The sequence below is a fragment of the Miscanthus floridulus genome, chromosome 2 (assembly GCF_019320115.1).
Source record: "Miscanthus floridulus cultivar M001 chromosome 2, ASM1932011v1, whole genome shotgun sequence".
Lineage (NCBI taxonomy): Eukaryota > Viridiplantae > Streptophyta > Magnoliopsida > Poales > Poaceae > Miscanthus > Miscanthus floridulus.
The window spans coordinates 174,530,119-174,581,498 of NC_089581.1; the positions used below are offsets into that span (position 1 = coordinate 174,530,119).

Sequence of the window (51,380 nt, forward strand, 5' to 3'; positions counted from 1 at the left end):
CAGTAAGTAGTGTCGACGACGCGACGGCGGCTTCTTCAGTGACCTTCAGTGTCTGAAGTGCCGGACGCCGGTGAAGACGAGGGCCACCCCGTACTTGTTGCAGCAGTCCACGGCGTCCTGGTCCCGGATGCTGCCGCCGGGCTCCGCGATCAGCGATGCCGCTCTGGCACGCCTCCTCCACCGCATCGTTCCAAGCTGCATCATCATTCCGGTTCAACAACACATTAATTAGCTAATAGGAGTAAATAACAAACGTTGTTTTTAGTGTTCTTTGTTGCATCCAGAACCATGTGATTGCTTGCTTCTACGTACGGTTCAGGAACAAGATAAAAATTGATCGAAATCAACTAGTACTCGATAAATGCTTCAATTCCAATTTTTAAGCCAGCACTTTTTGGTTTCTTTTTCCCTTACCAAACGGGAAGAAGGCATCGCTGGCCAAAGCAGCTCCCATGGCATCCTCCCCTGCCTTCTTGAAAGCAATCCTCAGGCTCTCCCGCCGGTTCGGTTGGCCACTGCCCATGCCCAGCATGCAATTGTTCTGCAGAGACCAGCCATCATCAGGCACAGAATCAATAGACTGTACAGCTAGCTATATCGCGCTCCCCACATAACCTAAAAGGTATGCATGCGTGCACTACTGACCTTAGCGATCACAATAGCGTTGCTCTTGACGTGTGACGCAGAGGCACGCGAATTTCGCGTCTGAAAGCTCACTGCACCCAGGAGTCCTCTCTGACATTTTTGTGAAGGTGATGTCTTCCGGGGTCAGATCGTCCGACTCTTGAGCCAACCAGCCGCCAGTCACCTGTCGCAGCGACAGCATTCCTTTCCCGCTCCTCTTCGCCTCCAGTATCCTCAGCGTCTTGGATTTCGCAAGAGGTACGAGCTCTACGGCTGGCCCTGAGGGACCGAGCAACCACCCGCCGCCGCCCAGCATCGTCATACATGCACATACCTGCCCTGATGATGATGATTCGAGCACGAAACACACATGCATGCCCGGCAGACGAGCGACGGCGGCGAGTGCAGGCATGCCTCCACCGACACAAAAAGTCAACGTGCGTGCATGCATGCGTGGACCTGCAGTGAACCATTTTAAAAGTTCATGGACCAAAAATGCATGAGTCAAAGTTGATGGACCTAGATGACACAAAACAAAAGTTAATGGACCCAAACATGCACTTTTAAAGTTAATGGACCTAGATGACATTTCACCGAAAGTTAATGGACCTCCGGTGTATTTTACTCTATTTTTTACGTACATAGCTTTTGCTATGTATCTAGACATAGCGCATAACAAGATGAATAGCAAAAATTACCTACTTAAAAAAACAAAATAACTTATAATTTGAAACAGAGGGGTATTAGTATGTGATGTTGGAAGTTGGAAGGCAAAAGCTAATGCTAGTTAGCTAATTAGTTAGTTAGTCATTGGTCATTGTCATAAGTTTCATGTTTCTTTTATTTGAACCAGATGTTAGTTTTTGATGTTTGCCGAAGATTCTCTTTGCCAGCCTATTTTGCAGTTACACATCATGTGCAGTAGCTCACATATACTAGAAAAGTGTACATCATTTGTTAGTAGCTCGTACTAGAAAAGGAGCAATCGGCGAGCACAGTAATTTGTAGCTGCAACTATTATTTAGATGTGTATCAGTAGATCCTATTGGAACCAACTAGGAAACATGACTCTTTTGTTTTCAATTTTACATCTCACGAAATATCAAAACATTTTATTTTGTTCTTCCTATCCCATTGCCAAAATCGACGAGATTCTTTGACGAAAACAATAAATCAAAGTCATTTGCAGAATAGGCAATTTCAAAATAATGATGAAATTAGTTTAGAAAAATGGCAATAAAATACAAGTCTTTTGAGATATAATGCAACCAATCTTGAAAGCAGATATTTTTGTTGAATAACATAAAAGTAGCTATTATTGTTGCCTTGGGACATAAAAGCTTGGTTGGGTGCTACAGTTTACCCTTCTTTTGCTAAGAAGATATATTTAGAAAGAGAAAATATTATTATCAAACATATAATCTTTAGTTACCATTAATGAATATTTGAACTTTAGTAAATGCCACAATTTTATTTATCACATGACAGTGCTACTTTAATGATTTTCACCAACTGTTTTGCTTACCAGTTTAGTAACCATTCCCAGACCTATTTATTAAGGGCGAGTGTGCGTGCGTGTTGTGGGCATCTACATTGTACTGTGTAATTTTAATAAAAAAACCATGATCGCATTTTAGAAATGTATGAATGTTTTAGTGCCTGATAGTAAACAACGTACCAGGTTCTTTAATTTGGTTTTCCATGTTGGCCGTACGCTCCTTTGTCTAAGAATGCATATGCTTCACTCTTTTCGCACCCTCATAATTACTTTTCACAGGTCATCGTCAGTCCTGCTTATACTCAACAGCTAATGGATTTACTCAGTGTGGCTCAGTTTCATCTTCTGTAGTTCAATAATTCCACTTTCAGTCTGTGCCATAAGATTATTGTTTTCCTGCAGTCCTGCTTGTTTTGCTCCCCGTGGATGTGGATAGTTCAGAAGAATTTGTGTGCAAAATACATGGACCATAACCTACAATTTGAAGACCTATGGTCTAGAGATGCACATGCTGGATAACAATCCAGAGACTAATCTTACCGATATTAGAATAGGAATCATAGATTATGATAATTTATCCATGCCATCATCCAAATGAATTCCATTTTTTTATGTCACTCTACAGAGACTAATCTTACTGAATAATTGGTCATGACAAACCTGACAACTGGAGACAAAGTTGTGCTATATTTCCAGCCGTGCGGCTGGTTTGGGTATGATATCGGCCATCAATTTATTCTTGCATTTGTGGTTTGTTGACAGTTTCTGCTGCCAAATTATTCAGTTTCAGTAGTTACTTGCTTTTATGCATTTACCGTTTGCTGGAAGGGTTTGTGCAGTTAATTCAATTATTTTTATTGTCTTATAGTTCTCTTAGTCCTGTTTGTATTGCTTTGTCAAGGCTTGTCTCAATTCACCCTAACACTTCGGGGCTGGCCATTACGAGGTGGATGGGTATGTGTACATTGCAGCGGGGAAATGGAATAAGTCTCTAAGTTGCCAACCATGTGACCAAAAAGGCGATCCTCTTCCACACACGGAGCTGAAGGAGGTCGTACTTTATATATCCAGAAGATGCAATGCTGGTCACATATTTGTGGATGACCGATGCACTGAACTGGTCACACTTGACTCTGCAGATTTGGAGAGCTGCTCCTGCCCCACGGAGCGACAAGTATCAGTACACACACTTTGCACACAAAATAAACAGCTTCGACACAGCACCTAAGAAGTTGCCCAGTTCGCTGGTCTCATGAGCCATACTATTTCAGAGAACAAACATTATTTTTCTCTCATAACAAATCAACGAACAGTACTTTCAGCTATGGTTTTTCAGCAAAGTGAACATGACCATTGTTGGCATCTGATACGGACGGTTAGGGGAGTCCATGTCGAGAACACAATAGGGCGAAGGAAGTCGCCGAGATAGCCATGGCCTTGCTACATCGATGGCACATTGATCATCGGCAGTGCTACCTTCATCGGCGGTCTTTATTTAGTTGGAATCTTAAGGGCAAAAACAACCTTTTATTTTAGGAGTATATATCTAATCTAAAACAACATGTTCGTTAGAACTTATCAGTTATGGTACAATGTTTTTCTCTCACAGCAAATCAGTGAATTTTTCAGCTCGGCTTTTCAGCGAATAACAGGGCCCATGTCCTTGTTGAATCTAGTTTTAGCCCAGATACCAGGACCCAGCCCCGGGAAACACTGGGCCAAACCGAGAACCGTCTCTCTCCTGGAGACAGGAGGGCTGCATTTGCGGCCCAAGGACCACGTCGTAGGAGCCCACTTTGTGGCTCGAAATTTGTAACCATCACTCTTTTTCCCCGAAACCAAAACAGAAAAAAGGAAAGTGCTGCTGGCTGCTGCCAACGACCCGTGGTCCCATGGAAGAGATGGGAGCATCGCCGGAGTCGGGGACGGCGTGCCGAGAAGGAACAAATAAAGAAGACGGGGGCAGGGCGGAGATGGGGAGCCCTCTGGGCGGGTGGCCGTCGTACAACCCGCACAACTTCAGCCAGCTCGTCCCTGCCGACCCCTCCGCGCAGCCCTCGGTCGGTCAGCAACTTGCCCTTCCTGGCGAACTGTCCTCTAGTATCATGCTGTATTGCTAGGCTCCGTACTTCCTGATGAGCTTACACAAGCTTGAATGTGTTTAATTGACCGTGTTCATCTGCGCTTGACCTGTTTCTTTTCTCTGGTTTCTGATGCCGTCGAGAAAAAAATCTCTCTTTTTTTATCCCGTAGTAACCTTGGCTGCTGTGAGTACTGGAATTTTGGTATGGATGGCTGGAGAAATGGGGTCTCACTGTTTGATTTTAGTTCAGCTGCCAAAGACCTGTTCAATTTGAGGGGACTGTCTGGCCAATTTCTGAACATCTGGTCTGGTTTTCTCATGGTCATGTCTACCCTCGGTAGATTCAGTTGATGTGGTGCTGATGGACTAACGGTTGATTTTTATAACGTCAGAAATTCGTGCTGGCAACTTATATTATGAATGATATCCCTGCAAAAAAAGGAAAAAGAAAAAAAAAAGAATGATATATCCATTTCACCTGGTGCTAATGTTAGTTCTTTTTTCTTTCCCTGTGCGTTTTTCATCAGAATGTCACACCCGCCACTTATGTTGCGACCCACAGGACTGATGTGCCACCCAATCAAGGTAACCCTTTCCATGTCCTTAAGCCAATGATATTCTGCTGCATCCATCAGCAAATTTGTCCCATCTGATTTCCTCGTTATGCATTCGCATGTAATTAACACTGTGCAATTGCGTATTCGCATTAAGCCAAGAATCCCCTTTTTTATTTATTGTAGTACTTTGTACATTATACATTGCAGAATAGGTTTCCTGAGCTGTTTCGTCTGAAGTCTGAACTAACATTCTTCAGGTACATGACTCTCTTTGCTTCAAATAGTGGAGCATGATTAGCCATAAGATTTTGTGTGTGAGGTTGAAATGTAGAACGTGTCTGCAAGTCACAGATGGTGGTATCAGCCATAGTGACAGAAGCTCTGAACACCTTATCCTACACAAATGATGCCACTGCAGCTCCTCTGTGTTTACCTGAACCCAGCAGCTCTGAACTTCCCCGTTGTTGCTGGTAATGAGAACTCAGAAGCTAATAGATATGATAGATAATTTAGCAGTTGCTGTCTTAGCCATGTACTCTAATACAATAAATACATAGCCTTCCTTGCTGGCCAATTTACCAGTTGCAAGAGCTAACTACCAGCTTTGACTATGCGATTTCATATAACCTTCTTTCTTTGTTACAAAATCCTCTGGCAATTCTAGCATTATGCCTTCAAAAAACGCAACTGGGAAACATTGTCTGTTGTATTTAGGAAATTCTAGATTCTGAAGGCCAGATTTCTTATTTACTGAAAGTCTGAAACACACTGACTGTTAACAACTGAATATTGATTCATCTAATCACATCAAATGGTAAATTCATTTACGACACTAATTCAGATTACTGCATAGTAAGTGTTCACCTCGAATACAGTAGTTCACAGTGTTGAGATTTATACCATAGCTGATCATCGCTCTTGATATATCGGCATTTGGCAATGCCCATGGTCATATGTGGCTTATATATATTACGGCTGAGTTGGTTTGCCTTTTCTTCCGTAGTGTAGGTCGCTTGGATTTGCACTGTTTTATATGCTTAATCTCCAAAAGACGTTGAGTCTTAGATCCTGAGAAAGAGGAAGAAAAGTTTGAGTTAATTGGTTCTTTATGGGTCAGGGATATTGGTGTTCAAAATGAACCCAGAAACCAGTTAAATGCATCCATCAATAGTGGAGTCTCTAAGACTTTCTCAGTAAAGTTTGGAGCCTTCCATTTGAAAATGCAATCCACATAGAGTTCTAGAACAGGGATGACATTGAGAGAAGTTAGGTTAATTCACTACTAAATGGTAGCCTAATGATCACACTGACTAGGATTTTGGCTTGAACACTCTGGTTGTCAATTTCTGTAACATATGTCGCTCTTTGTTGCGGTCGTTCTCTGGTCCTGAACAATTTACCAGGTTAGGCGAAACCATAGGAAGTCCTTATTGAATTCGTGCCTTTTGGCACAGCAGATTCCACATCCTGTCGGTGAAAATATAATTGTGTGCTGTCTACCAACTGCATAAAAGGTCCCAAAAGAAACAAGCTATGATTGTGCCTTTATATGGGGCTGATGACATATTTTCGGAGATGTCATTTGTGATTTGTGAACAATTGAACAATTCAAAAATTTTGAAGGGATACTTAATCCTGAACTATTTCCGGCACTTCAGACACAGACTTATGATGAATTGCTGAACAAATCATTGGCGTTCTTTAACTATATCCCTGAGAATTCTCCCTCTTTTAATATTTCCTTTTACCTATCATGCCACTGCATTATAGATAGGTCCATAGTTGACAGTAGTTCAGGCTGAATAACTGCTTCCTATCATACCAGTTTATTTAATTTCTATACCTGTGGGGCACTGATCTGTTCCCGCCAAAATTGTCACAAACCTCCCAATTCCTTTCTCAACTTTGCTGCATGGAAACCATCCTTGTTATATTTTTACCTCTTACTGCGGACTGAATCGCACCCTGGAATTGCAGTGATAACAACGGAGGCCAGGAACATCCTGCTGAGGCACTTCTACCGGAAATCCGAGGAGAAGGTGAGCTGCTACTGCTAGTAAGACTACACTGCCAAGGCTACATAAAACCACATCACTAACAAAGAATCTAAGCTTAAAACCTTGTCCTGAACTGTAGCTGAGGGCAAAGAGAGCTGCTCCGGACAACCTCGCTCCGGAGAACAACAACAAGCAGCCCAGGGGACCTGTGGGCGACGTCGGGGGCCAGTCGAGCGCAAGTAGCTGAAGTCACAGGCTCACAGCTGGTGACCGTCCTCCCCTGCCTCTGATCTCTCGGTGTCATGCAGATGCAGTGCAGCCTGCATCTCTCAACCACAGCTGGTGGTTGTCCTCCCCTGTGTGTCTTCTTCGCCTCTCACGTATGTACGTATGACCCAAAGAGCTAAGGTTTACATACATGGATGGTTGGATGGATGTACCTGGGACGAAAGGAGACGAGCTCGGTGCCTGCCATTTCACATGGCACTAGTGTGTGCTGCATCCTCTCTCTTTTTCTCTCATCCTCTGCAATGCAAAAATATGGATGTGCCCATGCTGCTAGCTAGGTGGGGATAGCCCTACCACCTTGTGCTTTGGATCGTGCACCGCGTCAGCAGCTTTTTCAAAGGCTGGAGGTGATGATTGCACTCTGAAATTCCCGTCTTCTGCTGTCAGATTACTATACTGCTGCTGCGCCAGGCCGCCAGCCAGGGGCAGCCATGGCATGGACCGTGGTCACGCGCGTCGCCTTTTTTGTTTCCCTTGCTTATCCGTCTCTTCCTCCTAGTCGCCGGAGGGACGAGCGAGCCGAGCCGCCGCCGTCCGACCCGTGCCGTCCTTGTCTCGTGTGGCCACGGGATTTCGTTGCGATGCCGCTGGGGATATTTGCCTACTGCTAGTGTGTTTTGTCTGCTCGCCGCCGAGACCGGGCGGCGCGGCGTGGGCGTCGCTGTCGGGACAGCCGGGCGTGCACGGCAGGCAGTCCTTGGTTGCTCTCCAGCTAAGCTCGCGCATGGCGTTCCGTTGCATGCGACGCGATAGCGAGGGCGGCGTCAGTTTCGGTGGCCGTTGGAGTTTGACGCGGACGCGGCAAGGCGCCGAAAAGGCCCGGGCCGAACGTTCGATTCCTTCACGGACCACATGGTGCGCCGCCAAATGCCAGCAGCGGATGACGTGAACACCCCGATACTGGCCGAGGCAGCCGCAACGTAGCAGACACCGAGTGCCGGGAGACAGCCGCGGGCGTTGGGAGAGCCTGAACCTCCTGGAGCCAGGCTCCATGCGGCGCTGCCGCCGTCGGCAGCAGCCGGTCCAGAAGACAACCCGTCTCACACTCACAGTCGCAGCCGTGCAACCTGGAACGTCGGCCCATCCATTTCTGAACAGCTCAACGGTCACGGGGGCACTCACAGTCACAGTCACAGGTCGCTATTTAGTAGCGCGCCATGGATAGGGGGCGTCGATTGCGTGTACTAAGCTGTCGGCTCATGTTTTCATTAGCCTGTCACTAGGTGTGTGACCGGTGCAGTGGCAACCACACGTCGGCACATCTGCGACTTTCACAGACGTCCAATGTGAATTGCCAAGCTTGTTTAGCATAGGCTACCCATCTTTATCTTTCACAGACAGTCTAATGTGAATTGCCAAGCTTGCTTAGCATAGGCTACCTACCTGTCTTTATCTCTCTGGATTAAATGGGTGAAAGGGACGACGAGTCAGTCACATTAGTTAGTGTCTTGTGGAAAGAACTCGCTGGCGGCCAGGCCAGCTTGCGTGCTCTTGTCGTTTTCTGCTCTCGAAACAGTCAATCTTCTTCCAGGCCGTTGTTTTTGGACTCATCCACGACTCCTCTGGATTTTTTTTATGCTTACAAGTCTGAACATTTATGAATGAACCTATTGAACTGTACTGGTACAGCGACCCCAAGCTAGCCGTTGAAAACGAAAGCGACTCTCCTCTCTGCTGCCAATTCTAGGCAGACGCCGAGACGCCATGCATGGTCAGGTCAGGTCAGACTTCACAAGCCATCATCGTCCATTGCACAGGGCCACAGGCGGAGAGCACTGAAGTTTCTCACCGGTTGGTCACGTGACGGTATGATCTATCTAACCACTTCATAGTTAACCACATCTGTCAGTGATCAGTTTTTTAGCTATAATAAGAGCTTCCAGATCCAGTAGGGCTTGGTGCGCGGTAAAAACTATTCGAAATTAGTTAGCTCAAAGTCTCATCTCTTGTCCATGTAAACAAACCGCAGGCCAAGACAAACCGAAGCGACAAGAACTGACCCAAATGCTATTGCGAGATGCGAGTATGCTGGACAAAGAAAGGCAGTTTGCCAGAAGAATATAATAAAAAAGCTCTAAGCATCTGCACAAAGTGGTGATCCTAATCAAACAGATGCAGTGCAGGGATGGATGAAAGTGTGTTGCAGACTTGCAGCAGACAAAGACCGTACATGCATTTGCTGGATTCCTTGCATTTAAAATTGCAGGTTTTTGGCCTGGGCATGTTAGTCAGTCACAACACCATGCTGCTACACGCCTACACTTGTGTCATTGTGTGTGTGATTGAAGTATCAAGTATCGTCACAGAAAGATGGATGCTCTCATGTAATACAATCAAAGACCAGTGAGACTGAACGAGAGGGGAAAGAATGTACTGATGGGGAACATGGTTAATATCGCTACTCTCTAATGGCAATCCATACAACCTCATATGCTGGTCCATCATCTGTACCGATGGTGGTGCTCACGCTTGCTGAAGCTCCCTTCCTTCTTGGAGCTGTATCTGTCTGAACCCTGAGGATGAGCATCTCTCCCGGGCTTCTTATCCTGATCATATCAACGCAATTGGCAATGTGATTACTACTGTTCAGTAGATGAGAGAAGAAGAAAATTGGTTAATGGTTCAGACATACATCTTGGAACAAGAGATCATCCATTTCGAGCATGTGAATTACATGCCCCATTTTAGGCCTCTTGTTAGCATCAGGGTCAACGCAGCGAAGCGCAACCAGAAGCGCCCGCTTCAGTGTTTTGGGAGAAGGCTTTTCAGCCATCTTCGGGTCCACTACTTCCTCTGTTTTCCTCTCGGCGACCATGGCCTTGAGCCACTCAACCAAGTTCACCTGCACACACATGGTAGAATTCAGCTTTGCCGGACCTCGATATTCTGGATAAAGAAACTTATAAAGATGGGAACTACGCTAACCTCTCCAGCTGCTCTTGTATAATCTACAGGAGATCTACCAGTGATGATCTCCATTATAAGTACACCAAAGCTATATACATCACTCCTCTCGTTCAACATTCCAGTGCTGGCATATTCAGGTGCCACATAACTGCAACAGTACCAATAGTTCAGTAATGACAACAACAAATCAACAAGATCTAGCTTCATTTGAAGTAGATTGAGTAGAGGTATGGATGGAAGGAGTCTCACTACTAACCCAAAGGTTCCCATAACACGGGTTGTAACATAGCTTTTCTCTGAGCACAATAGCTTTGCAAGCCCAAAATCTGATACTTTAGCGTTCCACTGCTGGTCAAGAAGAATATTGCTAGCTTTGATGTCACGGTGAACAACCTTCGGTTCCAGCCCCTCGTGAAGATAGGCCAGCCTGGGTATGTAGAAGTTAAATGTCAGTTTTCGGTTATTTCACTATTATTTGCATCTTTATTTTTATTTTTTTAAAGTTTGTGATCATTTAAGCAAAGCCAATATTGCTTCCAGGCACAGATGCTTGCTAATGCACATGATGCTTGAGTTTGAATTTTGACTGACAAGCAGAATATCAAGATGTAGTATAAGCATACACAAACAGTGTTACACTGCCTATGGATGAATCGCAACAACCCTGGTGCGCTGAATAAAATAAAGCAAGCTGGCAACAGGAAGCGAAAAAGAAAGAACCATTAAAGATGAGCACATGCATTGCCTGAGTAGTTACATCTTATTTCTTTCTATTTAAATGGTTGGGTAATAGGAATTGTTTACATAATCAAAAGAGTATTGTGCATAATAGGGCGGGCCTGGTGCAAGCGGTAGAGTCTTACCGTCTGTGACCGGAAGGTCCTGGGTTCGAGTCGCGGTCTCCTCGCATTGCACAGGCGAGGGTAAGGCTTGCCACTAACACCCTTCCCCAGACCCCGCACAGAGCGGGAGCTCTCTGCACTGGGTACGCCCTTTACTGTGCATAATAGGAAAAACTTTTTTTTTGCATATCTACCATACAAAGGTTATAATGCGCTGTCCCTTTCTATAACTTCTTAAAAGGGAATATATGCATGCCAAGTAATAGCTCCTAACAAACTTGTATAGTGAAGCGCCAGAGTTCTGTCTGACAACGAACTCTCACCTTAACTAGGCTCCATTACCCCAATCAAGACGCGTGACCCGTAACTGAACATAGCTAATCAGTTGGAAACAAAAAAAAAAGAATATAGCTAATCATGCCAGCTCAGCTAGTGCTTGACTTCTTCTAAATCTAAATGGCTATGGCCTATAATTGTTGACAATTAATTTCTTTCAAGCTAAACTAAGGAATAAATTTGAGGGTGTACCCAGTGCAGAGAGCTCCCGCTCTGTGTGGGGTCTGGAGAAGGGTGTCAGTGGAAGCCTTACCCTCGCCTGTGCAATGCGAGGAGACCACGACTCGAACCTGGGACCTTCCGGTCACAGGCGGTAAGACTCTACCGCTTACACCAGGCCCGCCCTTCAAGGAATAAATTTGAGGAATAGAATAATTACCCTTTAGCGGTTGCAAGCATAATGTTCATCCTGATGTCCCATGTTAGTGGGCTTACTTCCCCAACATCACCATGAAGCCACTGATCAAGATTACCATTGTCCACATACTCATACACAAGCATCCTGTTCAAGCATACACGACAGTGATATGTATCAAGCTTCCATTATTGAGAATCAAAACTGAGAGAAGTAGGTGTCACTGACCGAATGAAGAAGAGATTGCAATATGCCAACTTACCTGTAAGCACCCTCTACGCAGTAGCCAAGCAACCTAACGAGATTTTTGTGACGAACTCGACCAATTGCTTCGACCTCCACCTTGAACTCCTTCTCGGCCTGGCCCCTGGTGAAGCAGAAAATAAAAATTAGATAATGTTACAGAAAGCAGGATGAAATGAGGTGAAGAATGAAGGATATGAAACGGCAACCCAATCCTAGAAAACAGTGTAGTATTCAAATCTGAGTCACAGAAATAGAAAAGAATCGAATAGGTGTGGGCACACAGAAAGAGAGGCCATTATTACAGCAATTTGAAAGTCCTTGAGCCCCACAAACCAACCTTTCGTCAGCAAAGCATCTCAAGAGCAACAAAGTTGCAAGACACAAAATCTGAACAAAAACAGGGTGAATGAGTATATTTCTTCAACTGGTAATATTACTTATAGTCGTTTCACGTTCCCATCCACAATATGCAGAATTATAGTCGCCCGACAGTACCATCCGTTCTAATCTCACTCAGCCATGCCACTCAAGGAATGAACCAGCAAAGAGATATATAGTTATTCCCTCCCTCCTCCCCCCCCCCCCCCCCCCCCCCCACCCACCCACCCTTCCAAATCAAATCAAGCAACAGGGGAGACTTGCTCCCCCTTTCAACATCTGAAATGCAAACATGCAAGAAGTGACTGACGTTCATAGATCCTGGTTCAGCCCAATCACAATCATCGGTGTCAAAATCAAAATCCAAGCCAGCATGGATCGAAAGACAACAGATTGGTGCCCCCATTCAAAGTCATAGTCAAAATGAGCAAAAAAAATTAGATAATGAGTCAAAATGAACAAAATAGGCAAAGAACTTTCCACGAAAGGAGACACCAATTAAGTACTGTACCTATTATTGAGCAGATTCTTGACGGCGATCAAAGTGGAGTCGTGCAACGTGCCCTTGTACACGATCCCGTAGCCACCCTCCCCGATCACATTCTTCTCGGCGAGCCCGTCGGTGGCCTCCTCCAGCTCACGGAGCGTGAACCAGTGGCCCCACCCGAGGTGCGAAACCTCTGGCATCCCCGCGCTTCCTGTGCTCCTAGGAGTGGCCCCGTCCCGCTCACTCCCGCCGCTAGTCGTGGCCGACATGCCGCTGCCCGGCGTCTTCCGCGCCGGTGGCCTATGCTGCTGCTGTTGCGGCGGCGGCGGAGTCTGCGGCTCCGCCACGGCCTTGGCGAGCTGCACCGCGGGCTGCGGCGCCGCCGGCGGAGACGGCATCTGCGCCTGCTGGCGGCGGACGATCTCCTGGATGTCCTTGGTTGGCGTGGGCGAGGCCTGCTGATGCAGGTGCTGCTTGAGCAGCTTGGTGTCGGCGGCCGGGTAGAGGTTGGCGGCGAGCAGGTCCCCGCGGCGGCGGCGGCGGCGGGAGAGGCAGACGAGGATGAGAAGGAGCACGAGCACGATGGCGGCGCCGACGGCGATGCCGATGAGCACCCAGAGGCGGAGCCCGAAGATGGGCGTCGGCTGCGACAGCCACCCGTTGAGGTACCCCGCGCTCCAGTCCGACGCCGGCGCGCCCTGCCTGTGGTGATGCCCCGGCGCCGGCGGCGCGTCCGCCAGCAGCCTCCTCCGCGCCCCCATCGCCGCCCGCCGCAGCTGATGAAACAGAGATGGGAGAAAGAGAGGCCCTTCCGCTTTGGATTCTTGCCTGCTGCTACTACTTACATATGCATGCGACTGGCTTCAAGAGAGAGAGGTGCAGATGTGACGAAGGCGAACTGGAGAAGGGAGGAGAGAGTGTTGGGGGAGGCTTTTGATAGGTGCGCGTAGCATTTTCGTGGGGGCGGGGGTGTGGGGTCGCGTGCTGCGGTGGCCGTTAGCTTCGGGTTGCTTTTGTCGGCGTGCTTCCCCTGACAGGTGGGGCCTGTTCCCATGCTGGCCCGGTGGCAGTGAGGCGTGAGGGCAGAGCGGAGCGGATGTTGAACTCTATTGACTGATGCTGAAATTTAACTTATTCTAATATTTATGTTAAAATATTGTTAAAAATATATATTGTTTTATGACTGAAAAATAATTTTAAATAAACTCAAGTGAACAGGACGATGGCTTTGTGCTTTTGCTTGGGCAGGCCTGGTCCATCCTTCAGTGCGTGCGCCACTGAAATTTGATCTCTTTTTCTTTTTTTCATTCAGAAAACAAATTTTGTGAAAGCTCAGCTCTGCCTCCGGTCGTCAATATTGTGACGAAGAGTTTGAGGTAGCGAACTTTCTCTCTTTGCAAAAATAATGGCGCTGCAAATGAGGTGCGTGCTTTGGTGCTTTAGCAAAGGCCCTGGCACTGACTACTGATTACTATTATCTTATGAGCACTTTGTTATCGCGTCTTGGGGATATGGTGATGAGCTCATGAAAGGCTCTCACTGTTCAGTTTTTAGTGTCACTGTCACGGCTATCAAGTTTAGCCGGTCAGCTGTACGAAAGCAAGATTACAGCTGCTTATCACCACTACACTAGCTTTGTTCAGTATATAGTCAGATTAGGATTCGTCATCCATGCCAAATCGAGTGTCTTGTACACGCGGGAGCGCGGGAGTGCGGGACCTAGCTACAGGCGCAGCATGTTCGTTTGCCCGTGGATGATCGTAAATTTCCAGCCGGAACAGTATTTTTCTCTTACACGTATTAGTCAGCAGTACTTCTTCACGAACCAGCAACGATACGAACCAGCCAACCGAACGGACTGATGGAGCGCAGCTACAGTCAGTCAGCTCAATCACTGCAAGATTCATCACCCGTTGCCAACCTTAGAAGTGTTGTGTTATCCACTCAGTCACAGCTATGCCAAAGCATGCAGACCCTAGAGCCTTAATGGAGCCGGAACCGGATGACAGCCCGGAGGTTCTGGTTCTTGGGGTGGAGATTTTGGATTCGGAGGGGTGCTGGTGCTGCTGTGTGTCTCTGTGTGATGACGCCAAGATTTGCATGGGCTGTCCGATGGCGCCGTGACAGCTCGGCGTCGCAAGCAGCGAAGCGAATCGCGTGAACCAGAAGCAACAGGTGAATCCCAATCCACAGGCTGCGGCTGGCTGGCAGCAATTACTAATGCCGTCGGTCAACGCTAATGAATCCCCATTCCTATCGCGGCATCGCCTGGCACGCAGCTCCAACCGAACCAACAGGATGGTGGACGGACGGCCGGCCGGACGCGGTCGCTGCGCCGCGTCGTTCGTTCGGCAGTAGGCCTGGCCAGGACATGGCGCTAGCTCTCTCACGGACGCTAGCAAAGAGCAACCGGATACGCGTCCTGTTCGTTGGCCTCCTCGTCCAGTCGTCCTCGCCGTTCAAAACTAGCAGTACGAATCTGCTGGATATGGACTTGCAAATTTACCACAGCCCACAGGTATACGCAGCGGTCAAAATCAAGGTCAACCGATGAGGTCGTGAGGTGAGAATAAAGCAGGGTGCTCAAAGCTGATGAGTGTCATGGCATCAGGGGGCAGGGTGCTTTTCTCTGCCCGTGACATCAACTGATCTGATCATTTCGTTTCGTTTCTCAAGCAACGGAGATACTCCTACTAGTCCTAATCCCTTGCGTGTGGGTATGGCTGGAATAATCAAGAGAGAATTTGCTCATTGCCATAAAAAATTATAACACTTCCTTGGTTGCCATTAAAAATTATAGCATTCCTTCGCTGCCATCAATTTATAATTTTTGATCCCTTCCTTGCCATCGCCGCTACATTTGTGGGTTTTGGTCCCTTAACTGCCATCTATTTAGATAGTTTGCTTCCTTAATTGCCATTGAGCGGACGGAGTCACGGAACGGCGTGAACCATGTTCGACGCTCGACGTAGTCCGCTGCTGCCGCGCTCTTGTCCATCCTCCCTGCCGTCCCGTCTCCCGTGCGAGCGCTTATGACAGGTGCCAGGGAAAGGGAGGGATCCATCTCTTTACAGCAGCGCCATCTTGGCCGCCGTCAGCCTGGTGTCGCAGAGCCGCGCAGTCCTCTCGCCGTCTGGCACCGCGTCAAGCGGCCCGCCGGGGAGTTCCTGGAACCACGCCTACAAGTACGCGTATGTACATCAGCATTCAGCACATCAGATGCAACAATGCTTGGTTGTACGTACGTCCACACAGTCTACATACCTTGATGAGGCCTGCAAGCCGCAAGGCAGTGCGCGTCGTCGATGCCGTGCACTGGTATGTGCTCACCGCCCTGCCAACGTGCTGGCCTCCCGCAGCGGACGACGTTGTGCGCTGCCACGCTGGCCGCCTGCCGTCGCGGAGCCGCGATGCCGCGCTCGCGCGAGTGGAACCAGTGGAACGTCACTTGCGCCACGTGCCGCACGTCCGTCGGTCACCCGATCTCCATTATCTCGTCACCGTCGTCACCACGCGGACAAAAGCGCGGCGGAAGCGGACGACGTCGAGCGTGGAACACGGTTCCGTCCGCACAATGGCAATTAAGGAGCAAATTACTATGTAAATTGATGGCAGTGAAGGGAACAAAGCCCACAAATGTAACGGTAATGGCAACAAAGGAATAAAAAATTACAAATCGATGGCAGTTAAGGAATGCTATAATTTTTAGGGTTATTTTGATCGGTGCCATTATAATTTTTTAACTTCTGAGATACACAACTACAAATTAACTATTCGAAGTCTTACCATTATAATTTTTCTATTGTCTGAAATATGCCACTTTATAATTTTTAATGGCAACCAAGGAAGTATTATAATTTTTTATGGCAATGAGCAAATTTTCTCAATAATCAACCAACCGGTCGGCAAAGATTCTGCTTGTGAGCGAACCTTCAACAGTTCACGGCAAACAAAGAGTTTTTGGCCAAATTTGTCAGAGACGACGATGTCGCGCCATTAGCTGCGGAAACGACGGGAAACCTAGGTCAGCGCTATTCTGTGATCCATATAGTAGGGATTAGTAGGTGCTACTCTCTCCGTTCTAAATTATGAGTCATTATAACTTTTTGAAGTCAAAATATCTAAGTTTTATCAAATTTATATAATAAAATAAAATAATAACATTTATGAAATCAAATAAGTATCATGGGATTCTTCATTAATTATATTTTCATAATCTACCTATTGGTTGTCATAAATTTTTATAATTCTCTTTATAATTTTTTTATCAAACTTAAAATGCTGACTCTCACAAAAGTTGAAATGACTTATAATTTAAGATGGAGGGAGTACAATACAATACCCCCTCCTTAGCTACACGTATGTACTCCCTCCGATCTGGTTTATAAGCTACTCGTGTACATCAGGAGTAAAACTTTATAATCTTTGACTAATAATTTGTCTGACAACTTTTAACTATTCATTCAAAAATTTACTATTATATTTGTAATCAAATATACTATGCAATAATCATGAAAAATCTAATATAGAATAAATGAATGTCAAAGTGTGAAACCCTCCCAATTTGCCGGGCCTATTTGGCCATTATGACCAAATGGACCAAAAGCTTCGTTCCTACTGGGTACGCCCTCCCAAATTATAGTCCGTTCTACCACTCGTCCATTTCTTGTTGTATCTTGTCAATTTATTGTCGAGGAGTAACTTATTTCTCTTTACAACTTTTGCTTTCCAAAAATAACACTAGTTTAAAATGTATAGTCCGTCTCTGTTTCTCAAACCAGAAAAGGTCACAAAAAGAGTAAAGAGAACATGAATTGACCGATGTATCGATCTGTGCCACCTTGATCCGTACCGCAAGTTGGGAATGCATTAACTTATGCTTAAACTACATACAGCTAATTATGGTCCTGTACTTTTGTTGTTGGGCCACAGGCAAACAAGTATTACTGCCACATGGACATGGTAGCCTGCAGTCAGCCAGAATAATCCAACGCTTAAATACATTCGTACACCTGTCCTCACCAAATTTTACGGCTTAGCCTACGAACAGCAGTGATTCCAGCACCTGTGCTGCAATTCTCTTTAAGATGCATTGCGTGTACAGTACTTACATGGTGGAGTGCTACAGCTCGGCAGAACTTTGTCTCATTGTCTCATTGCACGAGATGAATTGCAGCTACCCGATTGCCTGACCTGACACAGAATCGTGCATCTTTCTGCCAGTCCAATAGGAAGCGAGAGCATGGTGATCTAGCAGAAGAAATCAACTGCACCAGGAAGAATTGAAAATTTGGATGGCAGAAAGCCGAAATGCTCTCCATCAGATTGCACAAAGATGCCGCCGCTAGCCGTCACCTCTGCTACTTCAATTGATTGAACCCTGCAAAAGCAATGTTATCGCTTTGATGAAGATGGATTGGTTGCTACTAAGGATAAATAGAACAGCCCATTTGTGCTGGTCTTTATTTTAAAAAGCTTCAAAGTTCAAGCCACTAAGAACCCAATTCCAAACGAAAGCAATTCAGCTTGCAATTCCCTCAACAATTTAGACCTCCAGCATATTTTTCTATCTAGTTTTACTGTAAACAGATTGTATTTTCATTGTGCCATAAACTTTGTCAGATGATCTGACCTATTGGTCGCAGCATATGGCATAAACTTAGGTATGAAGTTTCAGACCACTAGAGGACATTAGCGCATGAAGCCAGAAGGCATTGTACTCTTGACTCTTCGCATTTCAAGAACACAATAATCAGAATTCAGAAGTTTCAACTTTAGGTCTATGTAGCTGGGACCTCTTTAAGAAAACTATTCCACTACCTTCCTTAGCAGCATAAAAAGCAATATGCTACCTGCAGTACCATTTTGTGTGTCTCTAATTTCTTTACCTAATTAAAGACATATAAAGAAGGGCGGGCCTGGTGCAAGCGGTGTCTTACCGCCTGTGACCGGAAGGTCCCGGGTTCGAGTCACGGTCTCCTTGCATTGCACAGGCGAGGGTAAGGCTTGCCACTAACACCCTTCCTCAGACCTCACACAGAGCGGGAGCTCTCTGCACTGGGTACGCCCTTTAATTAAAGACATAAAGTGGCACTGCAGATAGCATATTGCTTCTTAAAGAAGACACTGGATCATTTAGTTCGCTATGCCTCCTTTCTCAAAGGAAAGAACCTTCATGATGATATTCAAGGTTTATGCAGTTGTTTACCTCATTGACGAAACACCATTCACTGATAGATGTGTGCCTCCATAGAGCCTGTGTAGCTTCAGAAGAAAGTCGTACCATTTGAAATCTTGAAGAATAACAACCTATAAAGAACCACATGGATTAAAAATGACGACAATGTCCTAATATACACTAAATAGAATTTTTAAAATAAATGCCGATCATGTAGTTACCTCAAGGTTGCCACTAAATGGATCAGCTGTTGGAGTTATCTTCATACCACCACCAAAGTACTTGGCATTCCCTATGCACAGGGCAGTGACTTTATGGACGGTTCTCCATTCTCCCCCATTTACCTATCATGTGCAGTTGCAGAATTAGAATGAGCAAAAGAACACATGAAAGCATGCAACTCCTCTTCCAAAACAAACCTAGGTCAAACCTCACCTTTATTCTCATATCATGATTATTATGTCCCCAAAAGCCTCTTAAAGCTCCAAATACATAGCATAAGTTGCCAAATCTCTTGTACATAGAAGCAAAATAGCCTGCCTTAGCACTCCTGCAGGTATCATTTTTCTTCTCTTCAAATCGTCCACTGAAGTAAATATTTCATATTGCTATGTTTAACTTACAAATGGATATCAGCAACATTAACAAAGAAGTGTGGTTCCCTGTTTGGACCCTCCATCATGCCTATGTCTACTTTTGATTTTACTCCTGCAAAAAAGATTCATTTGTGATCTCAGATGTAGAATTCATCAAGTAAACAAGTGTCATACAACAAATGACATAAAAGATATACAGTGGATTAGAGAAGTCATAATTTCCACAAGACAATGACGCTGCTAAAGACCTGGCGCCCTCTTCTCAAGCCTAAATCGATGGACGTGACGGAACATATGCTCGATAAAATCTCCAATAGCTAGCTTTAAGATAGCGCTCGGATGTTTTGAGTGGCTTTGCCGAACTCTGTTCGTTTTGTTTACTGGGTAGTTGAAGGAGTAGTAGATGTACTAGACTTGTTGCTTGCTCAGATCGTGCTTGAAATTTGTAAGTTGTACTCCCCAGCACTGGATCATTGGTCTTTACTCTTTGTTAAGCTTTCTAATAAAACTTGATGGATGCCTTTGATCTGAAGTAAGTTTATCATTTCTCTTAAACTAAGAATACATCTTTTTTTTTTTAAAAGCACCAGCAAGAAATTTGCTGTGCATGTATTAATAGAGTAGAAGAAAAGTACAACAGAACCTTTACAGAAAAACAAAAACAGATAACTACCCTCACAAAGAGTCACAACCACCACAGAAACACTGCAGGCGAAATAAACCCGTGGCTACCGTTGTCGGGCCACCACAACAACGACCGCAGGAAGACGCCTTTAGCTGGCTATCGCTGCCGAAGCACTCCTGGTCAGTGGCAAGCGCGAGCAGGTGCCTCCGCGCCGGTCTTACAACATCAGTAATACAAGATCCGCAATATTGAACCTGAATTGCTTGGTTCTGTTTAAAGCATAGTATGTACTACTGAGTACTTTGATAGGAAAAAAGGCATGCATGTTCGAGAAAAAAAACATTTAAAGATACACATAGCACTTCGAACACAATAAAAGAAGAAAGTATCAAGAAAGAAACCTCTCACAATTCGATCAATCGCGTCACGAGGATCATTTGTCCTAGTAAAAAGAAACAACAATAGAATTTTACAAAAAATAACGGTTAACAAATAACCGAGTCATATGTAGATCATGCGGGAAAGGAAACAAATATACCAGCCAAATGTCCGAGCAAAATCTGAGCCGGTTCCAAGTGGAATGAGCTGTCAGAGGACAACAATGTACTTCACTACTAAACAAACCCCAGTGTATAGAAGAAACAATTCAGAACATTTTTATAGTTTAAGTATCTAATCTAAAAGCTAAAAGGGTGTATGGATACTCACACCAAGCGCCGTTGAATGGTCAGGCCCTGGATCCAGAGCACGCACTGGACTTCCTTTCCAAAAGAAACCGTTGACCACCTACATATTCAAAATAACATCCTCAACTCTATAACTGTATCTCAATATATCAATCACTGTTTATAGCATGGTTGTGCAAATATTGTGCAACCAAAGTACCTCATGAAGGGTACCATCACCTCCAACAGCGATCACGGCATCAGCCCCATCCTTTATAGCCTACAGAAGTACACCAGCACTAGTGCTTAGAGTACACAGTCACCAATTGGAACCCAGTATTTGACAAGGGAACACGCACACACCTCCCTTGTGACATCTATGGCATGGGACGGGCCCGAAGTGATGCACTCGCAAATCTGATGAGCCAATACCAACAAATGGAAACATTCTGTGAGATGAGAGTGAGACCGTCTAACTACCGCCGGATTCGAGACCACGCGCGGGTTTCACGTGGCAACTACAAATCCCAGAGTGGAAGAACTTATCAGCTAGCGATCTGAAAGTTATGCACAACGACGGCTCACGTTGCACTGATCGGCGAGGCGGGTGCGGAGGAGCGGCAGCAACTGCTTCCACTGCTTTCCCGTGCGGCCATTGGCGCCTGCGCCGCGGAGTAGCCGCGAAGAGAACGGCGTTTAGCGCGCAGATTCGCAAGGGTACTATCCGGAGCGGAGGCGAAGAGGGGGCAGAGATGCGGGAGCGTACCGGAGGGATTGACGACGAAAACGAAGTCGCCGCGCCGGCGGCAGGAGGCGGCGACGCGGTCGGAGCTGAGGCCAACGGCGCTGGGCTGGGAGTGCGAGTGCGAGGAGGCACGCGGGAGGATCAGCGACGTCCTCGGCGTCGCGGGCGCAGCCATGGCGTCTCAGCTTATTACCCCGATTCCCGACTTTAGACTCTGGAAGTCTGGACGGAGAAGCCGATAAGGCGTGAAACTGCGCCGCCTACTGCCTCCAATTACGCCATGTGCACGACGAAGCAGACTTTGCACAATCACGTGTCCCCTGGCTGTGCTGAACCGCTGATTCATGTGCAGCAAGCAGTATGTTTAGTTGTTTGTTTACACATGAATTTAATCCGGCACGCCTATAACCGTGCATTTGCCATGTTGATGCTAACTTTCAGAACTGAGACGAAGATTTCTCTTCTTTAAATGCGTTTATTTAATATTAAGAGTTGCTATATTTTAGGCAACTGAATTACCAAACAACAATTTTTAACAATTCAAAAGACAACTCATAATTTTTTTTCTATATATAGTCAAATCAAACAATGACAAAATTACATGTTGCCCAAAAAAATCAGGCATGTAAAATAAAGTGTCTAATATTAATTGGAAAAGACATGGGATTTGGTAGACGATCAGTCGATGTCGAGACGTGTGCAATATAATTTGCGAGCGATACGTAGCACAATAAGTCCAATTTATAGTTTTGCAGTTTGTACATATCATGCAAAACAGATAAGCCACAGATACATCGAATGGCACACAGATTAGCAACTCTGCACCTCACGAAATTTTGCAAAATTTTACCTCCGCATGTGCGGATGGGTTTGCCTCCTTATCTATACTAATACTACAAGCTCAATGTGCTCCTACATCTGTTAGGAACCTCGAGCAACAACAAATATGAGCTCTCGACACCAACAACGCAATGCGCATCGCTACCCAAAGAATTCATATTTGCTTGGCTTTCATGACACGAGATGAACTTTCTTGCCGTCCACATTGAATTTCCTGCTTCCTTGAAGCTGCAGAACACAACGAGATGAAACTGAAATCAACACAAAGACATGATAGCTGTATGCAACGCCTCATGTGTAAAATACAGCCCATCGGCAAATGACTACTCAACCAAAATAAGAAAGCGTATGCATTCAAAGGTACTGATGTGATGATGCATATCGATAGCTCAAGTGGGATCCCATGCCTAAATACAGTATAAAGAAAACAGGCAGAAAGACAGCAGGCTCCTTCCCATCTGCTGATAAAGTTACCGATGTGATGATGCATACCTTTTTCTTCAGAAACAACAGAGCTTCGCGTCTACATGAGAAGCTGGAGAATACAGCATTTGAATGTTCCTCAACGGCTACCTTAAGATCCTTCAATTTCATTGACTGAGATGGGGCCTGAAAAGAACAAGAGTCGGTAACCATCATATACCAGAGAACAGCAAATGAAACACTCAGCATATAGTATATAGAGACTATACCTGACGAAGTATTCTTTTGCAAAGTTTCTTGACCTTGGTTTTGGGTCTAGCATCCACAAACAATTCTTTTTCTGCATTCCTGTCTGTGTCTATTGATTCAGAAGCACTGGCAGGTTCTTCCTCATCGTCATTCTCTTCGACTTCTGAATATTCATTGGACTGGGCTGAATTATCATCATCACTATCAACAAACGAAGTTTTGTTTCCCTTCCAACGTTGGCCAGCAACTTTCATTGGCAGGCCTTTGATGCCAAGACCCTGCTTTCCAGAAGTAGCTTTATCCTGCAGCAAATTACAGACCGTTGGATATATTAAGAATTTTGGTAGATTTATTTGTTCATAAGAACATGTAGATGTATGTTTTGTAATCTGTATATATTATTTATTTTGTTTGTATGAACAGGTATGTTATGCAATAATGCACACAATTATCACTGAAAAGAATTGTAGTTGAAAGACTAAAACTACATCTAGAGTACATTGAGCATTGTCAACATCATATCTCGGAAAACAAAAGGTAGAAATAGCATGCTCACTGTTAATCTTGGGAAATCAGTGTACAGTGCATCATACAAACCTGAACAAGATTCTACAAATTTTCTTGATCTTCCTCCGCAAATGTCTGGTGGACATTAGTGGGATCTTTTCGTAAAGATTTGTTTTTACGGGATTTTGCTCCTAGAAACCCTCCTGATACAGATCCAAATTTGTGCCCCCACCAGTTCACATCATCAGCTTGGGATACTGAAAGCAGAGAGTTAACAGAGTTACTAAAAACTCAGATGCAGAATTGTAGACACATTAGAGAAGAAACAAATGAATGCATTTGGTTTATTGTTCAGTAGCGCAATAACACAGCCCAGATGCAGACACAGACTCTTCCTAACAAGGATGAGACTACAGTATATAGTAATAAAACTTAAATAACTGATATCATTATTATGCTGAGCAGATGATCCATTTTTTGTAGCGGGAAAGGATTTGTTTTAGCCTGATAGTTGTACTTGTATTTCTGGTTACAAAAATGATCAAATAACCAACCTGATTTCATTTCAAGCACTCTGATTTCAATAGCTAATGAGCGGACCCTGGCAAGTTTAGAGCATTATTTTTTAAAATCTTACAAAGTAGTCCAAAAACATCCTATTCTGGTAACATAAGGAAACTCAGATCAATATAATAAGGAATTAAAAGGCCAAAAGCTCAGGCAATACTGAAGGCAGGGCAAAAAAACACACAACAAACTACTGACCTGCATCCGGGCAGATGATGGGATCAGGTTCATCCAAGCATGTCGGTTCAAGTTTCTGATCCACTTGGGAATTATCTTCACTTTTGCGTACCTGTGCCAGGACAGGTTGCTTTAGATGTCTGAACAAGGCCAATTATTAACACAACTTGTACCTTACATAATTCAAATGCATCCAGTGCTTTCCAGCAGACTAGTACTTAACACCAGTAGAACATCTCAAAAAAAAAAAAGGGCGTACCCAGTGCAGAGAGCTCCCGCTCTGTGCGGGGTCTGGGGAAAGGTGTCAGTGGCAAGCCTTACCCTCGCCTGTGCAATACGAGGAGACCGCGACTCGAACCCGGGACCTTCCGGTCACAAACGGTAAGACTCTACCGCTTACACCAGGCCCGCCCTTCAGAACATCTCAAAAAGTTCCTTAAAAAAAAACACCCGCTGCTGCCCAGCCAACCGCAGAAGGCCCCCAGCCTACCACTGCTGCCACCCAGGCAGCCCCCTGCCCCCCAGGCAGCTACAGACAGCCCCCAGCCGGGTAAGGCGCCGGCAACGGCAGCCAGAGGAAAAACAGGGGGAATGCACGCACATATCTGGGAGTTGGAGGGGAGATTTAACAAGTGGTTATCTTCACAGATTTCAGATACAAAACTGTTGGAGAGCCACTTTTTTTTCTTTTTGCCAAAAAAAAAACAATTAGGGAGGTGTTTAAAGGAGCTCTTGGAGATGCTCTTAACAAATTAGAGTTAGTAAAACATACACACGTTGTATACACTGTGTCACTGTGCAAGAAACAATTGCTCATTAATGATAGCCAGTTTATTTAAAAGAAACAAACACAGATAAAAGAAAATCCCTTACGAGTATTCCTTGAAGATCCGTTGCTGAATAAGAGCTCACACTTTTCCCTCTCTCTCTTTTCTTGTATCTGAGAAAAAGAAGTTATCACTTACAGGAAATGAATAAAATAAGTTGATGAATCCAAATAAAATTAGGTCCAAACCAACCTTCCTTGAGGGCGAGTAATTTTAGTAACTTCATCTTTTGCTCATTTGTCTTTCTTTGGTGTGACATCAGGCGAATCACTTTTTACAGCTGCAACCTCTGAAAAAAGGAAAAAGATGGGTAAAATTATTAAGAACAATTACAAAACAAGAATACAAAACTAATGTGCAAAGTATACCTTCTTGAATAGGGTTAGCTGATTGCTGCTTTTGCAGAGAAAAACAACGACTTCTTCGGTGCAACTGAAAGGTAATCTTTTACTTGCCGTACCACTTTCAGTTTCTTCAATATGTTGTCAAATTGGGTGGTATCATATACCCATTTGTTACGAGGGCTATCATCACCAACACCTGCATACAAAATCAGAGTCATGCATCAGCAAACTCAGCTGCGGCCATTTAAGTTCTCTAATCAGAAAGTATTGAAACCCAGGAATTCTAGAAGAGAGAGTGGACCTAGTGTGTCCTGCTTGTTTTTCACTCTAACATGACCCTTTATGCCCTGCTTGTCTTTGCCAAGTCCTTCACCTTCTTCCCATCCCTAAAACAGTATTTATCATAGTATAGGGTGAGTGAGTGTATATCATTGTAGAATGAGCAAGTATACCAAACATAATTGCACATAAAGTCAGCAAAACTTGGAGAAGCAAGCAATTTACAGAAACTGCAGTTCATTCGTTCATGTATGTTGTTGTCTCAGCAGTTCCAAAAAATCAGAACAAGTTCATTCGCAAGAGACACCAACTACAGCATAATTCACGCCTCTCCATTATTTTGATTCACATTAATTCTCATCATGTGACAAAAATGTTATTGCTTCTATTTAAGTCGCAATAACTTGACGGCTAAAGCTGGTAAATATGATTGCCTTAATCCGCGTGTCAAATTTTCCCAGCTCATAGAACACTCAGTTTTTTCAACCAACAACACAAAAAAAGAAGCGCGAGGACACTACTGGTCGGATCATGTACCATTTGCTTCAGGAAAAAGTCTACTTAACCCCCCACCTTTCATACATGGTCTACTTCACCCCCCAACTATGAAACCGTCTGTTTTACCCCCTGAATTTTTCAAAACCGTCTATTTTACCCCCGGCGGTTCTGGCAACAGGGTTGCTACAGTAACATCATGTTTGCTACAGTAACAACGGGCTGCTACAGTAATAGTTGGGTTCGAATTTCCCCGGTGAATTTTTGAAAAATCATAGTAAATCATAGAAAAATCATAAAATAAAAAATCTTATTTCGTTGTACTCCACATGAGTAGATCTACATAGTGAATATATAATACGGTATGCTTTAGTACAAATTTTTTTACTGTAGCCTTAGATTAATTGGAAAATTTAATTTTGTCTGTAATTAATTGGAATAATTCATAGCTGCAGCTTCTATGGTCCAATTGTGGTGAAATTTTTATGGTATGCTAATTATTGTATGTTTGAACTATAGTAAAAATTTCGTACTCATTGGACTATGTATAACTTAGTTATAGATAAATTCTAATTAATTACAGACAAAATTAGATTTTCCAATTAATCTAAAGCTATAAAAAAATTTGTACTAAAGCATACCGTATTATATATTCACTGTGTAGATCTATTCATGTGGAGTCCAATAAAATTAGATTTTTCATTATGATTTTTCTATGATTTAATATGATTTTTTAAAAATTCACCGAATTTTTTTTTCAAACCCACCGTTGCTCTAGCAGGCCCGGTGTTACTGTAGCAAAACCGCCGCTGAAAACCGCCCAGGGGGTAAAGTAGACCAAATATGAAAGGTGGAGGGTTAAGTAGACTTTTTTCATTTGCTTCATAAGGCGGAAGGCGGCGGACTGCCGCGCGATCCCGACGTAGCATGAGGGCGCCTCAGGGGCAGCCATGGCGCCTGTTCTGCATTGGGTCGTCGCGGCTTTCACCCGCCGCCGGGCCGCCGGGTAGCAGCAGCCGCGCACTCTCTCCTGAGTTGCCCGGGGGAGGGGGCAGAGAGCGAAACCCTAGCTATGCGGGGAAGGGCGTTTTGAGGCCGTGGTTTTTACGTCGAGATTCGGGCTTGGTGGGTTGGTGAGGCTTGACTCCCGCAACTGCCCGCAACTGCCCAACGGGATAGGCCTTCTGGGCCTGGAGATGCCTATTGGTGGGCTTTTTCTAACGCTCGGCTCCGATGGGTCGTATCGGCCCCATTTATTTTGACCCCGGCGCCTCCTTCCTCCTGTGCGTCTGCTACTGCTGGTTGCCGGTGCTGATTTGATTTGCTGAACGTCGACGTCCTAACCCTGGTGACCTCCCTCACCCGCGCCGCTCTCCCTCCCCGTCGGCATACTCCTACAACGGAGGGGCTCGGCCTCCCTTGCCAAGGTAAGGATACCCTAGGGACCTTGTTTTCTCTTGCCAAATGCATATGTCATCTGAAATCTTTCGATCTAATTTGCTTCATTCAGCGCACGCAGTACGATTAGGCCACTGACATGTGAACATGACAGTATGAATTTGAGATGAGTGCGCCCCCCCACCCACCCCCCACCCCCCCTCCCAATGCTAAAATTTGGACGGGTGACACAACTTAATATAGCTAATTAGTCTTTTGTGGGCATAACCTTAGGAATAGGTTACGTTTTGAGGCATTCTAAAGTATACCATATATATAGCATAAAGTTATTAAGCTCATGTGTCTTCTAGTTCTGCCATCAATTGTGATATATGCCTAAACTGTTTGGTCATTTCTCAGGTTGTGCCTCCCAGATAACTTATCTCTTGCTGCATTGAACTGTTTTGTGCTTGGAATGTCAGCACCCAAGCCCATATCTCAGCTTATTTCCCATGTCATTCTTGATTTGGATGGCACCCTTTTAAACACAGGTGGCTGAAAACACTTATAGTTGATGTTTTTTGAAGCTTAGAGTGTGAGTGTGTACTAAATTCACTTGCCTGAGCCAACTTTGATTTTCTTGGTTGTACTAATTGGCAGGTTCCATTGTAAGTAAGGTGGTAAAAACATTTCTTGCCAAAAATGGGAAAACGTGGGATAGCAACAAAGCTCACAAGCTAGTTGGGAAGACACCTTATGAAGCTGCAGCTGTGGTTTTAGAAGACTATGGACTCCCTTACTCTACAGCAGAGTTCCTCTCAATGATTGCTCCAATGCTCAGTGAACAGTAATGCCATTGGATCTTCTATGTGCTTGTATATTTTCTTGTTGTTTGCAAAAGTTGTGCTGAAATACTATTTTAGGGGAGGGGGATTTTAGATGTATTTGACTGTATTGCTGCATCTTCTTGATAAGATCCATTTATGATTCTTTCATCATTTCTAGATGTGGATGCCTGTTTCCTTGACAGTTAGTTCTCTCCTTTTTCTTTTTTGAGTTGCTGAATATCCTTGATTTACTACACCTCATAACGCAGGTGGTGCAACATAAAACCTCTTCCAGGAGCTAATCGGCTGATAAAACATTTAAGGAGTAATGGGGTGCCTACTGCTTTAGCTTCAAACTCACCAAGATCTAACATTGTGGCCAAAATTTCCTGCCATCAAGGTATATCCGGAAAATTTGATTAGGCACTTCCTTTTTCTATCTATGCGGCGAAGTTATTTATTAGTGAATTTGTTCCTACCTTGTATAGGATGGAAGGAGTCTTTCTCTGCAATTGTTGGTGGAGACGAAGTAGAGAAGGGGAAGCCGTCCCCTGATATGTAAGATATGTCATCATCTCTCATACTCCAGATTTGCTTAATTCATCTCATTTTCTTATTTCCAATCTGCTGTTATGATGGTCTTCCAGATTTTTGGAAGCTGCAAAAAGAATGAACGCCACTCCTTCAAATTGCCTAGTAATCGAGGATTCCTTGTAAGTTTTTCCTTCTGTAACTTACTAAATAGAATGTAAGGACGTAGGGATTTCTATGTAAACAGAGTATCCTATTTCCATAGGCTCGAATGACCCCTTCTCATAATAAGAATGTGCATGATCTGGTCCGGTATGGAATGAACTTATAATCTGATGATCGAGTCGATTCCATGATTATAAGTTCATAACCCTAGCACCCATTCCCATATGCTATATATGATATACTCTTCAGAAAAAACATTATGTGCCCTCTTCCCACCTGAAACATAGGAAGGCTACTAAAACCATGTTTTGGACGTACTTGTGCAAACATGCGAGATTTTAACGAGTGACAAAAAAAATGTTTACCATGGTGCATTTTAGGGTTACAGAATGCACCGTGTTGGCAGTTGCAGTCCTACGGGAGTATCTGTATCTTTACATCTGGGTGCTGGCCTATGGTTCGATCTTGCAGCAGGGAGTGTTGGATCAATACCCAATGTTTTCTGATCGGCTTATCGTTCCTAATCGGTCTGGTACTGATTAGGACGATCAGGACGATTAATCGACCTCTGATCGGTCTAATCGTCCATATAATCGTCCAGCATATAGCAGGACTATATAAGTATATATCATATATGTATGGTATATATATATATATATATATATATAATATACCATATACTACAAGGGTTGAAACATCTGGAGCAGCTGAGGATGCTGAACCAGCACCACCTGATGCAACTGATGAGCTTGCACCAGCACCTCCTTCAGGATTAGGCCCAGGCATGATGACTTCCACTGCAAGCTGCCACCTTCGATTTTCATCTACGCAAGTTCAGCAAAGAGCCAAAGAAACAAAGCATCAAGATTTGAGCATAGTGCAGAGGAAAGGAGATGGACAGAAATGACAGAACAAAGCCGATTTAATGACTCACCTTCAGAGGAGGAGCTCATCTTCGTGCTCCCTGGACCTGCAGCCTGCAGGTGGGGAAGAGAATAGGCGACCCTGCAGCAGAAGGGAGGAGGAAGCAGCAAGCAGCAAGGAAGATCCACGGATGGGCTACTTGGATTGGAACTGGAAGGGAGGGAGGAGGGAGTGAGATGCACGCAGCAGGGAAGAGATGGAGCTCAGCTGCACACACAGCGGGAGTGAGGAGTACTGAGGACTGAGGAGAGAAACAGTGGGGGTGAGGTATATAAGAGAAACCCTAATGGGCCTGACCCAAATAAATATAGCCCAGTAAACTGAAGTAGCCCATCTGCCTATTTAGTGCTGATCGGCAAAGAGACCTAATCGGACGATTAATCGCGAGTAATCGACGATTAATCGGACGATCAGGTTTCTGATCGCTCTGATCGAATCGGAGGGCCTAATCAAGTGCTAAGTACCGATTAATCTCGCGATTAATCACGATTAATCGGACGATCAGAAAACATTGTCAGTACCGCTGGAAGCTCATAAAATCTGGGGAGTGCAACAGCAAATCTGCATAATTTTGGCTTGCGGTGAAAACTTGATGGTGGACTGCTGATCGCCTTGCCAAGCGTGGCCTTCCTCATCCGGCTGTCTGCCCTCTTTGCGATCAAGCTGAAGAATCCATCCAACACTTCCTTGTCTCCTGTGTTTGGGCCTGCCAGGTCTGGACTGAGGTTTTTCAGAAGTTGCAATTGATCTTCTGGACGCTTCAGGCCAACACCAGTAGATTTTCAAGTTGTTGGTGTCAAGCACTAAAAAACATTGCCAAAGGATATCAGGAAAGGTCTCAATTCACTAATGATCCTAGTAAGCAGCCTGTAGTCGGATCATTTTTTCTATCTATCAATGAAACTTCAAGAAAAGAAAAAACATCCTAGTGGCATGGGAAATATGGAAGCACCGGAATGACTGTTTTTAATAGTGTGAGGTCAAATTTTATGACAATCCTACAGGTAGTGGCAGATGAGTGTGTCCTCTGGTGCTTGGCTGGAGCTAAAGATCTCCAAGACCACCTGGTCAGGGCATTTACATGAGGCGTGTGATTTTAGTTCTGGGGTAGCTGGTCACCTTTTTTTCCTGTGGCTGCCTCTCTTCTAGATTTTTAGAGCACCCTTGTATTTTCTCCTCTCTTATAGGTATTAATGAAATGATACACAAATATTTTGCGTATTCAAGAAGAAAAATACACAGTCATGCATGTCACCAGAAGAAGTAGCTGTTTATTTTCTCTTCCCTATACATGTATAGTTCTGAGCTGACATCACATGTAGCATCTGTATTTTTTCCTGATGACCGTTCCTTTTACTGGTTCAAAATATGATGTAGGATGAAGTACTTTCGTGAAGAAATTACCTCTAACACTGTAAATAATGGTTGTGCTAGGCCAGGTGTTGCAGCTGGAAAAGCTGCGGGAATGCATGTCATAGCTGTACCTTCAGTACCCAAAAAGACTGCTGAGTTCAGTTCAGCTGATGAGGTGATCGATTCCCTCCTTGACGTAAGGCCTGAGAAGTGGGGTTTGCCACCATTTAATGATTGTATGTTCCAACTCTTGAGCTTGTCTATTACTTTTGTTCATTCAGAGAACATATGTATTCTTTTAGCTTATCTATGAATAAGTTTTCTGTGCAGGGATTGAAGATACGTTACCAATAGAACCATGGTTTATCAGAGGACCTGTGATCAAAGGATTTGGCCGTGGTTCTAAAGTATTAGGAATACCAACAGGTAGGTTACATGCAGCTGTTTAGAATCTCATTTTTTGTTTCATTGAATGGGCCATTTCAGTTGCTTCCGTAACTAGCTTTTACTTTTGAACCAGTTCAGCATTTTGCCTCACTAAGAAAGTTGCTAGACAACAAGATACCAGTAGGAAATGTGCTGACACTATATGATAGACCAATGGTTTCATGCTGGTTTACAGGCCCCAATCTGTAATGGACATTATTTGGTCATACTTCTTGAATATATAGATAGCTGCCCCTTTTATGTTATGCTCCCTACGATCCATAATGTAGGTCGTTTTAGTTTTGTGCTGAGTCAAACTTCTGACTTTGACTATGTTTGTAGAAAAATCACCAACATCAAATTAGTTTAGTCAACTCCACCATGAAATATGCACATAGTGCATTTATTTATTTTTAGAAAGGACGGCAAAAGCTTTGCCGCAGATTTTATTAGACGATAGAAAAGGAAAAAGAAGGGGTGTTACAAAAAAGCATTATACAACTAGACAGCCACACTCAAAACTCAGAGAAAAGAAACCACTCGACTAAAGCTAGCAACAGAAAACGGAAAACGGGATCAAAACATTGCAAACTACTGAACAGTGGTGCTATTTATAAACTACTGAAAGCCAAGGGCCAACCGAATGACCTCAGGGCTAAGTTCGTCTGGGACAACCGTGCACCGCCTAGAGTGCAGCTTTTCATGTGGCTTCTAGTTCAAGGAAAAATCCATGCACGATCGGTGCTACACACCAAGAGAATACTGGATGATAAAACCTGTGAGGTATGTAACGAGGCCGACGAAACACCGGCGCACATAATCAACGGCTGCCCCATTGCGACTCTGCTCTGGTAGAGGCTTCATCTACCAGAAATGATGCAACTCACAACTGAATCCTTACATACCATCTCAACGACTGGAGGCATACCCACTGATGAGTTCTCTGCCTTCATAGCGCTGGGTTGCTGGCACCTGTGGAAGGCCAGGAACGGAAAAATCTTCAGACAAGAATCCACTTCTGTTGATCAGGTGCTAATAAACTGCAAGATTGCTGCAGAACAATGGAGGTTCAGACTTCCAAGAAAGAAAAAGCAAGTCACCGACGTATGGTGCCATATCTTAGAAATGGCTAGAACAAGCCAGGGCTGAAACATTGGACCATAGGCTGCTTTAATCGCTTAGGAAAATTGTAACCACCTCGGTGTTTCTATAAGCAATATCTGTACATTATGAGGCCGTTCGGAGCCATTATAATCAAATAAATCAGGTGGGGAACGCCTCCCCCCGTTGACCGTCAAAAAAAAAAAACATTGCAAACTGTCCAGACCAACTAACACCAACTGCGACTCCCGACATACAACAGAACTCATGGCTGATGCAAAGCCCTTGCTTCATGTCACATGTTCGTTGCCAATCTGTATTGTAGGATGTCATCCTTGCATAATCCAGCCACCTCTCTCGGATTTAAATTCCTTTGTTGGAAGCATACATAGTGCATTTATTAGGTATTATAGATGTTAATATGTTTTTAACAAACTTGGTCAAAATATCTACAACTTCAAATTAGTTTAATCAAATCCATCATGAAATATATGCATAATGCATTTAAATATGTTTTTAACAAATTTGGTTAAAACTAGAGAAGATTGACTTAGGACAAAACAAAAAAGACTTACGTGTTGGAAAAGGGGGAGGATTCACCAAAACGATATATATTTGCTGCTCTCATGTACCAGGTTGGGCGATGTGACATCATTCTGTTTCCTAATGGTTCGCTTTGAACTTTATTGTTCAAGAATTGTACTCGGCTGATGGTTTATGTGGCTGATAAGCCGGCTGATGCTGTTTTGTTGTGAGAGAAAAACACTGTATCATGGTTGATAAGCCGGGCTGATAAGTTCAAGCGAACAGGGCCTAATGGTTCGCTTTGAACTTTATATGTTATGCTGTCTGTTCTTAATCTGGGTCATTTTGCGTTGTATTCTACTATTCTGTAGGAGTTCATATTTGTTTATTTGATACTACTATACTCAGGTTTTCATCTAGAGCACTGATGTTTTTGTTTTTATACTGTAGCCAATTTACCCGCAGAGAACTTTGCCGACGTAGTGTCAGAGCATACATCTGGAGTATACTTTGGCTGGGCTGGACTTTCAACACGTGGTATATATAAGATGGTTATGAGCATTGGCTGGAACCCATATTTCGACAACACTGAGAAGACAGTGGTGAGTGTTCTTTACACAGTCATTCCTATGTTCATTCTATACTTTGTTCTAAATAAAAGGCTTCCATTGCAGGAACCTTGGTTGCTTCATAATTTTGATGAGGACTTCTATGGTGAGGAGTTGCGCCTTGCCATTGTTGGCTACATCAGACCCGAGGTAAGAGGGCCAAACAGATTTTATACTAGCAGCAACAACTGTTCCATGAGTTGGAATGCATGTACCTGACTTGTGGCATCCCTTTGAAATTCTTAGGCCAACTTTCCGTCGCTCGAGAGTTTGATAGAGAGGATTCACGAGGATGGAAAAATAGCAGAGAAGGCACTGGACTTGCCGATATATGCCAGGTACAAAGACTCAGAATATCTGAGAAATCCTTTGCAGCAAGGAAGTGCTAGTGATGGCAGCTAGGCTGAGCAGAATTCCAAGTGAGGCGGCCCTGCAGGGGGGCAAAAACACACTAATAACTTGATCATAAAAGAAAGCGAAACATTTTGTCTTTCACAAAAGTAGATACAATTACCCGCAACTGCAAGCGTCTCACATGCGACGAACGTATAGAGGGAAATGCATTGGTGTTGATGCAGAAACGATTGGAATCTTGTTGAGCTTAGCCAGTTGTTGCCAAGCAAAGTTTGAATGGGTCTATCAGTATGTGACTAGAGAGTTACAGTTAGACGAACCCCTTTTCATTTTTTGAGCTTAAAAGCCTTGTATGCTGTACTATACATTGTTGTAATCTCTGTTTAAAATATTATATAACAAATAGGTACAGGTCTCCCCTGCTGACCCGTTCAAAAAAAAAAACAAAGATTAGGCCTTGTTTAAATTCAGGGCGTAAAGTTTTGAGGTGTCACGTCGAGTGTCACATGAGGGTGTCGCATGGGAGTGTTCGGATACTAATAAAAAAATAAATTACAGAATATGTCAGTAATCCGCGAGACGAATTTATTAAGCCTAATTAATCCATCATTAGCATATGTGTTACCGTAGCACCACATTGTTAAATCATGTCCTAATTAGGCATAAAAGATTTGTCTCGTAAATTAGTTGCAAACTGTGCAATTAGTTATTTTTTAGTATATATTTAATACTCTATGCTTGTGTTAAAAATTCGATGGGATAAGAAGTAAACTTTAGAGGAGGAACTAACGCCTTAGCCAGTTATTGCCACTTCTCGGAAGCTGTGTTAATTGAAATTGGCACTATATGGGTGTTTCTCAAAGAGGTGATTTGGTACCCTTCAGAAGAAAAAAGGTGGGTGTTGAAAGTTGAATACTGAGATGGTCTGCAGTTGTGCACTCGTGTTGATTACCGAATTTATGCATTTGATTGTGGAAAGAATTTTGGAAGTGTAGTGATACTCGAGTCTCATTCATTTGTCATTTTAGTCTCACACACAAAACGATGACGTTAGCACTCTGCTTTCTTATGTATCTTCCCATATGGTGAAAAACAGATTATTTATATGTTTAAAAAAAGATTGTGTGATACATATAAGCAGACACTAGTATGTGGACGGTCTCCCGGAGTCACGGTGACCGGCGACATCGTGAGTCCATTCATGCTGGCACCGATGATTGCAGGTTGCACGGAGCATATAGCCGTGCAAAGCCTTCACCCTTCAGCAGCGACCTCCACACTCTCCACTCCTGTGCTTGTGGTTGTGTCCATGTCCCATCCGTCAAAGTCCAATGGGAGAGCGAGTTCGTAGTAGTAGTGACGTGTCATGTACTCATGTATAGTAGTATAGCATGAAAGGGGAGGATTTGAAGGAATGAGACCATGCATCCCGTCCAAATCAACGAAAAGTTCTCGTCCCCGATATTTCGTCCTCGTTTAGTCGTTTTGACCATGGATGATGGATCTATCTATATAGGATCAGGCCCTACAAGTGGAGAAAATTGTATATTTAGGACTTCAATCGTTGTGCTTCGCAGTTTTAGAACTTTAAACGTCGATTTCGTAAAAACAGTCATCTAATTGTTAGACTCTTGATTTTCTTGACATTATGTGTATTTTCTCCCTTTTTTAACATTCCTCCGTGTATTTGTCACCTCAATGGACCTTTTGCCATTCTGATGTTTTGCCGTGCCGCTCGTACGTACGTGACCCGTGCTGCTCGGTACTTTGCCGCTGGTACGTACGTGACCCGTGCCATGGCTGCTGGTACGTGCTCATACGTACGCCTGGACGCTCGCCGCCCCTAGGAGGTGAGATGCCGGTGTGCTAGCACCTTGGTGATGAGCGATTGACAACACGGTGTGCGTGTGACGTATTTCTCGGCAGGTTGTGGTTGTAGGTGACAGGTGGAGACAAGATACATGCGGCGACAAGTGAAGAACGAGGATAGGATGCCGTTCCGAAGAACCGTGGGGGCGGAGAAGGGCGGATCGAGGCTTGCGTTCGAGGGACAGGCGATCGTGTGGTGTACGTCTACTGTACCTGGCTACACGGTGGGAGGACGTCGAGGGAGGTTTCCAGATTACGCCACAAAATCCGGGGTTCGCTGGTTGAGCCACAAAGCCATGCATCGTACCGGGACGCTCGTGCGGCGTGCGTTGGTCGAAGATGGAAATTCTGGCGATCGCGATACGATTTCGGATGGTCGTGCGGCGACATCGCGAGGATCACATCGCGGAGATGGAGGGATCGCGGACATCGCGGAATTTGCCATAGAGGACGTAATTGGAATTTACGCCCATACGTTGGATTTATTTAGCGTAGGGGGTTATGTGAAAATAGGTCGTGCCACCCTTTGGAGATATAAATATGTGGCACCTAGGGTTGAGAAGGGGTGGAACGTTTTGGAATCTCGGTGAGTTACTATTCACGCGTGAACAGTACCCGTAAAAAGTACTCGTGCCCCCGGTTCTGCGGTACAGTTTTCCTCTCTCCGGTCTAGCCTAGGGTTTGAATTCTAGTGAGAGGTTTTTGTTGATCTCTCCGATTAAGAGAGGGAGGATGTTCGGGCGGAGGCTAGATGCACTTTTGTAAGTTTAATTACTCAATTTAATCTTTCATCTATAATGATTGATCTTGTGCATCTCGATTGGTTCTTTACAATTCTCGTCAGCATCTGACAAAGTCTGCTTGTTTTATTTTTATCTCAAGATCCGTAAGTCCGATTGACGTGATTCCGGTTGGGTTAGTTTCGTAATTTCATCTAGTTTAATCTGACAAATTTTTAGGTCGATCGGAGTTACGGATTTTCGTCCACATCAGGTTTACTAGGTACATAGAGTTCTGGCCAGATTTGAAAAACGAGATTTAATCAGGTTTTGTGTTTAGGGGAAGGGTTAGAAATTATTTTTGGCTTCCGCGACCATTCACCCCCCTCTAGTCGCCCGTTTCGATCCTTCAGGAGGCAAGAAGACTGTACTGTATTGACGGAGCAGGAGCAGTGGGCAGCAAAGACCTCGCTACGGCGGTGGGGATTCGCGCAATCCATGGCCATGGCGTCGGGCGCGACCAGGCCAGGGTCCATCGCAGCCAGGCTCGGGATCGGCGCGGCCAGGGCTCCGAGGGCCGAGGCCATGGCTCCTGCAGCCACGTCCTGGGCGAGCGGGGCGTCCATGGCTGGCGCGTCGAGGTCGTCCGGCGGCTGGCCTTCCATGGCCGGCGGGAGTCTTGTGCAGATGGCCTCGTGCGGCGGCGCCACGGTAGCGCCGCGGCGGCCAGAGACGAAAGTTTCCATCGGTTTTTCTTTTTCGTAGATTGTGGAGATCACGTGTACGTGAGGCCACAGGAGCAAAAGGTCCGTCCAGGTCACAAATGCATGTATATATACTAGAAAAGAAAGAAAATATACATAATATCAAGAAAATTAAGAGTGCAATGTTTAGAGACTCATTTTTACGAAGTGGATATTTGAAGTCCCAAAACTGTGAAGCGCGATGATTAAAATTCTAAATATGCAATTTTCTCAAACACGTGGGCCTATGGAATTAGTTATCCAGCACGGCAGGCGAGCTACGTGTCGGCGAGCCCGAGCAAACGCGGTGGGGCAGGCAGCGCCACTACGGCGGCCGGTCGGTCGAGTCGGGCTCGCCAAACCTCGCGTCGCCGTCGCCGTCGCCACCATGCATGAAGCACTCAAGGCACTCGCTTTCTTTCACGTCCCGGTCGCCTCGCCACCACCAGCATCCGTCCATCCATCTCACCGGGTGTCCGGACGAGGGAGCCCGACCCCGAGGCCGACGGTGCGGTGCGCTGCGTGATCAGCCGCGTCGTCGGCGTCTATTCGCCATGAGGCTGTGGGGAGTGTGGGCGTCGGCAAGTGGGATCGGTGGTGGGGCGGCATGCAGAGCACCGGGAGCACCACAGGAGCCCTGCTATGTTGACACGTACCTCGCCTCAGCCGTCTCGGACTCTGCAATGCAACGCGGTCCGGTGTGCATTGTTTGAAATTGAAAAGTGGCATGTCATACTGTCATATCGTGCTAGTGGAAACTGGGCCAGAGTACGTGTTCCAGTTTTGTTCTCCTGTGATAAGACCTAAAAGGGGTGTTTGATTCCGGACGCTAAAATTTAGCCTCTGTCACATTATATATTTGGATGCTAATTAGAAGGACTAAATATAAGTCAATTATAAAATAAATTACACAGAGACTAATTTACGAGATGAATCTATTAAGCCTAATTAATTCATCATTAACACATATTTATTGTAGCATCACATTGTCAAATTATGGACTACTTAGGCTTAATAGATTCGTCTCGTAAATTAGTCTCAATCTGTACAGTTAGTTTTATAATTAGTCTATAATTGATACTCCAAATTAGTGTCTAAACATCTGATGTGATAGGGACTAAACTTTAGTTCGTGGAACCAAACACCCATCACTATGAAAATCGTGCTGGTCAAACTTTCTCAACTTCAACTAGATTTATAGAAAATATGTGCAACATTTATATCTCCAAATAAGTTTATTATGAGAGTATATTCAACGGTCTACCTAATGATACTAATTATGTACCATAAATATTAATATTTTATTAAATATATTTGGTCAAAGATAAAAGTTGCTGACTTTTCGGGAAGTGAGAATAACTCTTTTTTTTGGACAGAGGGAGTAACCATTACAGAACCACAACTGCACTCTGATGCCATGAACCCAGGGTCGTCAACGAATAAGAGAGACACGACACGAGGGATCGCAAAGGAATGAAGAAGAGGGGATGATGGGGGCATATTGTAACACCCCAGGTGTTTGCCACCAGTTAAGCAATGGGTTTGAGCTAAAACATGGTATATTAAGTGATGATGAAGATGTCAAGGTCAAACTTATAGAAACGAGCCCCAACCTAAACTTGGATATTGCACCTTTGCTCGCCTATAGACCCCTTTTCAAGATATATGCTTGGGTGGTGTTATTGGAATATCTTCATGTGTCTCACATCAATACCCATCTATATTGATCCATGGAAAAGTTTCGTGAAGTTTGAAATCAAAAAGTCACATGAAATGATAAGTTATATCCTTATTGGAATGACTTTGCTAAGTGCTTGAATTGCACTATTAAGTGAATGAGAACATGAGATGTCAACCAAACCTTACAACCTTGCCAAAATGACTCTAGATGAACTCTACAACAAAAGTCATGAAAGGTTCATGTTGGGCAAATGCCAAGAAAATGCTCCAATGGATCAAAAAGGATAATTTAAGCTTCATCGTGATCCTACTTTGATCAAAGTAGAACAGCAGGTTCTATACCAGTTTTGAGGTTGGACCTTAAATGAAAGTTGTAGTCCATATCATGTAGAACAAACTTTGTTTTTGGACTAAGAGCTAGATCATCTTGGAAGCAAGTCAAATCGAGGTCACAAGATCAAATTTGCTGCTGATTTCAGCACTTAGAAATATTCTAAGTCTGAAATTCATCGACATCGGCATTGACGTCTCGCGTTCTCCAAATTTCGTTAAGTAACTTGACTTGACCCCAAAATGGAAGTTGGAGCTAAGTTCATGAGGAAGGGCATGTAAAAAGATGGCACCAGTTTGACCTCGTTTTCACCGTCAATTTGAACGTTTGCTTGTCGCTGTTAATACGCTGACACTAGCAGTTTGTGGCTTAATTACCCGCTGTTGAAGAGCTCTAATGACCTTGGTCTCTGAATGAAAAATGAAGAGCAGTTCACGGGCTTCAAACTTCATTCTTGGCCCAATGTCTGATTCGGCCTGTAAGTGGCCCAAACCGGCTCCCCACATCACCTTCACCGTCGCCTGCCGCGTGTTCGTCAGAATGACTTCATGGCGGCCATGCACCAGAGCGCGCCCCACCATGGCCGACGCGCGTCCGACCTCCGTGCCACGCGCCGCCTCGTGCCCTGTAGCTTCAAACCGAGCGCCCAGGTGTCTCCATGCCTCCCTCCCTCGCTCTCGCCCTCCCTGGTGCATTTCCTCTGCGCGCGCGCACGCCAGAGCACGGCCACCATGGATGCCACCGCCGAGCTCACTGCTGCCAGCGCTGCTACTGCCCCTCGGACTCTCCATGCCCAGCTACACGAATGTTGTCGTCCACCTCCACTTCCGCGTCTCCTCGCAGCTGAAATACCGGCCATGCGCGGGCGCCGCCATGGCCGAGGAGGGCCAAGATCGCCGCTGCCGCGACCAGCACGTCCGGGCTCATCTCAGGCCGAGCAAGTTAGTCCTACGGATCCGCTATGCTCCCTTGGTGCTCCTCCACCCCTCCTTCGCCGCCGGTGAGCACCACGGTGGCCGGAAGAGCGAGCGCCGGCGTGCTGCTCTGTTCCGGCCGGAGGTGGAAGAAGAGGGACCTCGCGCTCGAATAAGGGAAAAGGCAGGGGGTTTTGTGAAGAACTTGTGACTCCAGTGAATAGTGCCAAGAAGGGTCGATTCGCTGATGTTTAATTTATGTTTTCCGCAGGGACCCCGATGCAAGATTTCAATTTCCTTGTTTTCTCTGGTTTTTATAGTTTTGAATGCTACACTTTGAAAATCCGTATTAATTAGTAGAAAAATCCTAAAATAACAAATGTGGACTTTTTGGAATCCTTATGAAATTCTCTGTGCACTAGATCTATAATATTACATGTTTTAGTTTAAATGTTTAGCTGTAAAAATAGATTTAGGCAGTTAGGTTCTTAATGCTAGTCATGTCTTGTTCTTTTTATAACTGCAGTTATTTTACTCAAATAAATGTGAAATTTTTATGAAGTGTTACTGATGTGATTAGTGATGTCTGGTAAAAATTTCAGTATTTTAGGCTTGATAGTTTAAGATCTATAAAAATAACAAATTGCCTGTATTGCCTTACCCCTATTCTGAATAGGCCTGCAAGATTAAATTAATTGGCCTAGTTAGGTTATGAATCATGACTTTGTGATAATACATGAGTTGTAGTACTTTTATTAAGCTTTTCAAAAAGCTAAATATCATGATTTTTGGTTAAGTAGATCTTGAGTTATACTTGCTTAAATATCAGTGGTTGTTTCTGCCCAAACTCTGACAGGGTTACCTTGTTGGTATTGTGGGGCCTTCTTAATAGTAGAATTTGCTTTAGGTGTTTACAACAAAGTTGTTTAGAATTTGATAAGCTTTCTAAAAAGTCTAGAACCACATTTATTGGATATGTATAACTCCATTTATAGCTGTTTAAAGTGGCATGTCAGTTTCTGTCTATGTTTTAGACAGAGATGCAATTATTGGATTAATTGACCCTTCTAACTGTAGAATCATCTTGAGATGATAATAAGAAAGTTGTAGATAACTCACCTAACTAGCTTGTGTTAAATGTTCATGGCATGTGGCCAAGTAGTATGTGAGTTATGACTGTTCTAAGTTGGTCTTCAGAAATTGTAGCTTTCTGGAATTTCTAGACCAGCCTTGATAAATGTGCCTGTTTAACCTTGTTAACTTTAGAATCATGCTGATAGGTTTAAATATGAATTGTAGAAAATTTCATAAGCTTTCCATAATGTCTTCTTGCAAGTCATTTGGATTTGTGTAACTCCAGTTATGGCTAAATCTTGTAGCTGCTGTTTGCATGTCCAGAAATTGGCAGATTCTAATTATAGTGCTTGCTTGTATATTGTTTAGTGTGACGTATGCCTTGAATGATGACTGAGTTAGAGCACTTGAGATCTTGGGAAAAACTTGTGTCATGATTGGTGTCGTCGTCTTCTTTGCCATCTTAACATAATAGATTGTGTGATGTTTAAGTTAAGCATCGCAAAGTACTTAAGTGTGTTAGTGTAAACTATGCTTGTCTGCTTGCTATTTTATGATGTGTCTCATGGTACTATTCTTCATATTTATGCACTTGCATATTGCATCTCATCTAGGTACGCTAGATGAACCACGTGAAGGACGTGATGTTGGAGCCAAACCCGAAGACGGTGTTTGATGGATCTATCCCGAAGATGAAAGGACTAAGCGCTTGCTAGGATCTGAGATGTCACCAGGATGGTGCAAGCTAACTGAACTGACTTGTGTCGGATCCCAGGCAAGCCCCGGAGCATTATAAGTCTCCTAATTTATAAAAGCAATTCTTTCTATATATGAGTTATATATTGTTGCATTAAGTTGTAGGAGTTGATTGAAACCATTGATGCATTTATTACTATCCTTGCCTACCTTATTACCTTTTTACCCTGTTAGGTCAGGATCGAATAACTGCTTAGCCTTGCTTAGACCGGTAGCGATCGGTGATATCCGATCACCTACATTATAGGTGGTTACTGGAAGAATTTAGCTATGGAAAGAATGATATCCTGGAATTAATCATGTGTAATGGATAATTGGAGACCGGACGGAAAAAGTTGGAGGCAACCAGACAGGGTTCTGGGGTGCTGTTAGTTTCCATCTGTGTCGATTAAGGATCGACCATTGTTGGGCCTCGAGTCATGTTGAACGCATGCCTTACATTTAGCTGGCCGGATAAAGTACCTTCCGACCACGAAGCTGGGAGATTTTTCGGGCCGAGTAGATTGCCCGCAGCGCACTGTGCCGGAGCAGGTGTGGTAGGACACGGGGGCGAGATGATAAGACCAAAGTGCAGTCGGTCGGCCCTCGGGTACATGTGGTTCCTGGCAAACTCAAGATTCCTGGAAAGTTAACTCGGTGATCAATATCTCACTTTAGCGGGTGAGTGAGGTTTGTGTAAGGAATAAATCACCAGCTGGTTAGGAATCGATTCGAATCGCCATCGCTCCTGGATAGTGAGCACTTGACTCGAGTTACTGCATCGTAGTAATTATTATGGAACAATGATGGTTATCTGGATGGTATGGGATATGCTAAATCTAAATTGGTAACTGGATGTTATTGGTTAATCAAGTGATTGCTATAGTACAGGTGCTTACCTAGATGGATAGGACATAATAAAGATGATGCAAAGTACTTAAAATGGTTTCTTCATGATAGCTTATGCTTTTCGCAAATAAGTCAGCTAGCCCACTAAAGAAAGCCTTGCATAATTCTTGGTGTCACTTTATTTCTGGTTTACGACGGGTAAGTCTGGCTGAGTACATTCGAGTACTCAGGGTTTATCCCACCTTGTTGCAGGTGATGTTCTCTACCTGTTGATGATGGTGGCTAACCACCGGTGGGCTCAGTGATTCTATACTTACTTCTCATCTATATGCTTTTGTTAGATGATGTCACTATGCTAGCAATATATTTGGAACTTATATTAATGTAATCATTTGAAAGCTATGTTGTTTTCACTAAGCGGTTTTGAAACCCAAACTTGTACTAGTATTTGTTAACCCCTTTGTAATATTATTTCCGCTGCAACCCGATGTATGTGATGTGTATTTGCTTAATCATGCGATCTTGGTTGTGATGTTGATTTATCGAGGTCTTTTGGGACACTCAACGGACTACCGGATTTATATGAGTGAAAGTATGGGTGTGTCAACATGTTAGCGGGGACAACCGTACTTGATCTTGTATAAATTGGGCGGTTCTGTCATAGCTGGTATCAGAGCGAGATTAAGCATAATACTGTCAGGTACATAGTTTTAAAAGCTAAGTTTTGGTTTTAAAAGGTCTATTTTAACTAAAACTTTAGCTATAGGCAAATTTGTCAAAACTTATTTGCAAAACTATGCTAGCGACATCCTTCTTTATGCCCAGTTAAGGACTATTAGGTGGCTATCTAAGTACTAACTTTAAGGGATGTACTTTATTGCAATTTTTCTTTCGTCGTCCATACGACGTGCTATTGTATGGATGCTATTCGCTTGAATGGTAATGTATGGATCAATTGCCTCTACGTCCAGGTAAGTGTGAGTTGTGAGAGCATGACCGTCCAACTGTCGGTCTAAGGGAGAGTTAGCTATGGCTACTGAAATATTTACATGTTACACACATGTATATATGAAGGTACTTAATTGTGGGTATATTTATCGGGTAGCTATGGATATCAAAGTATATACATCTGGGGATGTATATATGGAGAGTATCTTAGTTTACTGTTTTTATTGTGCGCTTATTTATCTCTTGTGGGGATGGGCTGCAATGAATTTGCCTGCAGGTACGCTAACCACGAATGCGTAGATTGAATGTAGCTGACGACTAGCTATATATCGAGAGAGTACGTGTTATGCCACCAACATAGAACGTGATTGCCACCTTGGGCTGGCAATTTCGTGAGGACAAATAGGACGAGCATGCATCATGATTATACTTGTGCATAAATATGCTTCCCTTCCTTTGTTCTGAGTACTAAGTAACTTGTGATCGATGTATTGCACTATTTTCCTTGTGTGGAGTTAAACAAGAATGCCGTGTTCCATGTTGTTTGAATAGGAAGTGCTTGAGAAAAGTGTGTGCTTAGCCTTGCTACAAATAATTGTGGTTACATGCTTAATGTCCTCTAGTTTAGCCAAGTGGTGGGTATGTATGCTTGTTATCTAATTAGTGCCATAGTTATCACCCCTTTTGTCCTCGGTAAGCATACGAGTGTTGAAGAGCTCTATCCTAGAACCACGTCTAAGTTTTGGTAATCTCATGGTTGTCATTTTCAATTAAGTTCTCTCTTAGGAGCCTGAGCCTGTGCACGTGGTTGCTAGCCATTGAACGTTGTGCTATGAAGACTTCTATCCATGCCTTTGCTTGATTTTTGACCCAAGCTTAGCCCCCCCCTTATTTGCTCATGTGTTTTGTGGTTGTCCCGCTCCTGTGTGGGAGGACCTTGCTCAAAAATCCTTGTTAGACCTCATTGCTCCTTCTTCTACTAATGATTTGGTGCAACGCTAATCGCTATCTACCCCGCTTTGGAACCTTTTTCTCACAGATTATGTCGTTGCCTTATCAACTGAATCCTTAGTCAGTGCCTTGGCTCTGTCCCTTGAATCTTGTTTATCTTGTCTCCAACCTTCCCATGTCTTGGGATGTCTATCAGTCTTGGTCTCATGTTGTTGCTCAACATGACCGAATCTTCTGATAATCTTTCATCTGGTAATCACCTTGCTAGACGCGAGGCGTGTGTGGAATTTAATCAAGAATCTCATACTTAGTTGTCTTTGGCAATTAAGCTATGCTCTCTTGCGTTGTGTTTTGATCTTTGGATCCTTTGCTTGTTAACTCCTAACCTTGTGACTACCTTTGTTTGCTATCCCTCCTTCGCATAGTGCTTGCTCCTATGCAACCCAATTTATGCCATGTGAGATTTCTTGTGGGTTGTATGTTCAGTAATGGTGCCACGATTAGCGATCTATGGTGCCGCGATGAAACTGAGAGCCTCCTGTGGGTGCACACACAAGGTTGTGCTGCTCGGCACGTGCTGGTATCGAGGTTTCTAGTCATGATCCATTGCAGAACTGCACCGATATGTTATTCTCACTTGAGCTCTTCCTTGGTTATCTCTCCTTATCATGTCAAGAGATCTATATGTCGAACTAGATACAATAGGACTCCCTTTTTAAGTTATCCAACGGTTAACCTTTGAAGAACAGGTCACTAACAGGAACATAAACAGACTGCAAGAGGTGGTAGATAAGTGACTCTACTCGACGTGACTGTCCCTGTAATGACATCGATCATCTAGTGAGCAACTTATGTCATTTTCATTGGATCAGAAAGGTGCACCACACTTAAGGTTGAACAAGTTATCAGTCGGATGATAAATGGACCAGGAGATTATGTGCTGTAATAGGTCACCTGGTATATATGAGTTCCTATCCAAGTTCTCAATCTTTAGGTGCATAAGGATGACGTAGACGAACTGACCTTCTTGGGTGTGACCCCTTTCTGCTGACTTCAATGGCGACCATCTGTAGGCTTCGACCAAAATTTTTATTATCAAGAGTGAAGATTTGGAACCTTTTTAAGTGTTGAGGGACAACTGATTTGTTACCAGTAGGAAAGTTAGTCCTCAGTTAGGTAACGACTATTTGGTAACTATGAAGGCCAGATCTCACAGAACAATATTGATCAAGGAAACAACAAACCTGGCCCCATAATGCAAGTGCTACTTCTTCTCCAAATGTGCTATCAAGTCAATTCCATCTTGGACGATCACGTATATAGTACAAGACGTGGTATCGACTAGGTAGGAGCTAGCGAAAGCACGTCCCTAGTTTTTAGTCAGCATCTTTATGCCCCAAGGTGCCACTAACACATGTGTCCAGACTCTATTGGATGAAGTGTCGAAGGATATATAGGAATGGTTCCTTGTCAATGTAGAAATGCCCTACATGTGGAATAATGTTTTGTGCCCTGCGAAAACATCCCACCAGTTAAATGCTTGCGTATAGTCAAGTTGGTGTCTAGAACGATGGTTGAAGTATTACCAGAGAAGCATGTAAGGAAAACTCTCGCCTCCATCCTTAGCTAGGGAAAGGCTGCTGCTACTATGAGAAAGGTTAGAGAGTGTCAAACACACACCTCAACGTGTGGAGCAAAGAAAAAGGGAGGACACGAAATCTATCTAGATTTTGTGGCACTAAACCGGTTATCTTCAAGCCGGCGGTTAGTGACTCAAACGGAGCTGGATTGACCCCAAACTTGGTGATCTCATTCCTTGCTTAGGGCCCTTCAATGTCTTAAGTTGGTTTGAGCATTGGTTGAGTAAAACGTCGGATTTGAGAGATATCTTGTCAGGCTCGGTTTGCTGCCATTTCAGAACAGAGCAGTTTTGGTAGATGAAATTGTTTGGATGGTCAACAGTGTCCGTTTGAGTTGAATTTTGGTGAGTATTTAGAAGACTCATGGATCTATATGCCTACCAAAATTCATGCATAATGGAGCTGTAGATTGTGAGTTATGAATAGAAAACAAAAGGGTACAAAATCTGCAATTTTGCTGTGACTGCGTTCATCATTTGCATTAGACGGTTGTGTTTGTAATTCATGCCAAGGAATTACAACTTGTAGGTATATTGCTGATTAGACAACCCTCCATACCCTTGAGAAGACTAATTGCACCCCTATGTGCCTTGCTTTTGCCCTCTTAAATCAGCAATGCGTAAGCAGTCAAAGTGTTCTAGAAGTCAAGATTGTGCCCTTGCAAGTCAAAAATAGATTGGAAGGGTGTTAAACCATAGATTTTCGGATTATGGTTTTTGAGATATTGATTGGCCTAAGAATGGAAGTCTTGATGTCAAATATAGTAAGAAAGCTAGTTTTGCTACGATGCAAGTCAACCCAACTTGCTGTACAACTGCACCACGAAGGCAAATTGTACTCAACCTGCTTGGTAGTAAACTAGTCCTTAGTTTTGTGATTACTTGCAACTTGTGTTGTCCGCCAAGCCTCGCTAACATCCTTCTACGTCCATGGTTCTCCAATGTTGACATGCCTTTGGTACCTTATATGTGTTTTTACCCAAGAGGTTGCATTAGATTCCACCCAGATCCCTGTTGCAACCTGGATCCAAAGACTCCCTAAGGAATGATCATTGAGAATGACAGAGTCAGCTATTACATTTACCACTCACTCAGTAGACTCAGACCATACAATATTGTTATTAGAGAAAGAGAACTACACACATGGAACCATTGCAACGAGTATCCTTCAGAAGATTATCATCTAGTGCAAAGTCCATATGGTATGTGTTGTATCCTCTAGGGAAGTAGATGCTACAAGTATTTAGTCTACGTTTGTATCGCTCTTCGTACATCGAGGATGAAGTACGTAGGACATTGCTATCTTGGATTCCTCCCAAAGTAACAATACATCGTGAAGGCCAACGAAGGAAATTCTTCAGACAAAACTTACTACAAAGGACAAGTATCAGAAAGTGTCTTGACAAAATTAGCCTCTCTTATGCTTGAAGCTAGGTAGCCTAAAGCTATCGCTGATATTGGAAACTGGTAGCATGTCTCTCTTCCATAAAAGTCTTTCGTCCTAAATCTCAGGACGCGATTCTTTTAAGGGAGGAGGGCTGTAACACCCTAGGTGTTTGCCACCAGTTAAGCAATGGGTTTGAGCTAAAACATGGTATATTAAGTGATGATGAAGATGTCAAGGTCAAACCTATAGAAACGAGCCCCAACCTAAACTTGGATATTGCACCTTTGCTCGCCTATAGACCCCTTTTCAAGATATATGCTTGGGTGGTGTTATTAGAATATCTTCATATGTCTCACATCAATACCCATCTATATTGATCCATGGAAAAGTTTCGTGAAGTTTAGAATCAAAAAGTCACATGAAATGATAAGTTATATCCTTATTGGAATGACTTTGCTAAGTGCTTGAATTGCACTATTAAGTGAATGAGAACATGAGATGTCAACCAAACCTTGCAACCTTGCCAAAATGACTCTAGATGAACTCTACAACAAAAGTCATGAAAGGTTCATGTTGGGCAAATGCCAAGAAAATGCTCCAATGGATCAAAAAGGATAATTTAAGCTTCATCGTGATCCTACTTTGGTCAAAGTAGAACAGCAGGTTCTATACTAGTTTTGAGGTTGGACCTTAAATGAAAGTTGTAGTCCATATCATGTAGAACAAACTTTGTTTTTGGACTAAGAGCTAGATCATCTTGGAAGCAAGTCAAATCGAGGTCACAAGATCAAATTTGCTGCTGATTTCAGCACTTAGAAATATTCTAAGTCTGAAATTCTTCGACATCGGCATTGACGTCTCGCGTTCTCCAAATTTCGTTAAGTAACTTGACTTGACCCCAAAATGGAAGTTGGAGCTAAGTTCATGAGGAAGGGCATGTAAAAAGATGGCACTAGTTTGACCTCGTTTTCACCGTCAATTTAAACGTTTGCTTGTCGCTGTTAATACGCTGACACTAGCAGTTTGTGGCTTAATTACCCACTGTTGAAGAGCTCTAATGACCTTGGTCTCTGAATGAAAAATGAAGAGCAGTTCACAGGCTTCAAACTTCATTCTTGGCCCAATGTCTGATTTGGCCTGGAAGTGGCCCAAACCGGCTCCCCACATCACCTTCACCGTCGCCCGCCGCGTGTTCGTCAGAATGACTTCGTGGCGGCCATGCACTAGAGCGCGCCCCACCATGGCCGACGCGCGTCCGACCTCCGTGCCATGCGCCGCCTCGTGCCCTGCTGCTTCAAACCGAGCGCCCGGGTGTCTCCATGCCTCCCTCCCTCGCTCTCGCCCTCCCTGGTGCATTTCCTCTGCGCGCGCGCACGCCGGAGCACGACCACCATGGATGCCACCGCCGAGCTCACTGCTGCCAGCGCTGCTGCTGCCCCTTAGACTCTCCACGCCCAGCTACATGAACATTGCCGTCCACCTCCACTTCCGCGTCTCCTCGCAGCTAAAATAGCTGGCCGTGCGCGGGCGCCGCCATGGCCGAGGAGGGCCAAGATCGCCGCTGCCGCGGCCAGCACGTCTGGGCTCATCTCAGGCCGAGCAAGTTAGTCCTACGGATCCGCTATGCTCCCTTGGTGCTCCTCCACCCCTCCTTCGCCGCCGGTGAGCACCACGGTGGCCGGAAGAGCGAGCGCCGGCGTGCTGCTCTGTTCCGGCCGGAGGAGGAAGAAGAGGGACCTCGCGCTCGAATAAGGGAAAAGGCAGGGGGTTTTGTGAAGAACTTGTGACTCCAGTGAATAGTGCCAAGAAGGGTTGATTCGCTGACGTTTAATTTATGTTTTCCGCAGGGACCCCGATGCAAGATTTCAATTTCCTTGTTTTCTCTGGTTTTTACAGTTTTGAATGCTACACTTTGAAAATCCGTATTAATTAGTAGAAAAATCCTAAAATAACAAATGTGGACTTTTTGGAATCCTTATGAAATTCTCTGTGCACTAGATCTATAATATTACATGTTTTAGTTTAAAGGTTTAGCTGTAAAAATAGATTTAGGCAGTTAGGTTCTTAATGCTAGTCATGTCTTGTTCTTTTTATAACTGCAGTTATTTTACTCAAATAAATGTGAAATTTTTATGAAGTGTTACTGATGTGATTAGTGATGTCTGGTAAAAATTTCAGTATTTTAGGCTTGATAGTTTAAGATCTATAAAAATAACAAATTGCCTATATTGCCTTACCCCTATTCTGAATAGGCCTGCAAGATTAAATTAATTGGCCTAGTTAGGTTATGAATCATGACTTTGTGATAATACATGAGTTGTAGTACTTTTATTAAGCTTTTCAAAAAGCTAAATATCATGATTTGTGGTTAAGTATATCTTGAGTTATACTTGCTTAAATATCAGTGGTTGTTTCTGCCCAAACTCTGACAGGGTTACCTTGTTGGTATTGTGGGGCCTTCTTAATAGTAGAATTTGCTTTAGGTGTTTACAACAAAGTTGTTTATAAGTTGATAAGCTTTCTAAAAAGTCTAGAACCGCATTTATTGGATATGTATAACTCCATTTATAGCTGTTTAAAGTGGCATGTCAGTTTCTGTCTATGTTTTGGACAGAGATGCAATTATTGGATTAATTGACCCTTCTAACTGTAGAATCATCTTGAGATGATAATAAGAAAGTTGTAGATAACTCACCTAACTAGCTTGTGTTAAATTTTCATGGCATGTGGCCAAGTAGTTTGTGAGTTATGATTGTTCTAAGTTGGTCTTCAGAAATTGTAGCTTTCTGGAATTTCTGGACCAGCCTTGATAAATGTGCCTGTTTAACCTTGTTAACTTTGGAATCATGCTGATAGGTTTAAATATGAATTGTAGAAAATTTCATAAGCTTTCCATAATGTCTTCTTGCAAGTCATTTGGATTTGTGTAACTCCAGTTATGGCTAAATCTTGTAGCTGTTGTTTGCATGTCTAGAAATTGGCAGATTCCAATTATAGTGCTTGCTTGTATATTGTTAAGTGTGACGTATGCCTTGAATGATGACTGAGTTAGAGCACTTGAGATCTTGGGAAAAACTTGTGTCATAATTGGTGTTGTCGTCTTCTTTGCCATCTTAACATAATAGATTGTGTGATGTTTAAGTTAAGCATCGCAAAGTACTTAAGTGTGTTAGTGTAAACTATGCTTGTCTGCTTGCTATTTTGTGATGTGTCTCATGGTACTATTCTTCATATT

At 43.9% G+C, this 51,380-nt stretch overlaps 4 protein-coding genes and 1 pseudogene across 5 annotated transcripts; 2 read left to right on the forward strand and 3 right to left on the reverse strand.

The window, feature by feature from the left end:
* The first annotated feature begins 3,895 nt into the window (after positions 1 to 3,895).
* On the forward strand, positions 3,896 to 8,458 carry LOC136540746 (DET1- and DDB1-associated protein 1-like). The gene is made up of 4 exons (XM_066532758.1): positions 3,896 to 4,182; positions 4,733 to 4,790; positions 6,740 to 6,801; positions 6,899 to 8,458. The coding sequence occupies exons 1-4, from the start codon at positions 4,015 to 4,017 to the stop codon at positions 7,004 to 7,006; spliced, it is 396 nt and encodes a 131-aa protein (XP_066388855.1). The 5' UTR covers positions 3,896 to 4,014; the 3' UTR covers positions 7,007 to 8,458.
* Positions 8,459 to 9,296: 838 nt separating this feature from the next.
* On the reverse strand, positions 9,297 to 13,504 carry LOC136535768 (probable serine/threonine-protein kinase At1g01540). 2 transcript variants are annotated; one of them, XM_066528164.1, is made up of 7 exons: positions 12,623 to 13,503; positions 11,750 to 11,854; positions 11,512 to 11,634; positions 10,211 to 10,381; positions 9,973 to 10,102; positions 9,680 to 9,889; positions 9,297 to 9,593 (listed from the first exon to the last, which is right to left on the reverse strand). In XM_066528164.1, the coding sequence occupies exons 1-7, from the start codon at positions 13,357 to 13,359 to the stop codon at positions 9,489 to 9,491; spliced, it is 1,581 nt and encodes a 526-aa protein (XP_066384261.1). In that variant the 5' UTR covers positions 13,360 to 13,503; the 3' UTR covers positions 9,297 to 9,488. The 2 variants fall into 2 exon arrangements, with proteins under 2 accessions (XP_066384261.1, XP_066384260.1); XM_066528163.1 differs by having other exon boundaries at positions 9,973 to 10,381; positions 12,623 to 13,504.
* Positions 13,505 to 17,497: 3,993 nt separating this feature from the next.
* On the reverse strand, positions 17,498 to 21,689 carry LOC136540747 (sphingoid long-chain bases kinase 2, mitochondrial-like). Its single transcript, XM_066532759.1, has 12 exons — positions 21,429 to 21,689; positions 21,248 to 21,324; positions 21,026 to 21,079; positions 20,883 to 20,942; positions 20,706 to 20,783; positions 20,536 to 20,582; positions 20,399 to 20,439; positions 19,400 to 19,484; positions 19,212 to 19,326; positions 18,998 to 19,120; positions 18,807 to 18,907; positions 17,498 to 17,978 (listed from the first exon to the last, which is right to left on the reverse strand). The coding sequence occupies exons 1-12, from the start codon at positions 21,580 to 21,582 to the stop codon at positions 17,849 to 17,851; spliced, it is 1,065 nt and encodes a 354-aa protein (XP_066388856.1). The 5' UTR covers positions 21,583 to 21,689; the 3' UTR covers positions 17,498 to 17,848.
* A 552-nt stretch (positions 21,690 to 22,241) lies between these two features.
* On the reverse strand, positions 22,242 to 27,067 carry LOC136537484 (G-patch domain-containing protein 1-like; annotated as a pseudogene).
* A 314-nt stretch (positions 27,068 to 27,381) lies between these two features.
* Positions 27,382 to 34,724, forward strand: LOC136540748 (bifunctional riboflavin kinase/FMN phosphatase-like). Its single transcript, XM_066532760.1, has 11 exons — positions 27,382 to 27,542; positions 27,913 to 28,043; positions 28,153 to 28,339; positions 28,589 to 28,719; positions 28,808 to 28,877; positions 28,967 to 29,032; positions 31,374 to 31,528; positions 31,623 to 31,718; positions 33,795 to 33,946; positions 34,019 to 34,102; positions 34,199 to 34,724. Exons 2-11 carry the CDS (start codon positions 27,968 to 27,970, stop codon positions 34,352 to 34,354), a joined length of 1,173 nt encoding a protein of 390 aa, XP_066388857.1. The 5' UTR covers positions 27,382 to 27,542; positions 27,913 to 27,967; the 3' UTR covers positions 34,355 to 34,724.
* The last annotated feature ends 16,656 nt before the right edge of the window (positions 34,725 to 51,380 follow it).

Excerpts from the sequence above, each read along its gene's own strand:
- LOC136540746 (XM_066532758.1), top strand. The coding sequence starts at position 4,015 with ATGGAAGAGATGGGAGCATCGCCGGAGTCGGGGACGGCGTGCCGAGAA. Across the intron at positions 4,183-4,732 it reads ACCCCTCCGCGCAGCCCTCG|AATGTCACACCCGCCACTTA; the intron begins GTCGGTCAGCAA and ends GTTTTTCATCAG. Across the intron at positions 4,791-6,739 it reads TGATGTGCCACCCAATCAAG|TGATAACAACGGAGGCCAGG; the intron begins GTAACCCTTTCC and ends CTGGAATTGCAG.
- LOC136535768 (XM_066528163.1), bottom strand. The coding sequence starts at position 13,359 with ATGGGGGCGCGGAGGAGGCTGCTGGCGGACGCGCCGCCGGCGCCGGGG. Across the intron at positions 11,635-11,749 it reads TGCGTAGAGGGTGCTTACAG|GATGCTTGTGTATGAGTATG; the intron begins GTAAGTTGGCAT and ends ATGCTTGAACAG. Across the intron at positions 9,890-9,972 it reads ATACAAGAGCAGCTGGAGAG|GTGAACTTGGTTGAGTGGCT; the intron begins GTTAGCGTAGTT and ends ATGTGTGTGCAG.
- LOC136540747 (XM_066532759.1), bottom strand. The coding sequence starts at position 21,582 with ATGGCTGCGCCCGCGACGCCGAGGACGTCGCTGATCCTCCCGCGTGCC. Across the intron at positions 21,325-21,428 it reads TTTCGTCGTCAATCCCTCCG|GCGCCAATGGCCGCACGGGA; the intron begins GTACGCTCCCGC and ends TCCGCGGCGCAG. Across the intron at positions 20,784-20,882 it reads GTGATGGTACCCTTCATGAG|GTGGTCAACGGTTTCTTTTG; the intron begins GTACTTTGGTTG and ends TTGAATATGTAG.
- LOC136540748 (XM_066532760.1), top strand. The coding sequence starts at position 27,968 with ATGTCAGCACCCAAGCCCATATCTCAGCTTATTTCCCATGTCATTCTT. Across the intron at positions 29,033-31,373 it reads CTAGTAATCGAGGATTCCTT|GCCAGGTGTTGCAGCTGGAA; the intron begins GTAAGTTTTTCC and ends TGGTTGTGCTAG. Across the intron at positions 33,947-34,018 it reads ACAACACTGAGAAGACAGTG|GAACCTTGGTTGCTTCATAA; the intron begins GTGAGTGTTCTT and ends CTTCCATTGCAG.